Source organism: Lolium rigidum, chromosome 3 (genome assembly GCF_022539505.1).
Source record: "Lolium rigidum isolate FL_2022 chromosome 3, APGP_CSIRO_Lrig_0.1, whole genome shotgun sequence".
Lineage (NCBI taxonomy): Eukaryota > Viridiplantae > Streptophyta > Magnoliopsida > Poales > Poaceae > Lolium > Lolium rigidum.
In genome coordinates, this window is record NC_061510.1 from 245,351,208 (window position 1) to 245,418,163 (window position 66,956).

Here is a 66,956-nt window from a genome sequence, read left to right on the forward strand (position 1 = left end):
AGAGGTGTGGTGGACTGGCAAAGAGAAGGAGTCGGTGGTGCTGGTCGATATGTGGCTAGAGATGGGAGAGGAGGTGGCGGTGGAGGAAAGGGTGGTGCTTGTGCGCGGAGGAGTGATGAATTCACGGCCCTGGTTTTGCGTGTGGAAATCGGCGGTGTGCGTACCTTCGGGCGGCACGATTCTGGCGAGAGTTGACTGCATACTTGGCATCATCGCCGTCATCTGAGCCATCTGGCCATGGAGACTGGTGCAGGCGGCAGTGAACTTCGCTTGATGCCCCTCGAGGCGGCGAGCACAAGAGCATGTGTCGCGTTGAGCGCGCTGGCGAGCTCGTTCTTCCGCGTGTTCGGCGTCTGTTGTCCTTGCCGAGCGGATGATCGGTCTGCCGTCTCCCCAGCGATCGTGTGAGGACGATCGTGTGCGCGTGCTTATCGGCATGGGAGTAGAGCTCGGTGAAGGATTTTACAGCCAAATCGATTTGGGATGTGGTAACCTCGTGGATGGAGTAGAGCTCGGTGAAGGATTTTACAGCTATTAACACACTATTCCATACTACTAATCTTACTATTACACACCACTACTAGTGCCTGACAAAATCTCAGAACCTTGAAGAAATAAACTGGAGTGGAAAAAAGACACGAATCACATGGCGAGAACGAGATGATTCATGGATGGATCACGAGGAAATTACCTAGGGTTTCAAGGTTTTTGTCACCAACAACATGGAGATGAGGGAATCTCAAACGGCCAACCTATCTCCTGACGAGCTCCATCTTTTCCCTTTCCCAAGCCGTTGAGAGAGAGAGAGCAGCAGCATCAGACTGTAGAGAGGATCAGAGGAGACGCAGCAGGGGGTAGCAGCAGTAGTCAGGGGAGACAGTGCTCGCCTGTTTTTACTTTTTACCTTGGTCGCGCCGTCGAGCGGGAGCCAGAGCAGCCGCCGGCGGGTGCGGGTGGGTCGTGGCCGAGCGGGAGGTAGGGCAGCCGCCGCGAGTGGCCTGCGTCGATTTCGGCTCCCTCGGGATGATTTCTTCGGCGAGGATGAATCTGGCGACGACTTGGTACTTCTGCCACAGTCAGCTGGGCACGGGGCGAACGGGGAGGAGAGCGGGAGCGGGATGCACCGTGGGCGAGGAGAGACGCGCAAGGCGGCGGCTAGGATGGGGGAAGAGGAAGAGGCCCATCTACACATGGCGCCACGTGGCCCAACCAATGGAGCAAAAATGAGGCCACCGCCCAATACCTCCGTGAGAGGTGGCTACCGTGGATAGCCTGGGAGTGCCGCCCGGGGTGGCTCCGTTCATAATTTCAGATGCATTTGAATGTGGAGAATTTCATTAGTAGACATAGTTTAAAATAGCGGGCTATCTCATTTAGCCGTAATTTTTTTTAGAGGCTATAAAAGACTATAGCCGGGTTATAGCGGGCTATTCCATCTAGCCGTTTTTCAAAATTTTGAAATATTTTTGTCATATCTTACCAAAAGAAGAGGAAAACTATGACTCAAATACGATTCGTGATACAACTTATTTAACTATTCAAGGCAAACAAGTATTCAGATATTCAACTCACAAGTTTTATCTAATTATACTAAACGCAAATTTGAAAAACAAGAATTAAAAAATAAAAGATAAGATAAATTTAAAATACAGGTTTAGCGGCTAAATTAGAGGCTAAACAGGGGCTAAATTAGGCTATAGCAGGCTATTAGCGGTTTTTTCTTATTTAGCCTACAAAGGGCATAGCCGCAGCGGCAGGTCTCCTGAAAGGCTATATATAGCCGGGCTATAGCCAGACTATAGCCGGCTATTTAAAACCATGTTAGTAGAAAGTTTTTTTTTGCGAGTAAAAGAAGATGCCATTAATTCAGAAACATTACAGAGAGACCCCCAACGAAAACAAAAATACAGCACAAGCCCTATGCAAGTTGACCACCACAGCGACACGCCGGAGCCGTCGGTGGCGCACCGTCGCAGCTGCCTCCCTTGATGGCTTGGATCGGAGGCAGACCCCACGCGATCGGGAAGTCGATCCGAATCGCAGCATCCTCTTCCACAAGATCTTGATCTGCCGGCTCCGCCGTCCCACGGACACCAGCGCGGGGAAGCCACCCACAGCACCTCCACAGAGATGCGAGCGCGGCGAAGGCAACAGCTCGACGGCGAAGCTCCAGAAAGCGCCGCCATCGGAGGGGGAAGCCACCACCAGCAAACACCTAACCGGCCGCATCTCCGCCCGACGCCGCCGGCAGGGAAACCTAGCCCTCCTAAACTATGTTCACGTCGCAAATCGGCGTTCCCCTGACCTCCCGCCGCCGGAGCGACAGGCAGAGGCCGAGGGAACAGCCGATTCGGCGACGGCGAGGTGGAGCACCCGGTGGTTCTACAAATCGCCTTCCTCTTTACTGTGGACCGGGAAGGAGAGGTCCAAGGTTCGTCTTAGACTGGTTCATTAGTAGAAAGTTAACGGGCTGTCATGTGCACCCTCCATACATATTTCATAGTGTAGGCAAGAGGTGTAGTATTTCCATAGAGCCCGATTTGTATCGAAAGGTCTACAAAGGGTAATTACCATCGGTTCTTTTAAAAGTGTGTAAAACAGTGTTGTTTGTAGGTATGGAACCATGTACAACTAATACTATGTACTGTCCTAGCTGGAAATTCATTTCGACTCTCGGGCGCATATGCTTCCTCAACCTTATATTTCGAAGTGATAAAAAATTGACAAAATATTCTACATGTACATCTCTATAATATATGCGACTTCGTCAAGTTTCACGGAAAAATAATAACTTTTTTCATCTATGTAAAAAAGAGAAAATTTATCTTGTGAAAAGCATTATTTTTAGCACAGGATTTCGTCTTTTTGAAAAGTCGATTTTTCATGAAAAGACTTTGTGCGAAGATATACATGCAAATTTTTTATTTCTATTTTTTAAAATTTTAAAATATGTGCAAGATGCATTTCAATATAGAGGGAACATATGATTGCATGTTCCAAAACAACACTCCCTGTCCTAGCGATCATTTGTACTTTGACATTTCCTTCTTTTTTAACGTAAGATATTTTTTTTCCTTAGCAGGTTTTCTCAGTGGCAAGATCCAAGAGTTTTTTTTCCAAGAGTTTTTTTTGATAAAGTGATTATATTAATATCACGAAGATACCAATTATATTCAGCCTCTGTACTAACGAAATGTTCTAAAAAACATTATGGATGCTCACAACCAAACTTCCAAAAAGAAGAAGAAAAACAAAAGATCTCGCTACGGTGATCAAAATCGTGTGGTCGCAACACAAACCACTGCCAAGACAGTACCCAGAGTCCATACTCTCAAAACAATGCCTTCAATAGCCATTTCCACACACAGCCAATTAAGATCAAATCTTAAATTTTCACCATGAAGCAAGTCCGCCCTCTCAAAACAATGTATTCAACAAGGTCATTGCTAGCCACAACTAATTAACGCCTGATCTTGGGTTTTCACCTAGAAAGATAAGACTATGTACTCCTCTTGTGCTACTGTCCCCGCTTGATGATATCGCTGCTGCAAATCAAAAAACACCAAGCAAAGTCTTCATTGCCTCGAATTACTAGACCTTAGACCTAAGCCGCCATTGTCTTCTCCGTGGAAATCAAAAACTGATATGTCCCATTATGGCAACAGACGGCGAAGATTCGTGTTACTCCCTCATGAAACCACACAACTAAAAATATGGGTACACACGACTGAATCTCATATCATCCAGCAATCTACAGGCATTAGGTGCCTAATGGATATCGCCGATGGATTCTTCTGAAACTCGTCACCGGCCAGATCAATGAGCGTCGGTATCAAGCAGAACATCGTCTTGGCATGAGAACAACCCAACATCCTTTATGACGCAGATCGGCAGGCTTCCACACCGCTGTCCGCCGGCTCCTAACAACAAAATGCTATTTAGATTATTATCATAATGATATGTATTCCTCCCGAAATTATTGGTCTATATGTAACATTAATGAACGCCTCACTCTAATTCAACATCATTCTTGTGCACCATTCATTACATAGTATACTAGTATGTAGATACATATGAGAGTTTGAGAGCAAAAGAGTCGTATGCATATCTAGATACTACAATGATTGAGCATGTGCTTAGTGCACCACACTTTTTTTTCATTTTTGTATCTTCAATTTTATAACTTATGGACTTAAAATTTTGCATGTCACTGAAAGATTACAACTACAATCTGTCAAAAAAGTTCAGATCTTTTGGTCAATTTAAATTTCTAAAAAAATTAAAATTCAAAAAATATTTAAATAAATAAATATGTATTTATTTATTTCAACAGAACCGGAACTATCTATCACACATCCTGTCACAAATATTTCAGTGAACTGCAAAGTCTTATAGATCCACATGTTACATGGTGTGAGAGATAGGAAACAGAGAAGTTAGCTGAGAGGGGGAAAATGGGCTAGCACAGGTCTTGATATACACCCGGTGCTCCCTTCAATTTTATTTTTTGGCTTCCTAGCCACGGATTTCTAGCTCGCCTTGGTCCCCAGGAAGGGGCCATGGCTCGAGTCCTTCTTTTCCTGCTAGCACAGTCTGTTCTATCATTGCGTCCTGGCGGGTACTGGAGTTTACCTTGGAGGTCGATACAATCTGGAGATGATCTTATTGCTTTTGGAGGGATCTCGCCTATGTCGGAGGAAGTCCAGACTAGTGAGCGAATTCGTGGTCAGGAAAATGTTGATGCTACTCAAATGGAACGTGCTCAACATCTTACCGAGAAAAAGAACGAAGGTTCTTCTTCAGGTACTAATACTACGTACATCCACATCCAAATTTTCTTCATGTTCTTTTCCAGATGATGTGGTTTTATCTAGAGCGTCCAAACTGGGTATTTCTTTAGTGGCACCTCCAAATCAGATACTATATCAACAATAGCTAATATTAAAGAGAAAGAAAATCTGAGAAGTCTAATTGTGCTTTCTGAAAACCTTGAGGAAAAACTAAGACCGACCTAGATAAGCATATTGATATTCTTGAACGTGCAAATGACCTTTTGACGGACCTTTCTAAAGAGGGTCATCGAGGATCGGAAGATCATGCGGATCCGTGAGACCAAAATAACTAAGGTGTATAAAAGGAAAGAAATTATGTAGCAAAAGTGGTGCGTAGAAGTGTTCTTTTAAGTAAGAAAAAGTGATCCTGAATTCTATACCTATACCTAATAATAAAGGAGCTAAGGTTTCTGCCAAAATTTTCGTCCAACTTTCTATTAGACCGTTTTGCCCTTCCACCAAACCGCATAATACAAACAATTGCCACGCTATACCGTTTCGCAGGAAAAATCGTTTGGGAAAGAAGCTGCGGTGATGGACATCGGGGCGGCGGGCGTCGTTCCTGGGTAAGGCTACCGACCGAACAGGCCCAATTGACGAGCAAAGAAACTATCGGAACGATTTACTAGCACAGAACAGATTATCAATCTGACTCTACACCTATGTATAGTCCCACCTCGCTCCCGTATAAGAAATCCCACCAGTTTATATCCCTACGTTTTCTGGATTGTAACAAGCCATTACCAGCAACATCATTCTGTGATCTAAAGATGTAATGTGGGAGCGGATTTAAAAGAGGAATTGCAAGGGCTTGTGGGCATGACGAAGGAAACGAAAACAAATTAAAGAGGGAGGAAGGAAGGAAAGCTGAGGAAAGCCGAATCAAAGGAGAAATTGCAAAGAAATACTCGCCGGTGGTGGAGAGAAAGAAAGATACGGGGCGACCACCTGGGAGAGATTGAACGGCACCCGAGCAAACAGCGATTGGCGGCCGACTGTGCAAGCCGTGTGGCAAAGCGAATCGCTCGCCGCGACCTTCAGCGACCCTAAATCGGATGGGGGAGTGGTGGAGTTCGGGCAACCAGCGACAGCTAAATCGATTGGCGGCGGACTGTGCAAGCCGAGCGCCCTGCGCTGTACGGCCTCCTTAGGTGAAAGGATAAGAAGAAAATGAGTGGCATAGGAGGTGTCGCATGCTTCCTGTGAGCCATTGTGTTTGTTTTCATATTTTAATATCACAGCTAAATGGATGACAATGGATGCAGTTTTATATCTTGGTAGCATGTAAATTAGACTATATTTGGGGAGAACTTTTGTAATACAATTAAACTGAATTAATTTAACCGCCAACGGTATATTGATGTGGCACTACCTCATGTACGGTGTAGCGTGATGGTTCAGCCGCGTCTCCCAAAGGATTTTAAGCCGGATATATTTTTGATTTCAGTGGCGCGCCTTAAAGCTTTCTTCCGTCCGATGGAGTTAATATGGTGTCTGGCGTCCCGAGCCCGTCTCCGGTCCAGAGAGGACGCGCCGGACACAGCAAGAAGCGAGGCGGGGAGTGGCAGATCCGACGGGTCATTGACACGGAAGTCTAAAACTCGTCGCCTACCTCTGGTCAAACGACGTTAATGGTCTGGCGTGTTTCCCAGGCGGCACAGTGAAGCGTCCCGTCGCCCATGCCCGCGCGGCCATCCGCGCCGGTTTTATTGCTGCCAACGCCCCCGATGCCGCTTCGCTTGCCGCCGATGTTTAAAAGGCCGCCCTCCTTCCTTGTCATCCCTTCCACATACCATCCTCGCCGCTCTCGACATCGCCTCCTTCCTTCACGCCACCTTCCTAATCCGACAATGCCATCGTCCCACAAGAGCGTGCTCCCTGTGAATGGCTTCGGGCGCGGCAGCCTCACGGTGGCGGAGGCGTGGGCGTTGTACTATGCGCGGTACCCTGTACCGCCGGACATGCGCCTGCCAAGCGCCGGCGGCTGGAGGATGGCCGTCAACGGGATCGGCGTCCCGCCGCCGCCGCCAGGAACCAGGACGTCGTCGATGATGCCTTGTACAACTTCCACCAGTACTATAACTACGCCTTTGGGAACCGCAAGTACTACTAGATTCGGGTATAGGTTTAAATTTCATCGAATTTCGTTCAAATATATGTAATATATAGCAAGTTTGAATGAATTTGACTGTTTTCGATTAAATTTTAAAAATCTCAATTTCTGTTTGGGGGACGCGGCTAGGAAGCTACGTCCCCCAAATGCACCACAAAGAAAAAAGCGTCCTCAAACACTAAATCCGGTGTTGTTTAGGGAACACTTGGAGGACGCGGCTGGAGATGCTCTTATACCGATAAAAGAATACATAACGTGCCACAGTGGCATATCAGCGATGGACTTTCAAAATTGATTAGGATGGTGACTAAGAGGACAAGTGTCAACACAAATAGTTTACAGAAGGCATTCAAATATTTATTTATCCCGATGCAAAGCACGGGCACTTTTGCTAGTTAGTTAAAATAAAAGGAAGTTTTTGAAATAGTTATGGTTTAGAGATGCGGCTAAGCACTTTTTTGTTAACGATACTATAAGAGATCATCAGCTAGATTTCTTTGCAATTTTAGAAATGGGGAGAGATAATTTTTCTGTACCCTTTCTTAATCATATTTCAGGGGGCTTGAATTTCCAGTGCTATTGTGTACCACCGATATGAAGGTCTAGGAGATTTTGGTAGATTAAGGATGCCACGTTAACCATTCAGAATGTGGTTACTGGGGATAGGTTGCGTGAAGTTTTATATGGCCTCGATTGACAACGTTAAGTGGGTTTTGGTAGTGGTTTATGGGGCTTCTCAAGAGGAGCGAAAACCAGAATTTCTGATGGAGTAACTGAGAATTTACGAAAATTAACCTTTACCTAGCTTGTTGGAGGAGATTTCAACATCATTAGAAGAAAATAATAAAAAATAATGATAACTTCACTACCCGCTGACCGTTTATCTTTAATGTTATTATTGAAAGTCTTGACCTTAGAGAATTAGCACTCTCCGGTATACAATTTAGCTGAGCGAATCGTAGACACTCACCCACCTATGAGAAATTGGATAGAATCCTTGCTAGTGTTGAATGGGAGCACACATTTTCGTTGGTTTTTGTGAGAGCCCTAACTAGATCTGGGTATGATCATGCTCCTCTTCTTTTGGATTCGGTTGACCAAGCGTTCACGGGCAATGAATCTAATTTCTCTTTTAAATTGGCCTGGCTGAAACATGATGGGTTCCCATAGATGGTAACCAAAGAGTGGAACTACATCTCGGCTAGATCGAATGTGCTTGAAATTTGGCAAAATAAAATACGACATCTTCAGACAATTTCTTGGAGGCTAGGCGTGAAATCTAAGTGGTGCATATAAGATAGAAAAGACGGTCTCTTGTGAATTATTGATATTTTAGATCGCAAAGCCGAGATAGCTCCGTTGAACGAGGATGATTGATGGGGATGTGGCACATGGGTTCCATTACCAGAAGCACTCGCTGGAGCAACTGGGCAGTACATGCAAGTCACTCACCATAGAGACCAGATCTAGGAGGTCGCCCGTGGAATGGACCTGGATGACGCCTAGGTGAGTAGGGCCAAAGCCCATTAGACATGTGTGGTGCTAACCGATTCACTGCTATCCTTGTAAACCCAAACTGGGGATGCTCATGTAAACCCACTGTGTGGAACCATAAAACGATTTAATCACCACCTTACCATCTCACAGCCACCATACCCGAAGCTTGAGCCATCCCATTGTAATATCTCCGGTCAATACAAACAAGCACGAAGTAGGCCTCCTATTCTTTGGAGGGCTTGAACCTCGGTAAAACCTTGTCTTTGCACAATCTCGATCTGTAGATGGCTACATCTCCCTTGCTCCACACCTCTGAAGTGTTGCACCATGTAGCACCTGCTATGGTCACATCCACGTGAGTGGCGCCCACCGTGGGGTATGGGACGGCAAGCTTCAGATCCGCTGCGAGAGCATACTCGCCGATCTACCGGCCAATGGCCACCGACCGGATGATCGCTACCAGAGGCTTCCTCCACATCCAGTCGAGTAGCTACTGCCCGGCTTCGGTGCCATTCACCCACGCCATGATGGTGTCGATCAACACGATCAATCTTTTTGTTGGCTTTACGGGAGCCACCGATCCGATCAAGTCGGCGGGAGATTCTGCCGTTCGCCTTAGCCTAGCGCACGACTTTGTCACTGCCAGCCAAATCTACATCGCCACTCTGCTGGTCTCGAGGGACAACTACATTGAGGACGACACTACCCTACTCGACGACGCTGACTCGGCAGCCGTCGGCTTGGTCGCTGGTTCCATCACTCCGGCGAACGCCACTCCGGAGGACCTTGATAATCACCGTCGAGCCCTAGAGGCTGATACGTCTCAAACGTATCTATAATTTCTTATGTTCCATGCTAGTTTTATGACAATACTGACATGTTTTATATACACTTTATATCATTTTTATGTATTTTCCGGTACTAACCTATTAACAAGATGCCGAAGCGCTAGTTCCTGTTTTCTGCTGTTTTGGTTTCAGAAATCCTACACAGGAAATATTCTCGGAATTGGACGAAACAAAATCCCACGGTCTTATTTTCCACGGAGTCTTCAGAACACCGCAGAGGAGACGAAGAGGGGCCACGAGGCGGCCACACCATAGGGGGGCGCGGCCCCACCCCTGGTCGCGCCGCCATATGGGGTGGGCCCCTCGGGCGTCCCCCGACTCTGCCCCTTCGCCTATATAATCCTTCCGCCGCAAAAACCCTAGTACCGAGAGCCACGATACGAGAAAAGTTACCGAGACGCCGCCGCCGTCAACCCCATCTCGGGGGGTTCTAAAGATCACCTCCGGCACCCTGCCGGAGAGGGGAATCATCACCGGAGGGCTCTACATCACCATGCCCGCCTTCGGACTGATGCGTGAGTAGTTCATCCTTGGACTATGGGTCCATAGCAGTACCTAGATGGTTGTCTTCTCCTATTATGCCATCATGTTTAGATCTTGTGAGCTGCCTATCATGATCAAGATCATCTATTTGTAATGCTACATGTTGTGTTTGTTGGGATCCGATGAATATGGAATACTATGTCAAGTTGATTATCGATCTATCATATATGTGTTGTTTATGATCTTGCATGCTCTCCGTTGCTAGTAGAGGCTCTGGCCAAGTTGATACTTGTAACTCCAAGAGGGGGTATTTATGCTCGATAGTGGGTTCATGTCTCCATTGAATCTGGGAGAGTGACAGCAACCCCTAAGGTTGTGGATGTGTTGTTGCCACCAGGGATAAAACATCAATGCTTTGTCTAAGGATATTTGTATTGTTTACATTACGCACAATACTTAATGCAATTGTCTGTTGTTTGCAACTTAATACTGGAAGGGGTGTGGATGCTAACCCGAAGGTGGACTTTTTAGGCATAGATGCATGCTGGATAGCGGTATATGTTCTTTGTCGTAATGCCCTAAGTAAATCTCATAGTAGTCATCATGATATGTATGTGCATTGTTATGCCCTCTCTATTTGTCAATTGCCCAACAGTAATTTGTTCACCCGACATGTTATTTATCTTATTGGAGAGACACCACTAGTGAACTATGGACCCCGGTCCATTCTTTTACATCTGAAATACAACCTACTGCAATCATTGTTCACTGTTGTTCTTTGCAAGCAAACATCATTCTCCACACCATACGTTTAATCATTTGTTTACAGCAAGCCGGTGAGATTGATAGCCTCACTGTTAAGTTGGGGCAAAGTATTTTGATTGTGTTGTGAAGGTTCCACGTTGGCGCCGGAATCCCTGGTGTTGCGCCACACTACACTCCTTCACCAACAACCTTCACGTGGCCTTCATATCCTACTGGTTCGATAACCTTGGTTTCTTACTGAGGGAAAACTCGCTGATGTACGCATCACACCTTCCTCTTGGGGTTCCCAACGGACGTGTGCTTTACCGTCACAGCAGCTTTGCTGGTGCCGTCGCCGGGGAGGAAGCAACACTCCATCAAGCCCCGTCACGCACCATAAAACACTTTTTCTGGCGCCGTTGCCGGGGAGATCAAGACACGCTGCAAGGGGAGTCTCTCACACCCAATCTCTTTACTTTGTTTATTGTCTTGCTTTGTTTTATTTTCTGTCTTGTTTGCTTTCTTTATATTAAAAACACAAAAAACTTAGTTACTTGTTTTACTTTCTTTTATTCGTTTTGCTTTATTTATTTTTATTATTGCTAAAATGAGTAATCCTGAAGTTAAAGTTCGTTCGTTTAAGCAACAAGGGGAGAAAGTTTTAAAGATGCTTGGTATAGAATTAGTGATGCTCATCATAGGTGCACTAAGAAACACTCCAGTATTATCCTCCTTAGAAACTTTTATGTTGGTATCTCTAGCTGGAATATGTATGTTCTTGATACTCTTACGGGGGATAATTTCCTAGGCACTCCTGCTTTAGAAGCTAGTTGCATTATTGAGAGTCTAGTCGGAATACCACCTGTTAATGAAGCTAAAATTGAAATCTCTCTTGAGGATGTCATGAAAAAGTTGGAGGCCATAGAGAAAAATCTTCCAAATGGTGAGACTAAATTGGGAATATTACTTGATAATACTGATAAACTTGATAAATCTCTAGAAGGAATTAATGAAAGAATTGTTTTTTTAGAAACTTGTGCTATCCATGATAATCAAACCCATAGGATTGGTGAACTTGAAGAAGCTATGGGAACCTTGGGTTCAACTTTTTCTTCTCTTAAGTTTAAGGAGAAAGCTTATGTGGGTGACATAGGCATCCCCAATGGGCCTGCCGAAGATGGTACCCGGGGTTTACTGGAGGCCCATAACTCGAAGGATAAAGAGAATCGGAAGCCCAAATTACTATTAAGGAAATCTAGAGTTGTATTAGGAAATAATACTTGTAATCTTGCGGGATGGGTTGGAAACCCTCACGGACTCTGTAACTTGTGTATTACGAATCCCTCGGCTCCGCCTCCTATATAAGGGGTAGTCGAGGGACAAAGAAAGCATCGATTTATTGTCTCACAAAACCCTAGTTTTCATATCGTCGAGCACTTTTCAGCTGAAACCTTCGAGATCTACTTGCCCTCTACTTCCGACTAAGTAGCAAGCAACGCAATGGACAAAGGTAAACGGATCGAAACTGGTCTAGTTGATTTTGTACCTCACCCGCCCTCCCGTTTGGATGCATATGCGTATTTGGAGGAGCCCATGGAGATGACGTTCGGGAAGTTCCACTTCCGCGTCGAGAAAGAAGGAGCGTATCGTCTTGAAATTCCGATCTCATCGGGATTATCGGCGGTCGATCCCGATTTTTTGAGCTCAGCATCATCAATCGAGTCAGACGACGAGGAGATTTCATCGCCACGCTTCATCAGCACAAGGGCGAGCGAAAAACTCGTCAAGATCTTCAGCGACATGTCCTTCGAGTCATCTGCGGACTCCTATATAAGCGATGACTCAAGCGACACCGACAGCTTCAACTTCATCGACAAATCCATCACCGTTGGAAAGGTCTTCACCAATCTCTATGATGGTGTCACCAAACCCGACAAAGTCCAGCATCCAAAATATCATCAGATCTACGCAATTGGAGAACCAAGCCGGACAGAACCAGCGACGTCCGAAGCTTTTGATGATGCGGGAAATCCGTATGTCAATCCAGCAGATCTCGCGCGAGGTTTGGGAACAAAATATATCGGAACAAGAACAAGAGAGATGATGCAATTTCTGCAGGCCGTATGGGATCGAGTCGCAAGAGCTATCGATGGTACAGAACCAATGACTATTGCGGCAACACCTGAGGAGTCACAAGGGTAGCAATATAGGCTTGCCCGTATCGGGAGGGAGCTCGAGAAACAAAAAATCGAGTTGGATAGGAGGCAAGAAGCAGCCTCCGCATCAAGCAGGCGAAGAGCGGAGCTAAGTCGACATTCAGGAACTTCGGGTGATAGTCACAGGGAAGCTCGAAGGAGAGCGAGATCTCGTCTGCAAAATATACCTGAAGCAAAGAGAGAAAACTTAGTTCAAAACCTCGACATGTCTTTTATGTCAATCGACACAAGGGGGAATATTATTCCCAAAACACCGGAAGCTGGGTATATGGCGACGCAAGCCTTTATCCTCGCAAATAGACCACCTCCCGGAGATCCAAGAGAAGCATTGTACAATATGGCCATGGCAGGGGTCGGAGTTATGGGGACAGCATTCGTAACCCCGCCTCCTGAAGGGGCAGCAAGGCAAAATAGTCCACGACCCGCTGCAGCAGCACCAGGTCCCGAGAGAACAAGTGGAGCACGAGACACAGCAGCGCAAGCACGAGTGGACAGAGCACGACAAAATAGAAGGGAACATCAACACTCCCCAGAGATAGATGATGAGGATATGTGTGGGCTTCCGTGCTTTACAAGGAGCGTTCGGAAAACTCGAGTTCCTTCGGGGTTTAAATTACCCGATAATTTCAAAAAATTCGACAGCCTGCAAGATCCAGAGGACCGGCTAGTCGATTATCTCGAGACGGTGAAGCTGATAGGAGGAAACAGAGCAACAGCCATTCAGAGCATCCAAGTACATCTGAGTGGAGCCGCAAGATCGTGGATAAAGAAGCTTCCCCCAGGTTCCATCGACAGCTGGGAAAGTTTTGAGGATGTGTTCGTCAAGAACTTCCGATCTACCTGCAAAAAACCTGTGTCGTTAGAAGAGTTGAGATCGTGTCGACAAAAGCATGATGAGTCAATGAGAAAGTATATCCAAAGGTGGAATATCATTAAAAACTCGGCGAGAGAACATATCCGACGAGAGAGCGATAGATGCGTTCGTAGCGGGAATTAGACGAGGAGACTTTGTCGAGGATTTGGGGAGAACTAACCCAAAAACAGTATCAGCATTGATGGAGATAGCAAACAGGTGGGCAGATGGAGAGGATGCTGTTCACAATAAACGGCACAGGTCACCTGAAGAGGACCGCAATCGAAATTTCCAAAATAGGCGACGATTTTCTCGGCAGTACTCGAGTTACGACGCTCCTGGTCAAATCTCGGCTGGTTTTCGAGCAAGCGCTGGAGGAAGCAATATAGATGACTATCAAAGGAGTAGCGAGCAGCGAGGTGACAACAGAGATGATTCTCGAAATAATAGGCCGAATAATGGGCCAAGGTTCCTGAGACCTTTCGTGTCCCCTGAGGACATGATGAACGGGCCGTGTCAGATGCACTTTTATCTCGACAGCAATGGGAAGAGACAGTCAAGACACCTGCAGAAGGACTGTCGAAATTTTCAGGCAATGCTAAGGTTTGCAGGGCAAGCCAATGCTCAGGCGACAAATAGAAACCCTCAAGGGCCCAGGAGTGAGATCCACTTGCCACCTCCTCCCGCAATTACGGACGAAAATCGACACCAGCTCAGAATAGCGGCAGCACCACAACCACCTCCATACGTTGATCCCAACTCCAACGGAGCGGTCTCGATGATTCAGAAGGGTAGGCCATCCAATAGAGCTCAGAAAGTAATCTCGCGACATGTGTTCATGGCAGAGAAGATGCCTCCACCAACGATTGAGTACTTAAATTGGTCAGGGCAAGACATTAGCTTCACAATAGCAGATCATCCGTAGCAAGTTCCTCGACCAGGGCAGTCAGCACTTATCTTACCAGCAGTAATCGCAGGATTCGATGTATCCCGAGTATTCATAGATGGAGGCAGTACTCCAAACCTTATGTATGCAGATACACTAAGGAAGATGAACATATCTCTAGCAAATCTGAACTCAACCGACACACGTTTCCATGGCATCACACCAGAGAAGCCAAGTTATCCGTTGGGGAAGATCAATCTCGATGTCCAGTTTGGGACCCGAGAAAACTACAGAATAGAGAGGCCGGAGTTTGAAGTTGTGGATTTCCCGTCGCAGTATCACGCCTTGTTGGGACGACCAGCATATGCCAGGTTTATGGCGGTGCCACATTACACATACTTGTTATGGAGGTTACCTGGACCTAAGGGACCAATTACAGTCAAAGGAAGCTTCACGCTAGCCGATAAATGTGACAAGGATTTTCATCGACTGTCAGAAACTTTCGGGATGCAAGCAGAATACATGGCGTCAAGGCTCACGACTGATTATGATGTATTGCCAGATGTAGAGAGGCCTAACAAGGAACCAACCTTCAACACTGCAAAAGATTCCAAGGAGGTGCAGATTCACCCGACAGATCCGAAGAAAACGACGTCCATCGCGACAGACATGGACCTCGCATAGGAAAGCGCGCTCGTCGAGTTCCTCCGTGAGCACTGGAAAATCTTCGCATGGTGTCCAGCTGACATGCCAGGAGTACCCAGGGAACTTGCCGAGCACCACCTAAACTTGGATCCAATAGCGAGACCAATTAAGCAACCTTTGCAGCGTTTTTCGGAACCAAACCGCAAAGCTATGCTGTCAGAGATTGATCGACTCAGAGAATATGGTTTCATTAAAGAGCTGCATACAGAGGCCACATGGGTAGCAAACCCAGTGCTGGTCCCGAAGAAAAAACACTAAAGTCCTTCGCATGTGTGTCGACTTTACGTGTCTTAACAAGCACTGTCCAAAGGATCACTTTCCCCTCCCAAGGATCGATCAAATTATCGACTCCACGGCAGGATGTGAACGTCTTTCCTTACTGGAAGCATACTCTGGTTATAACCAGATCAGGTTGAAAGAAGAGGATGAGGTCAAAACAGCGTTCATTACACCTTACGGCGTGTTTTGCTACAGAACAATGCCCTTTGGTCTGAAAAACGCGGGAGCAACATATCAGCGGATGATGCAGAAGTGCTTAGCAACACAGATTGGGAAAAATGTACAAGTATACATTGACGATGTCGTTATAACGTCAAAAAAGGGGGCAACACTAATCGAGGACCTAAAGGAAACTTTCGACAACCTTGACAAGTTTTGTCTCAAGCTGAATACGACGAAGTGTTCTTTCGGCGTTCCTGCAGGAGAACTTCTCGGGTTCCTAGTCTCAGCAAGAGGGATTGAAGCTAATCCAGAAAAAATTCAAGCTATCGTAACAATGAGGAAGCCAACAAAGTTGAAAGAAATACAGCAGCTAACTGGGCGAGTCGCAGCTTTAAGCAGATTCGTCGCCAGACTGGGAGAAAAAGCGTTACCGTTCTACGCTTTAATCAAACAAGGAGAGAAGTTCCAGTGGAACGAAGAGGCAGATAGAGCTTTCGAAGATCTCAAGCGCACAATTTCGACACCACCAATCTTGGTGGCGCCTAAAGAGAAGGAACCCCTCCTGTTATATATTGCAGCCACGCCTCAGGTGGTTAGCACGGCACTCGTTGTCGAAAGAGAAGAGGAAGGAAAACTCCATGGAGTGCAGAGGCCGGTATATTTCATCAGTGAAGTTTTATCGCCTTCAAAACAGCGGTACCCGCAGTACCAGAAGCTAGCATATGGAGTGTTTACAACTGCAAGAATATTGCGGCACTATTTTTCGGCACATCCGATAATAGTAGTTAATGAGGCGCCCTTGTCCAATATACTAAACAATCCAGAGGCTACGGGTCGTGTCTCCCTTTGGGGAATAGAGCTTTCCCCTCGGGATATCACGTACGAGAAAAGAAAAGCAATAAAGTCGCAAATTTTACCGGACTTCATCGCATAGTGGATGGAGTTACAAAATACAGGGCCCCCAGATTTGTCGAGAACTTGGACTATGAACTTCGACGGATCCAAGAGATTAGAAGGAGCTAGAGCAGGAGTGATACTAATATCACCTGAAGGCGACAAATTAAAGTATGTCTTACGGATGACGTTCCCAAACGCGTCCAACAATGAGGCAGAATATGAGGCTCTTATACACGGGATGAAGATGGCGAAGGCTTGTGGTGCAACTCGACTAAAAATATTTGGCGACTCACAATTGGTGGCTCAGCAAGTCATGAACCAATGTGATGCAGTCAACGATAGTATGGTGGCATACAAAGAAGTGTACAACGAGCTAGAGAAGCTGTTTGATGGATGTGAAGTAAATCACATCAGTAGGCTGAGAAATGATGAAGCCGATGTTCTTGCAAACATCGGGTCGCAGTGCCTCGCAATTCCACCAGGCGTATTTTGGGAAGAGATAGCTGAGAGATCTACAAAGCCGAAGAAAGCACAGAAGAAGCAGAAGGATGAGAAACCCTCGGGGGCTCCTAAAGAGGCACTAGAAGAAGAAGAGGAACAGGAACTAGTAATGATGGTGCAGGTTCCATGGATGCAAGCGTACATAGCATACATCCTAAGGAAAGAAATACCTGACGATCCAGTTGAAGCAAGGCGAGTTATTAGACGATCCAAAGCTTTTACGGTGGTAAAAGGGGAGTTGTACAAGCGAAGTATTTGGGGTGTGTTACAAAGGTGCGTCACACCCGAAGAAGGAAGGATGATGCTGAAGGACGTACACGAAGGAATATGTGGTCATCATGCAAGCAGTTGAGCTATCGCGGCCAAGGTTTTCCGAGCAGGATTTTATTGGTTGACAGCAATCGAGGATGCAAAGGAGATAGTACGAACTTGCGACGCGTGCCAGAGATTTGCCGCAAAGCCTCACTCTCCGGCAGCAGAATTGATGCCAATACCCTTGTCATGGCCCTTTGCTCAGTGGGGTCTCGATATGGTGGGAAAATTACACAAAGCTTTGCCAGGAGGATACGAGTACATGCTCGTCGTTGTCGACAAATTCACGAAGTGGATAGAAGCAAAGCCGATAAATTCACCAGATGGAGCATCCGCAATTAAGTTCGTGAAAAGCATTGTCTTTCGGTTCGGAGTATCTCATAGCATCATCACGGACAATGGCAGTAATTTCACATCCAAAGAATTCAAAGCATATTGTGCAGAGGTGGGCATCAAATTGCACTTCGCATCAGTTGCGCATCCACAAACCAACGGCCAAGTCGAGAAAGCCAATGGTATCATCTGCAATGGTATCAAGAAGCGCTTGTTAGGACCATTGGAAAAAAGCTCGACATACTTGGCCAGAGGAGTTGCCAAGTGTGCTGTGGATTATCCGAACAACACCAAATACGGCGACACAGGAGACTCCATTTTTTCTGGTCCATGGAGCTGAGGCAGTATTGCCAATAGAAATAGAGCATGATTCTCCAAGAGTCACGGAGTATGATGAAGAAGCTTCTAGAAAAGCATTGGAAGACGATGTCGACGCATTGGACGAAGCCAGAGATGAAGTATTATCACGGGTCACTAAGTACCAGCAAGACTTGAAAAATTACCACAGTCGACGTTTGCGACCAAGATCCTTTCAGGTTGGAGACTTGGTTCTACGACTCAATCAAAACAGTACTGGAAAAACTCGAGTCGCCATGGCTTGGCCCTTACATCGTCACAGAAGTAATCGAAGGAGGAGCGTACAGGATAAAGGAAAAGAAGACGGGGGCTCCCGAGAAAAACCCCTGGAACGTGGCACAACTCAGGTGTTTTTACGCCTAGAGTCGAAATATAGTCCTCCTTGTAAAAATACAATGTACTGAAACACCCGCGAGTTTTCAGACGCACTCTTTTCCTTTTTCAGGGCACCGAGTGGGGCTGGAAAAGGTTTTTAATGAGGCGGGCTCGCGGTGCTGCAATATAATAAAGATAGTGGAGATATATATCTTTTTTATTCGACAGGCTCGGGGGTTTGTGCCCAAGAGTTACAATATATATTACCGAAAATAGTTCGCCTTGGTGCAAAACACCTCGCAAAATAAACGAAGATACAAAATAGCGATCAGCACAAAAGGCCCGGGGGCTCGTACCCGCAAATATAGTATACTCAATATAATTTAGTTGCCTTGGTTTAAACATCGCATACACAATAAAGAAATTCACCACCGAAACACTCGTGGGCTTGACAAGAAATCAAGGAAAACATATCTAGTGGCTTTACAATATAGAATATGTTTACAATATACAAGGTGCAATCATTGAGAAAAATCGGCAAGACAAAGGAAAAGTTATTAACGACCGCCTAGTATGTTATCTATGGTCAGTCGTTCACTATTGGAAGTACGAGTACTATGTTCAGCATAGCTACCCTTCACGAAGAACTCAGCATCCATCCGAAGCAATTCATCCATCATGTTTTCCGCTACAGGCTTCACCACATCATCAATTTTATCAATATTCCTTTTCCTCTTCGCCATGTTGGCTAGGCACTTGGCAACAATTCGACTCATGTCTAACTTCGGATAGCAGATTTGTATCATAATCATAGCAAATCTCGCGCCAGCAGACATTTGAGCCCGTACAAATCCATGGATCCGAGGTGCATCCCGGAATTTATCCATCAGAGCAGGCAGGGTTTCTGGCATCTTGTTGCGCGGGAACAAGGCGCTGTAAACTAAAGACAATGTCCTCGTACAGAAATCAAGGAACTCACGAACTTGACAAGCGCGGTCTTGAAATCTAACAATCTGTCGAGTGCGTTCTGGAGTGGCCCAGAACAGAGAACCATGGTCAAGTGAAAGGTTAACCAGGAGATTTGTCCTTGTGTCTACCCTTTGGTCTTCGGCAGCAGTGTCTAGAAAGGAACCTATTTGGCGACAGCACAAGAATATCAAAGGAGGAAACAGCGAAAAACAGAAGAAGTTTTTGTTTGCAAAAGCATACCTGACATATCCAAACTGGCTTCATTCATCAACTCGAGCATAAAATTCTCTCGGGTGGTAGCCTTTGCAGCTTCAGAAATGGCGGCTTCCTTGGCAGCTATGGCTTCCTGAGCCTCCTGCAGCGCAACTTTCTCTTTTTCGGATGACTTTCGAGACTGCTCCATCATCACAAGTGTTTGCTTCTTCGCATACTGAAGCTGTTGACGAAGTTCCTCCAAATCCTGGGCTGAACCTTTACTCGAGGAATCTTCACCAAATTCACTATCAATAGGTGTTTTCTTCGAGCGTGAGGAAGCAGGAAAAACATCGGAGGGACGAGGAGTTGAAGTGTAGTTATCAAATATCAACTGAAAACAAAAGGTTCGACATCAATCATCAGGCAAAATAGAATTCCATTGATTCTCAGAATATTTACAAGGCATTACAATGGAGGATACCCTAGCAAACTAGTGGGAGGAGTGTCGCCAAAAGCTACTTTGGCGACAGCATCAAAAGGAAAAAAGAAAAAGAAAAAAATAAGAAAGACAGGGTGGTCTACTTGACCTCCGGCTTGGATGAGCTTGGAGCAGGAGTTGGCTTGCAACCGAGGAAAGCAAGGATTGGCTTGGAGTTAGGTTTGGCAGCCTTAATCAAGGATTGCCACTTCTTCGTTTCCATCTCCTTTATCTCGCCAACCTTAGCCCAGTTGACGTCCTGTTGGTTGTCCGCAACCAGAGCAATGGTGCCCTCGACACCAATCTTCAGGCCTTCTTGGCGAAGTTTAAGCCCAAGATCTTCTTGAGAGTTGAAGTGCTTGGCGAGATTTGTGAAAATCTTGGGCTCTTGTGTCTTCGGGAAGAAATAAGGAAAAAGACGCGACAGACCTGCTCTAGCTTCAGCAAGGCCTTCGCGTGCTTCTTCTCCAGGAAATTCAAGAAGGGAAAGCTCGTCAAGCAGCTGATCGCCTTCAGGACACTCCAAGTCAAAATCCTGATGTGTTTTCTCTACGAAGAAGCAAAAGAAAGATCGTCAAAGATTGCGCAAGGATAAATTTGATAACCCGAAGTGGTAGCAACGGTTTAAGGGCTTACTGACAAAACGTCGACTTTGCGATTGCAAGCGACTGAGGATTTCAGCTTCACGAACAGCTTGCTCGGATATGTTGTCACTCAAGGCAGTTTCCGCGTCATGAAGTCTTTTTCGAAGATCTTCGACAGCGGCGGCATCTTCCTTAGCTTTCTTGGCATCTGCTTCAGCCTTCTTACGAGCTTTTTCACTTTGCTCCAGTTTACGAACAAGTGCGTCAGCACGCTTGTTGGCTTCCACAAGATTTTCTGACAAAATAGTCGACATCAATCAAAATCATGACAAGAAAGGAGGAAGAGGTCATTTTCCATAAGAAGTAGCAGAATATTACCTTCGGCTTTTTTAGCATAGTCGCGGTACCCGACAAATTGGGTACCGAGACGGATGAATTCCTTCATCGAAGGCTGACAAAGGAAAAAAGAGAAGCAAGCATCAATAAGGTAAAAAGCTCGATGATGGCGTGTAACTCACACGTTCGTTGGGAACCCCAAGAGGAAGGTATGATGCGCACAGCAGCAAGTTTTCCCTCAGAAAGAAACCAAGGATTATCGAACCAGGAGGAGCCAAGAAGCACGTTGAAGGTTGATGGCGGCGGGATGTAGTGCGGCGCAACACCAGGGATTCCGGCGCCAACGTGGAACCTGCACAACACAACCAAAGTACTTTGCCCCAACGAAACAGTGAGGTTGTCAATCTCACCGGCTTGCTGTAACAAAGGATTAGATGTATAGTGTGGATGATGATTGTTTGCAAAGAACAAGTAAAGAACAATAGCAGCAGATTTGTATTTCAGATGTAAAGAATGGACCGGGGTCCACGAGTTCACTAGAGGTGTCTCTCCCATAAGATAAATAGCATGTTGGGTGAACAAATTACAGTCGGGCAATTGACAAATAGAGAGGGCATGACAATGCACATACATGATATGATGAATATTGTGAGATTTAATTGGGCATTACGACAAAGTACATAGACCGCTATCCAGCATGCATCTATGCCTAAAAAGTCCACCTTCAGGTTATCGTCCGAACCCCTTCCAGTATTAAGTTGTAAAACAACAGACAATTGCATTAAGTATGGTGCGTAATCTAATCAATAACTACATCCTCGGACATAGCATCAATGTTTTATCCCTAGTGGCAACAGCACATCCACAACCTTAGAACTTTCTGTCACCGTCCCAGATTTAATGGAGGCATGAACCCACTATCGAGCATAAATACTCCCTCTTGGAGTTAAGAGCAAAAACTTGGCCAGAGCCTCTACTAATAACGGAGAGCATGCAAGATCATAAACAACACATAGGTAATAGATTGATAATCAACATAACATAGTATTCTCTATCCATCGGATCCCGACAAACACAACATATAGAATTACGGATAGATGATCTTGATCATGTTAGGCAGCTCACAAGATCCGACAATGAAGCACATGAGGAGAAGACGACCATCTAGCTACTGCTATGGACCCATAGTCCGAGGGTGAACTACTCACTCATCACTCCGGAGGCGACCATGGCGGTGAAGAGTCCTCCGGGAGATGATTCCCCTCTCCGGCAGGGTGCCGGAGGCGATCTCTAGAATCCCCGAGATGGGATTGGCGGCGGCGGCGTCTCGGTAAGGTTTTCCGTATCGTGGCTCTCGGCATCGGGGGTTTCGCGATGAAGGCTTTAATTAGGCGGAAGGGCAACGCGGGGGCCACACGAGGGCCCCACACGCCGGGGCCGCGCGGCCGGGGCCCGGGCCGCGCCGCCTTGTTGTGTCGGCGCCTCGTGGCCCCACTTCCTTTCCCCTCGGTCTTCGGAAGCTTCGTGCAAAAATAGGACCCTTGGCGTTGATTTCGTCCAATTCCGAGAATATTTCCTTTGTAGGATTTACGAAACCAAAAACAGCAGAAAACGACAAGCGGCTCTTCGACATCTCGTTAATAGGTTAGTGCCGGAAAATGCATAAATACGACATATAATGTGTATAAAACATGTAGATATCATCAATAATGTGGCATGGAACATAAGAAATTATCGATACGTCGGAGACGTATCAGCATCCCCAAGCTTAGTTCCTACTCGTCCCGAGCAAGTAAACGATAACACAGATAATTTCTGGAGTGACATGCCATCATAACCTTGATCATACTATTGTAAACATATGTAATGAATGCAGCGATCAAAACAATGGTAATGACATGAGTAAACAAATGAATCATAAAGCAAAGACATTTCATGAATAGTACTTAAAGACAAGCATCAATAAGTCTTGCATAAGAGTTAACTCATAAAGCAATAAATCAAAGTAAAGGTATTGAAGCAACACAAAGGAAGATTAAGTTTCAGCGGTTGCTTTCAACTTATAACATGTATATCTCATGGATAATGTCAACATAGAGTAATATAACAAGTGCAATATGCAAGTATGTAGGAATCAATGCACAATTCACACAAGTGTTTGCTTCTTGAGGTGGAGAGAAATAGGTGAACTGACTCAACATAAAATTAAAAGAATGGTCCTTCGCAGAGGAAAAGCATCGATTGCTATATTTGTGCTAGAGCTTTTATTTTGAAAACATGAAACAATTTTGTCAACGGTAGTAATAAAGCATATGTATCATGTAAATTATATCTTACAAGTTGCAAGCCTCATGCATAGTATACTAATAGTGCCCGCACCTTGTCCTAATTAGCTTGGACTACCGAGATCATCGCAATACACATGTTTTAACCAAGTGTCACAAAGGGGTACCTCCATGCCGCTCGTACAAAGGTCTAAGGAGAAAGCTCGCATTTTGGATATCTCGCTTTTGATTATTCTCAACTTAGACATCCATATCGGGACAACATGGACAACAGATAATGGACTCCTCTTTAATGCATAAGCATGTAGCAACAATTAGTGTTCTCATATGAGATTGAGGATATATGTCCAAAACTGAAACTTCCACCATGATTCATGGCTTTAGTTAGCGGCCCAATGTTCTTCTCTAACAATATGCATGCTCTAACCAATAAAGTGGTAGATCTCTCTTACTTCGGACAAGACGGACATGCATAGCAACTCACATGATATTCAACAAAGAGTAGTTGATGGCGTCCCCAGAAGCATGGTTATCGCACAACAAGCAACTTAATAAGAGATAAAGTGCATAAGTACATATTCAATACCACAATAGTTTTTAAGCTATTTGTCCCATGAGCTATATATTGCAAAGGCGAATGATGGAAATTTTAAAGGTAGCACTCAAGCAATTTACTTTGGAATGGCGGAGAAATACCATGTAGTAGGTAGGTATGGTGGACACAAATGGCATAGTGGTTGGCTCAAGGATTTTGGATGCATGAGAAGTATTCCCTCTCGATACAAGGCTTAGGCTAGAAAGGTTATTTGAAACAAACACAAGGATGAACTGGTGCAGCAAAACTCACATAAAAGACATATTGTAAACATTATAAGACTCTACACCGTCTTCCTTGTTGTTCAAAACTCAATACTAGAAATTATCTAGACTTTAAAGAGACCAAATATGCAAACCAAATTTAGCAAGCTCTAGGTGTTTCTTCATTAATAGGTGCAAAGTATATGATGCAAGAGCTTAAACATGAGCACAACAATTGCCAAGTATCAAATTATTCAAGACATTTTAGAATTACTACATGTAGCATTTCCCGATTCCAACCATATAACAATTTAACGAAGAAGATTCAACCTTCGCCATGAATACTATGAGTAAAGCCTAAGGACATACTTGTCCATATGCAACAACGGAGCGTGTCTCTCTCCCACACAATGAATGCTAGGATCCATTTTATTCAAACAAAACAAAAACAAAAACAAACCGACGCTCCAAGTAAAGTACATAAGATGTGATGGAATAAAAATATAGTTTCGGGGGAGGAACCCGATAATGTTGTCGATGAAGAAGGGGATGCCTTGGGCATCCCCAAGCTTAGACGCTTGAGTCTTCTTAAAATATGCAGGGGTGAACCACCGGGGCATCCCCAAGCTTAGAGCTTTCACTCTCCTTGATCATATTGCACCATTTCCCTCTCTTGATCCTTGAAAACTTCCTCCACACCAAACTCGAAACAACTCATTAGAGAGTTAGTGTAGAATAAAAATTAACATGTTCAGAGGTGACATAATAATTCTTAACACTTCTGGACATTGCATAAAGCTACTGGACATTAATGGAACAAAGAAATTCATCCATCATAGCAAAAGAGGCAATGCGAAATAAAAGGCAGAATCATGTCAAAACGAGACAGTCCGTAAAGATGGATTTTATTGAGGCACCATACTTGCTCAAATGAAAATGCCCAAATTGAATAAAAGTTGCGTACCTATCTGAGGATCACGCACGTAAATTGGCATAATTTTCTGAGCTACCTAAAGAGAGGCAGGTCGGAATTCGTGATAGCAAAGAAATCTGTTACTGCGCAGCAATCCAAATCTAGTATGAACCTTACTATCAAAGACTTTACTTGGAACAACAAAGCACAAAACTAAGATAAGGAGAAGTTGCTACAGTAGTAAACAACTTCCAAGCCTCAAATATAAAACAAAAATACTGTAGTAAAAACATGGGTTGTCTCCCATAAGCGCTTTTCTTTAACGCCTTTCAGCTAGGCGCAGAAAGTGTGTATCAAGTATTATCGAGAGATGGAGCATCGGCATTACCTTGGGCTTTACCCTTACCTTTCTTTTTCTTTTTCTTACCCTTTGGCTTAGGGAATATATGTCTACCCCCGGGTGTAGAGGTGAATTTTAGGGTGCCTTCTCCCATGTCTATGACTGCTCCCAATAGTTTCAGCAGGGATCTTCCGAGTGTGATTTGTCCTGTTCCTGCACATTCAATAACAAGATAATCAATGGATATTGTTCTCCCAAGAATGGTTGTATGCACACCCGCATCTATTCCTTTAGGAATTATAACAGAGTTATCAATAAGAGTTATTCCTTCTCCCCCTTCAACAAATCCCCAAAGTTTCAAAGATTCATGAATACTCTTATGCATTAGGCAAAATTCAGACATAATATCCCAATTAGCATGAAGAGTTTGGTCACCAATAGCAATTTTAATAGTAGGATCCCATAATGAAGGTTCAGAGTTCATTAAAACTTGATCAAGACGGTCACGAACATATCCATAATTTTCATTCAAGCGAGATGCACTTGTCTCAAGAGTGTTTAATCTATTATAAATGATAATAAGGGCTGAATCAAAGTTATTGGCTGAATCATGTGATGCAACCAACTTCTTTATGGCATTAAAAGCTTGATCCCCATTGCAATGAAGGAAATCTCCTCCCACTACAGCATCCAAGGCATATCTATAGCGAATCATAAGACCAAAATAAAAATTACTAAGGAGCAAACTTAGAGTCATTTGAGGTTCGGCTTTACGATAAGAAGTAAAAATTCTGGACCAAGCATCTTTAAAACTCTCCTCATCCCCTTGTTTAAAAGTGAAGACTAATTCCTCAGGTGAAGAAGTAACAAGTGCAGAACTAGACATGGTAACAAAAATAAAATGCAAGTAACTAATTTTTTTGTGTTTTTGATATAGAGTGCAAGACAGTAAATAAAGTAAAGCTAGCAACTAATTTTTTTGTGTTTTGATATAATGCAGCAAACAAAGTAGTAAATAAAATAAAGCAAGACAAAAACAAAGTAAAGAGATTGGATTGTGGAGACTCCCCTTGCAGCGTGTCTTGATCTCCCCGGCAACGGCGCCAGAAAATATGCTTGATGGCGTGTAACTCACACGTTCGTTGGGAACCCCAAGAGGAAGGTATGATGCGCACAGCAGCAAGTTTTCCCTCGAGAAAGAAACCAAGGTTTATCGAACCAGGAGGAGCCAAGAAGCACGTTGAAGGTTGATGGCGGCGGGATGTAGTGCGGCGCAACACCGAGGATTCCGGCGCCAACGTGGAACCTGCACAACACAACCAAAGTACTTTGCCCCAACGAAACGGTGCGGTTGTCAATCTCACCGGCTTGCTGTAACAAATGATTAGATGTATAGTGTGGATGATGATTGTTTGCAAAGAACATTAAAGAACAATATTGCGATAGATTTGTATTTCGATGTAAAAGAATGGACCGGGGTCCACGAGTTCACTAGAGGTGTCTCTCCCATAAGATAAATAGCATGTTGGGTGAACAAATTACGGTCGGGCAATTGACAAATAGAGAGGGCATGACAATGCACATACATGATATGATGAATATTGTGAGATTTAATTGGGCATTACGACAAAGTACATAGACCGCTATCCGAGCATGCATCTATGCCTAAAAAGTCCACCTTGAGGTTATCGTCCGAACCCCTTCCGGTATTAAGTTGCAAAACAACAAACAATTGCATTAAGTATGGTGCGTAATGTAATCAATAACTACATCCTCGGACATAGCATCAATGTTTTATCCCTAGTGGCAACGACACATCCACAACCTTAGAACTTTCTCATCACTGTCCCAGATTTAATGGAGGCATGAACCCACTATCGAGCATAAATACTCCCTCTTGGAGTTAAGAGCAAAAACTTGGCCGAGCCTCTACTAATAACGGAGAGCATGCAAGATCATAAACAACACATAGGTAATAGATTGATAATCAACATAACATAGTATTCTCTATCCATCGGATCCCGACAAACACAACATATAGAATTACGGATAGATGATCTTGATCATGTTAGGCAGCTCACAAGATCCGACAATGAAGCACATGAGGAGAAGACGACCATCTAGCTACTGCTATGGACCCATAGTCCAGGGGTGAACTACTCACTCATCACTCCGGAGGCGACCATGGCGGTGAAGAGTCCTCACGGGAGATGATTCCCCTCTCCGGCGGGGTGCCGGAGGCGATCTCCAGAATCCCCCGAGATGGGATTGGCGGCGGAGGCGTCTCGGAAGGTTTTCCGTATCGTGGCTCTCGGTACTGGGGGTTTCGCGACGAAGGCTTTAAGTAGGCGGAAGGGCAACGCGGGGGGCCACACGAGGGCCCCACACGCCAGGGCCGCGCGGCCAGGGCCCAGGCCGCGCCGCCCTATTGTGTCGGCGCCTCGTGGCCCCACTTCCTTTCCCCCTCGGTCTTCTGGAAGCTTCGTGCAAAAATAGGACCCTGGGCGTTGATTTTGTCCAATTCCGAGAATATTTCCTTTGTAGGATTTCTGAAACCAAAAACAGCAGAAAATAGCAACTGGCTCTTCGGCATCTCGTTAATAGGTTAGTGTCGGAAAATGCATAAATACGACATATAATGTGTATAAAACATGTAGATATCATCAATTATGTGGCATGGAACATAAGAAATTATCGATACGTCGGAGACGTATCACTCGATAGCAAAAAAGTACAGAAAAAAGAAGCAAAAAACAAAAAAGAGTCGATAGCATCGAAAAGTATTTTGCACAAAAGAGGAGAATTGAGCAACTTACGTCATCCAAAGGAGGAGTCGTGGAGCCACCAAGTTGTAGGGTAGGCTCCTTGGCTGGCTCGATCCTTGCCCTCTTTGGCGAAGGGGCACGGGTGACGAGGGATCACCTCGGCAATGCCTACATATTGTAGACTAGGGTTTCGGGAGAGAGCGACGATGGAGATTCCGGGGGCGAGATTAGGCACACGACGTACCCAGCTTCGGGTCCCCTCGGTGGAGGATCCCTACGTGCTGCTAGAAATCCACTATATGAACACAAGTATCTTTACAGGGTGCTGCCATTGGCGTAGTTATGTTGTCTATCTCTAGTCTATATCTTGGCCCCCTTATTTCGGGTGCCCTGGCTAGCTTTATATATGCAACCAGCCTAGGGTTTTACAAGAGTCCTAGTCGACTACTTCTTCGGGTTGCCTTGTTGGGCCTTCTCCATATTGGGCCGAGCCGATCCAGGTATACCAATAATGGGTACCATGTCAACGGGGGCTTGCAGGTGGAGTAGGAAGCTCGATATTTTGCTGAGGAGGCGAGGTTTCATCTCCATCAGGCTGAGCTTCCGAGACAACTAAAGTACGCGACGTACTCGTTCGAGCAGTCGCGTCAATAGGTTGATCTTCATCCTCGTCACCGCTACAACACAAGGCGACAATATAAGAATCAACATAGACAAAAACATCGAGAGCAAACAATAAAGAGCAATAGAGAACTTACGAGCTGACAAGGGCATCCTCGTAAGGGTTGAAAGCTGTCTTCCTTTCGGAAGGGCCAGCTTCTTCGGCTTTGGAGGAGCCGGAATCGGCGACTTCATTCCTTTTCCTCTTGTTCCTTGGAGAAACAGCGGAAGGAGGGGAGCGTGTCGAGGCAGTGGCCTCAGTCTCGGCTTCTTTTTCAGAGGAAGCCGCGGATTTTTGAGAACCCACGACTTCAACCTCAGGGCGAGAAGTGCCCTGGTTGTCATCGTCGACAACAGTACGTTCTTCGACTTCTCCACCTTCAGGAAGAGGAGGAAGAGAAGCCAGAACAGGGTGGTTCTGCGAAAAACAAAGAGTGTCGACAAAAAGTTATGCAAAAGGACGCTAGCAAGATATTAGTCGACAAATACCAAAACGCGAGAAGACAATATAGTAGTCAAGAGGAAAAATTACCTCGGGAAGGGGATTGGTGCCACTATATGGCGTAATACGGCAAGAGGATGGAATAGTATCCTTCTTGTTGAGCGACGAGATCCTTCGGATTAGTTTCTCCAAATCCTTCACAGGAAGGTCTTTGGAGAGCCTGTCGACGTCTTCTTCACCAGCGTACATCCAAAGGGGATTTTTGCGAGCTTGGAGAGGCTGCACCCTGATCCTAAGGAAATAGGCGGTGATCTGAATACCCGACAATTCCTTGCCACGGGTGTTCTGGAGCTGGTGGATGCGAGTCATCAGCGCCTCTGTCGCCAATTTCTCATCTTCCGTGGCTTCAGCATCCCAGGAACGGCGGCGAAGGATTTTGGCTCCTCCGTCGAAAGGGGCGATATTGTTCTCCACTGAATCGGAGCTCTCTTCGTGCACATAGAGCCATTTCTTGCGCCACCCTTGGACGGAGTCGGGGAATTTGACGTCGAAGTACTCGACGTCAGAACGAACACAGATAACAACGCCACCGATGTTATAGGCGACGTTGTGGGAGCCATTACGGCGGAGGCAGAAGATGTGTTTCCACAGAGCCCAATTAGGTTGGACTCCGAGGAAGCATTCACACAGTGTGATAAAAGTCGACACGTGCAGGATGGAATTGGGCGTCAGCTGATGCAGCTAAAGCCCATAAACAAAAAGAAGACCTCAAAGAAACTCGTGGATAGGGGGAGAAAGACCGCGGATGAGATGGTCAACGAAACTGACCCGGTACTCGATTGGAGGCGATGGATAGCTCTCCTCCTTGGGGAAGCGCAGCGCGTTCTCCTTCTTGGTGAACCCAAGCTTCTTCAGCAGGTTCATATCCTGATTCGAGATCTTGGATCTCTCCCATTCCAGATCTTCGGTGGCCATCGTGGATTCGGGAGTGTTATGCCTGGTCAGACGCGCGCGTGGTGGCATTAATGAGCGTGGAGGAGAAAGGTGCGAGCGTGGTTGAGCGCAAGAGGTAATGGGGGCAGTGGAGGATTTTGCAGAGGAGAAGCGGAGGTGCGGCGCGAGCGAAAGTTTACAAGGAGGAAGACGATGACCTTAAATAGAGGTGCGGTGAATCGACGCACCGTTGGATGAAGAGATTGCGGCATAGATGGTGTACACGTGGACAAGGGGTAAAAAGTAATTTCATGCAGACAAGAAATAACAGGAGCTACAGTACGTGTGCTAGGAAAAGTGGAGGCGTGTGTCCCCCACTTGCACGACGTGTCAACTTGATGAAAAATTTGGGCCCGCAAGGCAGAGAGAGCAGTTCTCGCGTTTTCCCGATGCAGCGGTCGTGGCTATCGTCAGCAATGATGTCACCTTGGTAAGAGAAAAATTCGGCTAAGCAGCTTCATAATAATGGCGACAGCAGAAGATTGTTGATTATTTCGAGAGCCTTTGGTCAAATACAAGTTTTTGATCAAATGCTCGGGGGCTACTTCGAAACAATGAAAACCTAGAGAGTGACAAAATAGAAATGGCGAGAGGCTACGATCAAATACAAGCGTTTATTCATAGCCTCGGGGGCTACTCCCATCGGGAGCGCTGGTCGCGCACCCGATAGATATGAAAACTTCGAGAAAGAAAGAAAATATAGCAACATAAGGCGTTGAGCCTACACCCAAGCACAAGTCCTTGGCTGTAGCCTCGGGGGCTACTCCCATCGGGAACGCTGTTCGCGTGCCCGATGAAATTATAATACAAAAGAGAGAGAAGGAAGAACAAGTGAGCATATTTCGAGTTATATAAATAACTCTAAATATACTCCCATCGGGAAGGCAATATAAGTCATCCGTTGACTCAATAAAATGTGCTATTCCAACAGCCGAAAAAGCACTCGACAATATATTCTCAGAACGCCGAAGTTGCGAACAATTTCTGAATGCCGCAAAACTTTGCGAAGGTAAGACCCCAGATCCGTTATGTGTGGCGTGGCGCCGTCTGTGACGTCGGTTTGCTACTTTTTTCCGTATCAACAGATACGAAGAAAAATCCTAACGGACGCATTAGGTACCCGATAAAATATGACTGGGACTCGACAGAATGGTAAGACCTTAAGCGGCACCTGTCGAAGTTTACACCAGTATCCCAAGATCATGTCTAGGGACGTGATCTTGAAGTAGGTTTTTGCGGATTGCCACTAGAGCAGTTAACTAGTACCTGACCCGTCAGATGAACTAGCCCCAACTACCATTATCCCTGTACAATATATAATTTCGTATCCAAAGATATGTGATAAAGTTCAGAGCTATTGAACGAATATGAAGTTGGAGATTTTCCCTGACTCTGCGATTCAAGCAAAATCTCGGGGGCTACTGACATAGGCATCCCCAATGGGCCTGCCGAAGATGGTACCCGGGGTTTACTGGAGGCCCATGACTCGAAGGATAAAGAGAATCGGAAGCCCAAATTACTATTAAGGAAAGCTAGAGTTGTATTAGGAAATAATACTTGTAATCTTGCGGATGGGTTGGAAACCCTCCCGGACTCTGTAACTTGTGTATTACGAATCCCTCGGCTCCGCCTCCTATATAAGGGGGAGTCGAGGGACAAAGAAAGCATCGATTTATTGTCACACAAAACCCTAGTTTTCATATCGTCGAGCACTTTTCGGCTGAAACTTTCGAGATCTACTTGCCCTCTACTTCCGACTAAAACCCTAGTCTACAACTTGTAGGCATTGATAAGTTAATCCCTTGTCAGTGGGTAAGGAGCAAAAGTTCATGTATGTCCCTAAGATGCCTAAGCCAAAGAATCATTATGAGCTTAAAATTGATAAAACCCTTAGTACCACTATGGGAAATTTAGATAATGGAGCATCTAAGATACCTGTTGCGACAAGTTGTGTTTTTAAGGAAAATTATGATGTTGATGCTTCTTCTCTTGATGTTACTTGATTTACACTTTCTGCGCCTAGCTGAAAGGCGTTAAAGAAAAGCGCTTATGGGAGACAACCCATTATTTTATTTCTGCATTTTTTGTTTTATATTTGAGTCAAGGTTCTTGTTACTACTGTAGCAATACCTTTGTATCTTTACTTTATTGCATTGTTGTGCCAAGTAAAGTCTTTGATAGAGAGTTGATACTAGATTTGGATTTCTGCACAGAAACAGATTTTTAGCTATCACGAATTTGAGTTGTTCTCTCTGTAGGAGAATCTAAAAATTCTGCAAAACTTCATGAGTAATCCTCAGATATGTACGCAACTTTCATTCAATTTGAGCTTCTTCATCTGAGCATGTTAAGTGCCTCGAAAAAATTCGTCTTTACGGACTGTTCTGTTTTGACAGATTCTGCCTTTTATTTCACATTGCCTCTTTTACTGTGTTTGAGTGGATTTCTTTGCTCCATTAAATTTGAGTAGCCTTGGGTAATGTCCAGAAGTGTTGCGAATGATTGTGTCCTCTCTGAACATGTGAATTTTTGATTATGTACTAACCCTCTAATGAGATTGTTTTGAGTCTGGTGTGAAGGAAGTTTTCAAGGATCGAGAGAGGAGGATGATATAATATGATCAAGAAGAGTGAAAAGTCTAAGCTTGGGGATGCTCCCGTGGTTCATCCCTGCATATTTCAAGAAGACTCAAGCATCTAAGCTTGGGGATGCCCAAGGCATCCCCTTCTTCATCAACAACTTATCATGTCACCTCTAGTGAAACTATATTTTTATTCCGTCACATCTTATGTGCTTTACTTGGAGCGTCTGTGTGATTTTATTTTTGTTTGTGTTTGAATAAATTAGGATCCTAGCATTGCTTGTGTGGGAGAAAGACACGCTCCGCTTTTTCATATTGAACACTGGTGTTCTTAGTCTTACTTTTAATGTTCATGGCGAAAGTTGAAAGCCGCTTCATTTATTGCTATTTGGTTGGAAACATAAAATGCATCATGTGGTAATTGATATATTGTCTTGAATAATTTGATACTTGGCTATTGTTTTGAGCTCTCAAGTAGATCATGTTTAAGCTCTTGCATCATGTGGTTTAAACCTATTAGTGGAGAACTACCGTAGAGCTTGTTCAAATTTGGTTTGCATGATTGGTCTCTCTAAAGTCTAGATATTTTCTGGTAAAAGTGTTTGAGCAACAAGGAATACAGTGTAGAGTCTTATAATGCTTGCAATATGTTCTTATGCAAGTTTTGATGTACCGGTTCATACTTGTGTTTGCTTCAAACAACCTTGCTAGCCAAAGCCTTGTACTGAGAGGGAATGCTTCTCGTGCATCCAAAACCTTGAGCCAAAACCTATGTCATTTGTGTCCACCATAACTACCTACTATGTGGTATTTTTCTGCCATTCCAAAGTAAATTGCTTGCGTGCTACCTTTAAAAAATTCATTCCTTGTCTTTGCAATACATAGCTCATGGGAAAGTAGCCTAAAAAACTATTTTAGTAAAGAATATGTCGCTTATGTATCTTAGTTCTTATAAGTTGCTTGTTGAGCAGTAACCATGTTTCTAGGGAAGCCATCAACCTGTCACACCTTTGTTGAATATCATGTGAGTTGCTATGCATGTGAGTTGCTATGAAGTAAGGGAGATTTGCCATGAGTTAAATGGTTTGAGTATACATATTGTTAGAGAAGAACATTGGGCCGCCAACCAAAGCCATGTATCATGGTGGAAGTTTCAGCTTGGACATTAATCCTCAAATCTCTTATGAGAATATTATCTGTTGTTGAATGCTTAAAGCATAAAAGAGGAGTCCATTATCTGTTTTCTATGTTGTCCCGGTATGGATGTCCTCAAGTTGAGATCTATCAAAATCGAGAAATCAAATGCGATTTATCTCATTGGACCTTTGTACATGTGGCGTAGAGGTACCCCTTTGTGACACTTGGTTGAAACATATGTAATGCAATGATAATCCATGGAAATCCGAGCTAATTAGGACAAGGAGCGGGCACTATTAGTATTCGATGCATGAGGCTTGCAACTTATAGGAGGTTTTATACATAACCCATATGAATTATTACTACCGTTGACACAATTGTTTCCATGTTTTCAAAATAAAAACCTCTAGCACATGAGTAATCCCTGCTTCCCTCTACGAAGGGCCTTTCTTTTACTTTATGTTGAGTTAGTTTACCTACTTCTTTCTATCTTAGAAGCAAACACTCGTGTCAACTGTGTGTATTGATTCTTACATACTTGCTTATTCGCATTCATCATATTACTTTGTGTTGACAAGTATCCATGAGATATGCATGTTGAAAGTTGAAAGCAACTGCTGAAACTTAAATCTTCCTTTGTGTTGCTTCAAAACCTTCTATTAAGAATCTATTGCTTTATGAGTTAACTCTTATGCAAGACTTGTTGATGCTTGTCTTGAAAGTACTATTCATGAAAAGTCTTTGCTATATGATTCAGCTGTTTAGTCATTATCTATTTGTTAACAAACTATAGACCATTGCTTTGAATCACTTCATTCATCTCATATGCTTTACAATAGTATTGATCAAGATTATGATGGTAGCATGTTACTTCAGAAATTATCCTTTTTATCGTTTACCTACTCGAGGGCGAGTAGGAACTAAGCTTGGGGATGCTTGATACGTCTCAAACGTATCTATAATTTCTTATGTTCCATGCTAGTTTTATGACAACACTCACATGTTTTATATACACTTTATATCATTTTTATGCATTTTCCAGTACTAACCTATTAACAAGATGCCGAAGCACCAGTTCATGGTTTCTACTGTTTTTGGTTTCAGAAATCCTACACAGGAAATATTCTCGGAATTGGAAGAAACAAAAGCCCACGGTCTTATTTTCCACGGAGTCTTCCAAAACACCGAAGAGGAGACGAAGAGGGGCCACGAGGCGGCCACACCATAGGGGGGCGCGGCCCCACCCCTGGCCGCGCCGCCATATGGGGTGGCCCCCTCGGGCGTCCCCCGACTCTGCCCCTTCGCCTATATAATCCTTCCGTCGCGAAAACCCTAGTACCGAGAGCCACGATACGAGAAAAGTTACTGAGACGCCGCAGCCATCAACCCCATCTCGGGGGATCCTGAAGATCACCTCCGGCACCCTGCCGGAGAGGGGAATCATCACCGGAGGGCTCTACATCACCATGCCCGCCTCCGGACTGATGCGTGAGTAGTTCATCCTTGGACTATGGGTCCATAGCAGTAGCTAGATGATTGTCTTCTCCTCATATGCTATCATGTTTAGATCTTGTGAGCTGCCTATCATGATCAAGATCATCTATTTGTAATGCTACATGTTGTGTTTGTTGGGATCCGATGAATATGGAATACTATGTCAAGTTGATTATCGATCTATCATATATGTGTTGTTTATGATCTTGCATGCTCTCCGTTGCTAGTAGATGCTCTAGCAAAGTTGATACTTGTAACTCCAAGAGGGAGTATTTATGCTCGATAGTGGGTTCATGTCTCAATTGAATCTGGGGGAGTGACAGCAACCCCTAAGGTTGTGGATGTGCTGTTGCCACTAGGGATAAAACATCAATATTTTTGTCTAAGGATATTTGTATTGTTTACATTACGTACAGTACTTAATGCAATTGTCTGTTGTTTGCAACTTAATACTGGAAGGGGTGCGGATGCTAACCCGAAGGTGGACTTTTTAGGCATAGATGCATGCTGGATAGCGGTCTATGTTCTTTGTCGTAATGCCCTAAGTAAATCTCATAGTAGTCATCATGATATGTATGTGCATTGTTATGCCCTCTCTATTTGTCAATTGCCCAACTGTAATTTGTTCACCCGACATGTTATTTATCTTATTGGAGAGACACCACTAGTGAACTGTGGACCCCGGTCCATTCTTTTACATCTGAAATACAACCTGCTGCAATCATTGTTCTCTGTTGTTCTTTGCAAGCAAACATCATTCTCCACACCATACGTTTAATCCTTTGTTTATAGCAAGCCGGTGAGATTGACAACCTCACTGTTAAGTTGGGGCAAAGTATTTTGATTGTGTTGTGCAGGTTCCACGTTGGCGCCGGAATCCCTGGTGTTGCGCCGCACTACACTCCTTCACCAACAACCTTCACGTGGCCTTCATCTCCTACTGGTTCGATAACCTTGGTTTCTTACTGAGGGAAAACTCGCTGTTGTACGCATCACACCTTCCTCTTGGGGTTCCCAACGGACGTGTGCTTTACCGTCACAAGCAGCTTTGCTGGTGCCGTCGCCGGGGAGGAAGCAACACTCCATCAAGCCCCGTCACGCGCCATCAGAGGCATCCAAGCAGAAGGAGATAGAGGAGTGCAAGAAGTTCCGACTGGAACATGAGTCGGCTGGCGAGCTCTTGCAGTATCGCAGGCACCGCATGTGGATGTGCATCAACCCCGATTATCCAGGCGGACGCTTGTATTTAACGATGAACCGCCACACACGGCTAACACCGAGCACAGACGCAACGCTGCAACCGATGGAAATTGGTCTAGCAGGAGCCAGAACAAGAGCTCCACCACCGCCACCGCTTCCACCACCACCGAACAACGAGCATGCACCACTATGCCCCGGGCAGGAGCTCGATGCCAATGGGCCCCCCTCTACTCAATTCCCATGGAAACCATATTCTCGCTGCCTAGGACGTTGTTCGGAATCTCAACCCGAATGTAGAGCACGTAGTTAGTATCCGCTACTGCAAGACCCTCATCACCATGTCAAGTGGATCAGTAGTGCGCTTGGATGGTACATGTTAATGATTTTTTCATGGATATCATATGAAAATATATAGATCATGAATATCATATGAAAATATATTTCATGGTGTATCTATCGGTATTGATTTTGGATGGTACATGTTAATGATTTTTTCTAAAAATTTGGTCAAACTATACAAAATTTGACTTTTATAAAAAAAGCATTATTCACTAGAACAAATGTAGTATTTAGTTTAAAGCCGCACTTTTCCCAACCTTGCAATCGATAAACCATGGTTAACTTAACCTTCAGGTTCCTTCCAAAAATCACATTCCCATGGGAGAAATGTGTACTTATGAGGGATATTTAAACTTTAAGTGGGACACGTCGTTTACCAGCTCTCTAAGGGAGAAAAGTGAAAAAAATAGACGCCATATGCATTTGGTAAGCATCAACGAGCCTACAAGCACGGCGACAATCACCAAGAGACAAACAAATGCCGAGCAGTGACATGACCGTCATCCAATGGTATCATAATCATGAGACCTTGTAAATGAACCGCCGCTCACGTCCTTAGCTGTCATCCACGAGCTGGTGATCCGGAGAAAATGTGGGTGACTGAGTGTTGTTGGCTTGGTCGAAGGACCTTATTTCGTCGAGACACAATTGCAGACACAAAGCTCATAGGCTATACCATTGTCATCGGTGCGAGGACTTGATCACAACAACATTGAAGGGCTTTGCAAGACCAAGATTCCACGGGACTTAGCGAACATTGACGTACGCCACCTATCTAACTCCTCGCCACCATAGGAGGAAGGAACCTGCCCGACGACGGACGGAGGAGAACCCTTAGGGCCTTGTCCCCCACCCTCTACCCTATCTCCATCAAGCCGTTTTCGCACGTGCTGCTTCGCGTCCTCGTCGGCGCCAGGTTCTCACCGATTCCAGCTTGCGGTTGTGCGTTCGGTCTGTCCTATGCCGCCAGCATCTCGTGTGGCTCTCCAACCAAGGCCAGCGGCATCCCTTCCGCGGTTGGTCCACCGAGGACTACACCTGTTGCGCAATTCGAAGATTCCCAGGCTGTCGGCATCTGCAGAACGGACAACGGATGGGACCACTCGAGATGTGTTTCGTCCATGGAAGCGAGGGCCATAGTGATGTTAACAATTTAGCCGGCGAGCTTTGTGTTTGCAATGTCGTTCTGGTGCAGCAAGACCCTTTGCCAAAGCCGATAACACTCGTTGACTGACATTTGCCCCAACTCGTGGATGACCGCTAGGCGTGAGGTTGGAGATGCATTTGCATGATGATGTCGAGTGGCACTCCTCAGATTAGTGCATGTGTTTTTCTCTTAATGATGGTTATTAAGTATCAGTAAAACTGCTCTACCTAGGAGCCATCACAGCAATTTGAGGCTTTCTACCACCCGATTGTGTGATTGTGTCGTTCGACGTATGTGATCTCTCCGGGTCGTCGAAGAGCATCGCTAGGAGATTTACTGCACCGTGTACGCGAGCTCCGCTCGGGCGGGCCAATGTAGAGGGGCAGCTACTCCTGAACCCAATCTAGGAGGCATGTGTACAGGCTATTGTTGATGCAGAGATGAGCCACTCACGGGGGGTGTAGGTCAGTTATAACTTCTCTTTGCATGCCGCCTATATATGCTTTGTATCATCGCCCAACTTTTTCACCCTCCTTCCACCAGTAAAGCTATATCCCCTGTAACTTGAACTGTTTTGTAGATTTTTCCTCACCAATACAACCCTTCTTCAATCGATGCTTGTTTTCAGTTCAGAATCTTTCTAATTTTGTTCTCCGGTCTAATATTTGCTTGCAGATACTGTATCGTCAGTGCTTCTTAATCGTTCTGGTATATTGGTTGAAGGAATTTCTAGAGGCTGGTTCTTTTTTTTTTTCCAGGGAATTCTGCCATTATCGATCTTCAATGCCTGTTGGCTAGGTTTGTTCATGTGAAATGCCATATTTTACCCAACAATATCCAACAACATGTGCTATGTTTTTATGGTTACACAACAATCTCTTGCTGAATCTACAATATCCAACTGAAACGCCGGTTGACACTGAACTAATTCAAGGCTCGTCGCAGTTTCATCACCATACTAGCTCTGAACTTCTGAACAATTTCAGACGTGCTTGGTGCTCCATGTTTATGCAGACTTGAAATGGGGGTATACCCCGGCTTCTGCATCATGATGATGCACACGGTCATTTATTGGAAAAAAGGTTTAGAAAATATTGTTTACAACTCACGCATCACCGAGGATTGATACAAAAATCAATCATCGAAAACAACACAAACTATGACTACACATCAACATAGCCTTCTAGTATGTCGCCAACCAGCCTGGCACAAGATATCCTGAGCGACCATCAGGAGCCGTGTGCAACCAGAAGCCATGGCATCCCGCTAACCCTCCGGTGAGAGTAGGGCTCAAAGCTGGACCCAACGGGAGACCATATGGATAACCTGCAAGAAATGAAAAGAGTTTTTTTTACTAAAACTTATATCATTTCTGACCCTCCAAATAGACCAACATAAAGCAAAAACCCCAATCCGGATAAAAACCTTAGATTGTCTATCTACTCCAGTTAACCAATTACCAAACATATTAGTAATATTGGTCGGAGGTGGAAGATCATAAGTGAAATTAACTGTACGCCATAAGAGCTTAGCTAAAGGATATTCAATAAAAATGTGCTGAATGATCTCCTGTTCCCCAAAAAAACGTATTTTGTACACCCATTCCAATGACGTTTAGCTAGATTATCCTTACTTAACAAAACCTTATTACACAAAAACCACATGAAAATCTTAATCTTAAGTGGAATTTTAACCTTCCATAGGTACTTTCTCAAAAAAGGGGTATGATCACACGTAAGATCCTCATACATCGACTTTACTGTAAACAAACCATTTGATTCAAATTTACCATCATTAGTTTCCTACATAATTGCAACCATGCAGTCCATTTCTTACCACTTAACACCCTTCGGAAAGTAATATTCAATGGTGTTTGGGCTAACACTTGTGCAACTGTGACATTCTTATGGTGTACAATATTATACAAAGACGGATATTGGTGAGCTAAAGAAGTATTTTGTAACCATGTATCATCCCAAAAGCGGGTACTCATACCATTACCCAGTTTGAAAAAAACCCTAGAAAAAAACTCCTGTTTAACCCCCATCAATCCTTTCCATAAGCATCCTAATTTACTCTCAAACCGTGTTTCTATCGGATATCAATCCGAATTCCTGAGTTTTTTTGTAATGGATTGGAATACCCAAGTATCTAAAGGGGAGTTGTCCAACATCACATCCAAAGATCTGCTTATACTGGTCCTCTTCCTCATTTGCCTTTTCAAAACAAAAAATCTCACTCTTATGAAAGTTAATCTTAAGCCCCGATAACTATTCAAAGAGGCACAAAATTAATTTCATACTGACAGCTTTGTTGAGGTCATGTTCCAAAAAAGAATAGTGTCATCAGCGTACTGTAGTATAGAGAGTCCTCCATGAACTAAATGTGGAATTAACCCTCCGACTTGACCATCCTATTTTGCTCATTCAATTAAGATGACAAGCATATCCACTACGATATTAAAAAGCATCGGAGACAGAGGATACCCTTGCCTTAGACATTTTTTTTCTGGAAATAATGACGAATATCATCATTCACCTTCACCCCAACACTACCACCTTGAACAAATTGTTGCACTAATCTACCCCATTCTGGAGCAAAGCCCTTCATTCACAATGTTTGTTGTAAAAAAGGCCATTTCACCTTATCGTATGCTTTCTCGAAGTCGATTTTAAATAACACCCCATCGATCTTTTTAGTATGTAACTCATGAATTGTTTCATGCAGAATGACTACCCCTTCCAAGATATTTCTACCTGGCATAAAGGCTGATTGAGTTTTTTTTTCGAAATGGGGGTATATCCCCAGCCTCTGCATCAAGCGATGCATACGGCCTCTTTTATTAGAATCAAAACAGTCTTACAACCAGCATCGTCAAAACTTATTACAATTCATGGATCACTTAAAGTCTCAACAAAAATAATCCATCTAAAAAAATGTAACATGAAGCGCCTTTGCATCAACATGTCAGACGACGATCAGCACGCCAACCGCACCGGCTGTAAAAATCCCGTGCTACCGTTGCCAGTCGGTTGCACCCAGTATCCATAGCATGACGCTCCTCTTCTGGCTGGAGATAAGACCACATATGGATCCAATGAGTAGCTAAAGGGATTACCTGCAAAAATGATGGAAAACTTTTTCTGTTAAAGATACAGTCATTGCGCACATTCCATATAGCCCAAACCAAAGCGCGCACACCAACTCTAATGTGGACTTTGTCTTTTTTTGCAACACCATTTAACCAATTGCCAAACATATTTGTAATATTCGATGGAGGAGGTATGTTGAAAGCCATATAAACAATCCTCCAAATCATCTGAGAAAAAGGGCATGAAATAAAAAGATGTTGTATTGTCTCATCTTGATCACAAAAACAACATTTAGCACAACCATGCCAATTACGCTTAGCCAAGTTATCTTTTGTAAGAATCACTTTCTTATAAACAAACCACATGAAGATCTTTATCTTTAGTGGAACTTTCATCTTCCAAACAGTATCATCATTTAATAAATCAATATACATAGATTTAATTGAGAAAATGCCAGACGTAGTTAAATTCCACTTGAAAAAATCCTCAGTATCAGTTAGCTGAACTAAAATGAGTCTATGTAAAAGGTGTGTCCATCTATCCCATTTGTTCCCATTCAAAGTCCGTCTAAAACCTATATTTATAGGATTTGATCCTAACACATTTTCAAAAGCTGATTGAGTTGTCTTTATAACTCTTGGAGCAATCCCCGAGATACGATTTATACCAACTTTAGTGAAAATCTTAAAACATACATTAAGCAAACAAATAGATCTATATTGTTGTATTTAGACCGCATTCTCTTTTTTTGAGTAATAATGTAATAACTCCAAAATTTAGTTTATAAAGGGGCAATTCCCCTTTGGTAAATTGTGAAAACAAAGCCATTAGATCATCCTTTATTATATCCTAATTTTTTTTGATAAAATTCAGCTAGAAAGCCATCTGGTCCAGGAGCTTTGTTCAGTTCCATCAGAGAAATTGCCTCAAAAACCTCATCTTCCGTAAAGGGGCCCGTCAAGATGTCATTCTCCATTGATGAGATTTGCGTAATATCATGGATATCCCTCTTCAACTAAAGAAATATTGGTTGGTGCCGGTGCCCCAAAAAAATTCGTGTAGAATTCTGTAATGTAAACCTTCAAATTATCTTCCCCAACGATGATCCCCTCTTGTTGCTCTAATTGGAAATTTTTATTTTTTTGGTGTTTACCATTCGCTATTAAGTGGAAATACCTCGTATTATTCCCTCCTTGAATATGCTTAACTTTTGCTCTTTGGGCCCATTTAGACTCCTCTTCTCTTCTTAATTTGTTTAGACTATCATTTGCCTTTTTTAATTCCTCCCTTTCTTCTGTATCCAAGATATTTGCATCCGCTTTCAAATCAGATTATCAATGATATTTAACAATCTCTCTTTTTCTTTTTTATACTTTCCACTTTGATTTTTTGCCCATTCCTTAAGAAATCTTCTTATATGTCTTAATTTATTCAACCAAACTTCCATCGGATTAGCTCCACCTATAGCTGAATTCCACTCCTTTACTATCATATCAAAAAAAAAACCTCTTGTCGCAACCAATGTAGCTCAAAAGAGAATTTTATCCAAAGCTAACATGGTAATAATATTGTGTTGTTTCATTCAACAAGGATAAGACTATCACTGAAAAAAATGATGTCAAATTTTAATCTATTTTGTTCTTTCAGTGCTGGAGAACCATGACATGTTGATCAAAATATATTGTTTGTTTTAAATCAACTATAGTGGTAAAAAACCTGACTGATTTGGATTTTCTGCACCTTCTAACATTCGTTTCTTTTGTAATTTTGCATCTTCATTGTGTTGTATAACGCTACGTACAGACTGTTTGCCATATAAGTAGCGTAATTAGTATTGTATATTATGCAAATTATCAATTATTGTTTATAAGGGCTGATGATAAATAACATATAATTGCCATCCTTATATCCTATTATTATGCATCATTTAGACCAACTACCTTCACGAAAGAATAGATTTTACTAAAACAAAAAAAAAAACAGTCTTGTATTTTCTTCTTCTTATATTATGATCGACATAAATACATTAAGAATAAATCATTCACTTGTGTGCATCAAGTGTACTTTATTTGTTGTGCAGACCAAATTAATTTCCCATTTCAGCCACTTGAATAAGTTTATGTAAATTTAACTTACGATATGTTTGTTGCTAAAACTCCAATCATTTTGTTATACAAATAGAATGAGGAAGTAGATGTTGCCACGAAGGTTTGTTGTTTTAAATCCTCTGCAATATTTTTTCAAAGTTAGATGACATTCGTTCGATAAATTCTTAAAGAGAACCACAAAATTAGATGTTCTACTCCCTTTGATCTATAATAAGTATCATAGTTTTAGTTTAGAATTGACTAAAATAAACTAAAACCACGAACATATTACTGATCGAAAGGAGTAGTATAATAAATGGTTGTTAAACTGTCTACATTTCATTATTAGATTAAAAAATGAGATCAAAAGCTGAATAGATAATTGCATACTTTCAACTGAATTAATCTTTTTGACCATAAAGTGATCCACAATTTTTCACAAACATCTTAAATACAAAATTCCGTTTTAACTTCCTAGATATAGATTGCTGCTGTGTGTGTATGATATATCCACAATGACAAGAACAAGAAGGTACGCATTTTTTATATTTAGGCTAATGATTATATGCGGTAATATGAATTTTTAGGATCCAGAGTTCTCGATACGCGACAAATATTATATTTTCTTGGAACTTTTGAGAGCCGTAATGCTCCCTACAATGTCATATGAAGGATGTATTTGATTTTGTAAAGAGAATGGTTTGATGGAAAATTACCGATTTATATAACATGAAATTGGTGTCACTAAATTGTTTTTCAAATTTCCTAACTGATGATTGTTTATTTGTCATAAAAACAACATATTAGTAAAGTTATTTTTAGTCAAAACACGATGGATGAGAATGGATCAAGTGACTTTGATATTGTTACTATCAAAATGGACGGGCGCATCAAACGCTCTATAGTGTTTGTTGATCAAGTGCATGTGCCGTCTTCCTTTTTTTTTTCTTTTAGTTGTAACAAACTCAAGTATCCTTACCAATATCAACTCAAAAGGGGGGACGAGAATCATGTAATCTCATTTGAAGCAATATATATACGTGTTTGGTGGGGATTTCCCGGCCCGGTCGGTGATAGTCTAAAGAAAAAAAAAAGTTTAATGCCCTCGCGGCCGCACGCACGTCGGGTGTAAAAAAATTCTAGAGTAGGGGGGGCATCGCCCCCTGTCCAAGGTGCCGTTTCACCCTAGGGTCCCCGACATCTATGGACCGGCCCTGTAATCATCTCCTTGAAAGGGTACGTGCAGTACCTGTGATGGTTCTCGGTACGGTACAGCAGAGGCTTGAAAGTCGGCAGCGAGAACGTCAGGAACTTCATCCTATCGGCAAGACCCTCACCCATAGCGGAATCGTGAGTGTCATCTGATGGGCCAATGAGGTACACGGTGGCCGGGAAGTACCGGTCCACCGTGCCAGCGCCCACCGTGAGCAACTATAGCTCGGCGTTGAGGATGGAGGATGCAGCCGGGCCGCGGTTGCCGGCGCAGACGACGACGTGGATGCCTTGCTGCATGGCGTAGAAGCCGCCGGTGCTGATGGAGCTCTGGTCGTACGTGGGAATGTAACTCACGGTGAGGGACAGCGATATCCCGTGCACGCCATCCGCCACCGCCTCGTCGGAGGCCCTCAGCACGGCTGCCTCGGGGCAATCTCCGAATTTTCTGCACACCTTGTAGATTGCCAGGTGGGCGTAAGGAGCCACGCCAGAGGAGGTGCCGCGGGCAAGCCCGTTGATGGAGACATTGGTGATAAAGTTACCAGCAGAGGTGGTGGCCACGTGCGTGCCGTGGCCGTGCTCTGTGTCGCGGGCTAGGGTGATGAAGTCATCGTCGGGGACGTACATGTTCTTCTCCCTGATCAACTTATTGTTGCACTTCATGGCCGGATGGCACGACCTCTTCCAGAACGGCGGCGGCATGTCCATGAACCCAGCGTCCTCCAGCGATGGGTGTGTGTCATCGATATTGTGATTGATGACACCGATGATCACCCCTTGGCCGACGTTGCCGGGCCATTTGTCAGGCGACTCGCCCATGCGGTTAGGCATGCCGAGGAACGCAGCGTGTGTGTCATCTGCTTGCGGTAGATGTTGTTGTCGAAGGAGCGGATGAATCCTGGCTTGGCGGAGACCTCCTTGAGCTCCTCCTCCTTCAGCCGCGTGGTGAAACCGGTGAAGACGGTATGGTAGGAGTAGATCAGCCTCAGCTTGCCTTGTGCCATCGTCATGGGCGGCAGGAAGGAGCGGTGCCACGCAGCGCCGATCCACTGATTTTGGAGGCCCCAGGGCGACACAACACCAAGGAATCCTTGTTGATGATAGACCTTTCCTAGGGTCAAGGGGGCCACCCCCCCCCCCCCTCCCCAAGAAAACTTCGTAATGACTACTATTTAAGCATGACTACTATTTTTGGGCCCCTCGACGATTTGTGTTAATATCCGCCACTACAGACGACTTAAAAGAATATTAGTATTCCGCAAGTGAAATATTTCTATAATGTAATAGCAAAGTAAATAATTTGTACAAATAGATCCATAGTCTTTGGAATCTCGATGAAGACATTCAAAACTACATATTTCTATTGATCGAGTGAATTATATATTAGGATATTTGTAGCAGAACAAAAATATGGGAGTTAGTGATCCTGTTGCGGTCAGAAACCCACCGGCGGGCAGCGACTGGCAACACCGTAGAGCCGGGAACAACTAGGGCTGCGGCTGGCCCCAGTCCCTCAGAGCGACGGCCCGCAAAGCCTCCTGGTCACACGTCCGATGCTATCGCAAGGGCGTGCCACCTGACCTATACCTGGTCAGGAAGGTGTTGGATGATGCCTCGCTTAGTTTCCTGCATGGCATACACGTAAACGTTAAATACGAGCCTCGATCGGCTCTCAGGTTATCTTGTGAATCGGCTCAAAGAGCCGATCCACCCATGATTCGTACAAGGTGTCCGAATATATGGTGGTCCTGCTTGATCAAGATAAAGCTAATGCGATCTACGACGATTTAGGGTTTTCACCGCATAATCGGATCATCCTACTCACGATTGGGCCTCGCGCTCGCGTACGGTGAACGTAAGCCGATCCTAGACAGGGCCTAAAAACCAACACGAGGTTGATCCCCGGAACATCCTGTCTAGGGCTAGCAAACTACACCCTACACGCCGCTGGATCCTCCAACCCTTTGTAAGGCCTAACTATTGCGGATATTAAACTAATCCTTGCAGAACAAGGAACAACCGTAACGGATCGGATCTACTAAACTATGATCAAGCGGGGTGCCGCCCCTACACCTAAGATAGGTGTAAGGGCGGCTAGATGTATAAGGGTTGCACTACGACAACATATGATACGAAGAACAATGCTAACCCTAACACATCTAAGATAACTACGTTGCTCGCCATCAAAAAGGCTTCAGCACGAGCAACGCATGAACAACGTGGGTAGGCTTGTGCTGCCTAGATCGCAAGATGCGATCTAGGCAGCATGGTGCTTACCGGAGAAACCCTCGAGACGAAGGAGTTGGCGATGCGCCGAGATTTGTTTGTGTTGAACGTTGGTTGTTGTTTATTTCACAAACCCTAGATACATATTTATAGTCCAGGGGACTTTCTAACTCAAGCGTGCACCTAACCGTGCACGAGTAAAACTCTAACTCCTAACCGACACGTAATCCTACTATAGTTACGTGATACACGGGCAAATTAGCCCAAACTTGGTATGCAAGGCCGATTCACGTATTTCTTCTATATATATATTCTTCGAGTCCATCTTGATCGCGGCCCACCTCTGACTCGGTCAAATTATGGTGATAACACATGCCCCCCTGGTTTTGGAAATGACATTTCCAAAATCATTACGCTTTCTTTCGTCGGGTCATGTCGTGGCAGAGCAGAAACCATATCGTGGCAGAGCAGAAACCGCCGCAGAATCCTTCATCATGATGCCTAGTCTTCCCAACTCCACTGTAAAATTCGATAGCTTTAGCATCACTTCCTCGGAAACTGCAATGGTATTAAATCTCCACTAGGCTCCCCATTATTTAACCGTGCCGATTGATCAGTCCTCTTTATCCCCTTCCTCTGTTCTAGCGGTCGGCACCAAAAAAAACCTCTCCTCCTGTAGCAATGTCTTCCTCTTCCTCTTCCCCCTCAGGCCTCCCCCTCCAATCCTCGCCGAAGAGCAAGAATGAGGACGACCTTCACTCCGGGGCGAACCCCATCTCCTCCGACAAGGAGAAGAAAGAAGGAGAAGTAGCGAAGGCCAAGGCCTCCCCCTCCGCCAAGCTCCCGCCGAAGAAGCGTTCCCGCATGTGGGCGGACAGCGAGGACGAAGATGATGACGAGGAAGGAGAAGAGGAGGAGGAGGAAGATGATTCCTCCTCTTCAGCTGGGTACCCGCCGACGAAGCGCTTCCGCTCTTGGGCGGACAGCGAGGATGATGATGATGACGAGGAAGAAGAAGCTCCGGCCGAGGGCTGGGGCAGCAGCGACGAGGAACTCCCGGGAGCAGGCGCCGATGACATCGGCAACGGCGACGATGAGGACAGCGACGACTAGTAGAGTAGGCCTAGGAGTAGCAGTGCACTAGGCACCCGATCCCACTTTTGAGAGCCAATCGGCTCTTTCCTGTAAAGCCGCTCCTTTGAATTAATGAGAATTGTTCTTCCAATTTATCTTTCCATTAATCCAATTTCAATCCTTCCGCTTGCCACACCAAGACCGATAGCAACGAATCGGATTTTTTCCCTTTAGACGCCCATGAAGCCGGACTCGGATATCGATTAGACCGTCGGTCAAGCACTTCTCAAATTCGGGTTGCAATTTTGATACCTGACCGTGATATTTCGCAATCCTATAGCCGATGACTGTTCCTCGGCTAATTTGAGAATCCAGTCTCCTTCCTTTTCTTGTAGCACCATGACGGTCCAAACCCTGTAAAAGACGACGGCCTCCCTTTTCAGCTCCCCTCCGTAGCCTTAGCAGTCTTCCTCTGCCAACAGCTCGGCGTTTTCGGAGAAGGCTGCGATACAGGGTTAGCCGATTTCAACAAAATCGGCTCTCCAGAGTAGAGAACCTCCTGGGTGAGCTGCCCCCCGAGCCCCGGTCAAGGCGAGAAAGGTAGCGAGTCAACCAAATGTGCCGCCATTGGCCTCAATTCATAACGCAGAGCAAGCCGATTTCAACAAAAAATCGGCTTCCCAGAGCAGAGAGCCTTTAAGGTGAGCTGCCCCCCGAGCTTCTTCGTCTTTGCAGGTCAGATCGGCTCCTTTCTTTTGGTGGATCTGATGCAACCCACCTTTAACCTGATCTGCACATCCATGCTGCTCTTGGCCTTGTTCTTGAAGAGAGGATCCGAGCCATTAAACCACTCCATTAAGGAGTTCTTCCATTGGAGTCTCTCTTCGTGCTCCATTGACCCTCTAGTTATAACAATTATACCTCTTGAGTCGATGGCCATGCATCGGCTTTGCTTAAAAAAATTTGAATTTTTTACGGCCGATTTATGTATCGGCCCCCATACTTCAATGCCCATCATCAAAGAATATCTCGGGCTGCTGGTCGTTTGCAAGATACTCCTACTTCATATCCTCGTGTCTATCCACCTAGGTGCCCCCCGAGCCGATTCTGTCAAGAGAATTGATGGTATCGGCTCTTTAGGTATCCCCTGTTGGATTAAATGCTGAACCCAGGCAGAATGGATGGTGAGGATAAATTTTGGCCGATTGCTGGAATCGGCCTCCACGTTGCTTGCTCGATGAAGGTTTTGTAATATTCCTCCATAGATCTTTTGGGAGCCGATCACAAGGATCAGCCTCGCCATACTTGCTCATTGGTTTGTTCTTGCTACTCGGTCAGGCCGGTGGATAAAACCAGCCCAACCTCTGACTTTATCATGTTGGTGCACTTGTTGTCGTCCACCTCGAGTGCATCGTGTAATCGTGGAGCACTAAGCTTCGTCGGAAGGACGAGCACCATGTTTGTGCCAGCCGATGTTTCATCATCGGCTTTCCTTTGCTTGGGGCGCCACTCCATTTTCCGTGGACGACCCTCTTCATCCAGGGTGCGCTGAACTTTCGCGGCCGGATCAGGTCGTGCCTTCCTCAGCGTATGCAAGTATAACCTCTCGGCTTCCTCCGAGGCCGCGCAATCGCTGAACCCTGCGCTTTTGGGAACGGCTGAGTCCATCAGGGCACCACCTTGGCCGGTGGTACCTGTCTTCTTCTTCTCCCTCGTCTTCTGAATCCTCGAGATCTTCCAACCGAGGGGACTCATCGCGTTTGCTTTGTGGCGGGAGAGGCCCTAGGCGCTTGAACACGGACACGTTGGCTGTCTCCTTCTTCTTCGGTTGCATTACGGGCAATTGCCGATTGTGGGCAATCGGCTCATTCCTGAATCCCAGCAGTGTACGAAGAAGGGACAGTCCCGAGTGCCTGTCCTCGTCGTCTCGCTCCCCGACTTTTCCTTGGCACGGCGCTCGTGCTCCTCCTCATCGCGATCGTGCCGACGACGTCTCTCCGTCGTCCCTAGCTAGACGATCTTCTTTCATCATCATCGCTGGATCGTCGGCGTTGGTCATACTGACTCACATACTTGTTGAGGAGGTGATCAGAGAGAGGTCGCTGATATCTTATGTTTTTCACTTCTCCCTCTGTGACGTAGCGCTTGCCGTCTTGGCGGAGCCGATCGCGTGGAGCGGCTTCCTCTGTGTCTTTGCTATGAGAGCAGCTGCCCTCATCTCCGTCCTTACCAGAGTGGTGCCCAAGTCCCACCATGTTGATATTGCACGAGAAATCTGGCTGGCACCCTCCATGGTAAGTATACTCCACCATGTTAATGGCGGGGAAGGGGTGTGTGTCGACCTTCATGGCGTACTGGTTGAAAATTAACCGTCCATTTTCTATCGCCATTTGGATCTGCTGCCGCCACACCCTGCAGTCGTTAGTGGTGTGGGTGAACGTGTTATGCCACTTGCAGTATGGCTTTCCGTTCATCTCCTGCACCGTGGGGATCTTGTGGCCTTCGGGTACCTTTATATGCTTCTCCGTGAGTAAGAGATCGAAAATCTGCTCAGTTTTGGTCACGTCGAAGTCGAACCCTTTTGGAGGGCCTTGTGGCTTAACCCATTTGCAGGACACGGGGCCTGCCGCTCGAGTCCATTCAGCCACCGCTACCTCTCGATCTCCCGCAGCACCTTCATCCTCGTCTGCCTCAACCAGGGCCACCGCACGCTTGAATTTGTCCTGGTAAACATCCGGGTGGCGCTTGTTCATATGTCGACAGCTTACGCACCATGTGCGCCAATGAAGGGTAGTCCGCTTGGGAGGCCACGTCCTTGATCGATGATGAGAGACCCACCACCGCCAACTCGATCGCTTCTTTCTCACTTACGTGAACCGAAAAGCATCGGTTCCTAATGGTCTCGAAGCGCTGGATGTATTCGACACTTGTCTCCCCGCGCTTCGTCGTACTTGTGCTAGATCGGCAATGCCAGCCTCGGAAGCCTCCGAGTGATACTGCTCATGGAACTCGCTCTTCCAAGCTGCTTCCAAGTCCGGATGGAGTTCGGTGGCAGCGATGTGTACCACCCGAAAGCCGATCCTGTGAGGGACTGTGCGAAGAACCTCACACGCAACTCGTCTGATGCTGAGATCGTGCCCAGCTATGCCAAATATCGGCTCACATGCTCGATGGAGCTGGAACCATCCGATCCACTAAACTTCGTGAAGTCCGGGAGCCGATATTTGGGTGGTAGCGGGATCAATTCGTAATCGTTGGGGTACGGCTTGGTGTAGCCGAACGTCTTCCTTTTCGGCATCATGCCGAACTGATCTTTCAGAATTGTACAAATCTGATCCGCGGTGATGGCTGAAGGTGTCGAACCCTGAAGATTCGCCGGGGTGGCATACTTAGCCAGCCATGCTTGCTTTTCCGGTTCTGAGCCAACTGCAGGAGCTGGGCTCTGGAGGTTTGTCGGAGTGGCGTACTTAGCTAACCACGTTTGCTTCTCAAGATCAGGCCCCGACGTTCCTCCTGCTGTTCCAGAGGCCCCTGCTGTTGCAACCTGGTTCGAGAGTGCCCAGGTATTGCAGTCTGGTACGTATGCGCACGCATATCCGTGCGGGATCTCCTTGGGTGCCTCAGGTAGGAATTGGTAGTCACTAGGATCACCACCAATCTTGTAGACGACGTATGCCGATGAGTTCGGCACTTCTGGTGCCGCCCATGCGAACGGCAGCGGAGGATGGGACTGGAGTGGCATCTCTCCTTTGTAAGTCCCCGGAGCTGGTCCCGACGGAGAATACCGGTGGCTCATGATTTCCTGGATCACGCGCAGAGCGACACGCTCCAAAGTGTTCACCAGGCTCTCAGAGTGGCGGTGCAGCGAATGAGCCACCATGTAGTTGATCTCCCGACGCGGCGACCTGGTGCGTTCTTCGACGGGGCGGACAGGTCCACTCCATCGAGTGCGCCTTCAGGTGAGAACCCCTTCCACCCGACGCCATGGGAGCGGGTTCCGTGGAAAGAGCCGATGAGTTCGGCTTCGAGGACCGCCTTGATCTCGTCATGCTTCTTCTTGAGCTCGTCAGTCAGATCCTCGTACTTGACCGGAGTGCTTTCCGCCATCTCGGATGTAGATGGCGATGTGGCGGATGTCGAAGATTGTCCCACCGGGCGTGCCAGAATGTGTTGCGGTCAGAAACCCACCGGCGGGCAGCGACTGGCAACACCGTAGAGCCGGGAACAACTAGGGCCGCGGCTAGCCCCAGTCCCTCAGAGCGACGGCCCGCAAAGCCTCCTGGTCACACGTCCGATGCTATCGCAAGGGCGTGCCACCTGACCTATACCTGGTCGGGAAGGTGTTGGATGATGCCTCGCTTAGTTTCCTGCATGGCATACACGTAAACGTTAAATACGAGCCTCGATCGGCTCTCAGGTTATCCTGTGAATCGGCTCAAAGAGCCGATCCACCCATGATTCGTACAAGGTGTCCGAATATATGGTGGTCCTGCTTGATCAAGATAAAGCTAATGTGATCTACGACGATTTAGGGTTTTCACCGCATAATCGGATCATCCTACTCACGATCGGGCCTCGCGCTCGCGTACGGTGACCGTAAGCCGATCCTAGACAGGGCCTAAAAACCAACACGAGGTTGATCCCGGAACATCCTGTCTAGGGCTAGCAAACTACACCCTACACGCCGCTGGATCCTCCAACCCTTTGTAAGGCCTAACTATTGCGGATATTAAACTAATCCTTGCAGAACAAGGAACAACCGTAACGGATCGGATCTACTAAACTATGATAAAGCGGGGTGCCGCCCCTACACCTAAGATAGGTGTAAGGGCGGCTAGATGTATAAGGGTTGCACTACGACAGCATATGATACGAAGAACAATGCTAACCCTAACACATCTAAGATAACTACGTTGCTCGCCATCAAAAAGGCTTCAGCACGAGCAACGCATGAACAACGTGGGTAGGCTTGTGCTTCCTAGATCGCAAGATGCGATCTAGGCAGCATGGTGCTTACCGGAGAAACCCTCGAGACGAAGGAGTTGGCGATGCGCCGAGATTTGTTTGTGTTGAACGTTGGTTGTTGTTTATTTCACAAACCCTAGATACATATTTATAGTCCAAGGGACTTTCTAACTCAAGCGTGCACCTAACCGTGCACGAGTAAAACTCTAACTCCTAACCGACACGTAATCCTACTATGGTACAGATACACGGGCAACTAGCCCAAACTTGGTACACAAGGCCGATTCACGTATTTCTTCTATATATATATTCTTCAAGTCCATCTTGATCGCGGCCCACCTCTGACTCGGTCAAATTCTGGTGATAACAGATCCATATGCAATAAATGATTAGAAGAGTTAGACATATTTGACATTCAAGTAATAAGAGGATGGAATATACTATCTCTATCAAACAAGTATGATGGGGCCAACTAAAACCTTTGGGAATCGAAGGACGGATGCTTGCGGATGGCATAGTTACGTGGTTGGGTCGTTATTCTCCACTAATGAATACTTACAAATTTTGAATTACACATAAGTGTCAGTGTTATTCTGCACATTTTGGAAGGCCGGAGAGAAATCGTGGCATCTAGAAAAATTATTTTATATATTGGAGTATTTTTTAGGGTAAAAGAAGCTGGATTAGAGGCATGATAGTCTTGCACCTTGAGCCATCCATATTTTCTAGAATTATTCTATACTCTTAATCCTCAATAGCATATGACTAATATAGGAACGCAAATAAATCTTGTGCCGGGCCCTGCCTCCTAGGGGCCCAGGGCGAGTGCCCCTTTGCCCCACCCTATGGACCGGCTCTGGTGCCACGCTTTGGCAGCATCAGCATCGACATCTTGGCCTCCGTTTGGTGGCTCGAGCATGACGATGTACATCATGTAGCCGTCACTATCGGCTGACTCGACATCATCGAGCTCAGCGGTGGTAGACGTGACCGCCGCCTTTACCAGCTCAGCGATTGTGGACGCTAGTTCGATGTGCAGCTCCCTCTCGTCCACCTCAGCGGTCGTGGACGTGACCGACACCGCCAGGAGGAGCAGCAGTAGCAGCGCCATGCTGCTCGCCATGGCCGCGAGCGAGCGGGAGCGGGAGCGATGGCTAGCGAGCTGTAGCAGTAGAAGATTTTTTTTTGAGGGAACACGGCAACTTTATTGATATTAGATAACAATTACATCGTCCATTAGTTTACTCACAATTCAACTACGGGGCTCATCTGCTTACAAGATTTTTTTGAATCAAAACAAAACCTTTTTTTGACTGAAAATGCAGAGCGGAGCTGCTTTTCATTGATTTTTTTTTCGATAAGGGGGATAAAACCCCAGCCTCTGCATCAATTGATGCATGCGGCCCTTTATTAACTTTATTAGGTCTCCAAAATAAGTTTATTACAAATCATGGATCACTCAAAGTCTCGACATGAACTAGCCATCTAAAAATGATAAAAAAGACGCGCCGCCACAAGATCTTCATGTGAGCCGCCTATCGGTACGCCAACCGCACCGGCTGTAGAAATCCCGTGCTACCGTCGCCAAGCGGTTGCACCCAATATCCATGTCCCGGCGCACATCCTCCGGCTGGAGATAAGACCACATATGGATCCGAGTGGGTAACCATAGGAATAACCTGCAGAAAAGATGGGAAACTTTTTTTGTTAAAGACAAAATCATTACGGACATTCCAGATTGCCCAAAGCAAAGCGCAAACTCCAACTCTGATATGGCCTGTATCCTTCTTAGACACGCCATTTAACCAATTACCAAATAGATTATTCACATTCATAGGTGCTGGGATATTAAAAGTCAAGTAAATAATGCGCCAAAGAATCTTTGCAAACGGGCAAGCGAAAAATAAATGTTGAATTGTCTCATCGTGATCACAAAAGCAACATTTAGAACACCCCTGCCAATTTCTTTTTTTGAGATTGTCTTTAGTTAGAATGACCTTTTTATGAAGAAACCATAAAAAAATTCTGATTTTAAGTGGAACTTTAATCTTCCAAATGTATTTTTTAAAATTCCCTACAGGATTATCAAGCAAATCTAGATACATCGATTTAACCGAGAACTGACCCGACGCCGTAAGATTCCAACGAAATACATCATTAGAATCAGTAAGCTGCACTCCCATAAGACGAGTAACAAGGTGAACCCATCTGTCCCACCTATAGCCCGATAGCGCCCTCCTAAAACCTATGTTCAAAGGGATCACACTCATCACTTGGGCGACCGAAACATTAGATCGATTAACAATACGATAAAGAGAGGGATATTGATCGCGAATGGGTCTATTCCCAAGCCAGACATCCTCCCAGAATCTCGTATTTTGTCCATTTCCTACTTCCATTGACCCGCGCGTGAAGAAGTCCTCTTTGACCTTCATTAAACCCTTCCAGAATGGAGAATCGGTTGGTCTCGCAGCAACTTGAGACAAAGTCTGATCCTTTAAATATTTATTTTGCAACAATTGTTGCCAAACACCTTGTTCATTAATAAGTTTGAAAAGCCACTTGCTAAGCAAACTCTTGTTCTTTAATTCGATGACCTCCACTCCCAATCCCCCCTGACTCTTGGGCCTACAAATAATATTCCATTTTGCCAGCCTATATTTTCTCTTGTGTCCATCATTTTGCCAAAAAAAAGTGATCGGAAAAAGTCTAATCGTTTTCTAACCCCAACAGGCACCTCAAGAAAGGAAAGCATAAACATTGGCAAGCTTGTGAGTACAGAATTAATCAGATTTAAACGATCGCCATAGGAGAGCATCTTACCCGCCCAACAACTAAATTTTTTCTCAAATCGATCCTCCACGGGTTTCCACTCCCCATTTGTCAGTTTTCTAAAATGTATTGGAATCCCCAAATATCTGAATGGCAGAGAACCAATGTCACACCCAAATAGAGTCTTATACTCTGTCTCCATATCTCTCGCCCTCCCAAAACAAAACAACTCACTCTTGTGAAAATTAATTTTGAGCCCAGACAATTGTTCAAAGATACATAGGACCATTTTCATATTCAACGCTTTGTCTAAATCATGCTCCATGAAAAGAATCGTGTCATCCGCATATTGTAAAATGGAGATACCCCCATCAACTAGATGAGGGATAAGCCCACTAACCTGGCCATCCTCCTTCGCTCTACGAATCAAAATAGCAAGCATATCTGCAACTATATTGAAAAGAATAGGAGATAAAGGATCTCCCTGACGGAGCCCCTTCTTAGTTTGAAAATAATGACCTATGTCATCGTTTACTCTAATACCTACACTCCCTTTCTCGATATAGCGCTGCACCCACTGACACCACGTCGGATCAAAGCCTTTCATACGCATCGTCTGCTGTAAGAAAGCCCAATTAACTTTGTCATATGCTTTTTCAAAATCAATTTTAAATAACACCCCATCCAACTTCTTCCTATGAAGCTCATGAATAGTCTCGTGAAGAATAACTACACCTTCTAAGATATGCCTCCCTGGCATGAAAGCAGTCTGTGTTGGTTGAACCACCTTTTCTGCGATACCCGTGACACGATTTGTTCCGACTTTTGTAAACACCTTGAAGCTAACATTAAGGAGGCAAATTGGTCGATACTGCTGAATTTGGGTTGCGTTTTCTTTTTTGGGTAGTAGAATAATAGTCCCAAAATTTAAATGGAATAGAGGTAGATTTCCATTTTGGAAGTCAAGAAACAGTGCCATGAGATCCTCTTTAACTAGATCCCAGAAATATTGATAGAATTCAGCTGGAAAACCATCAGGACCGGGAGCTTTATTTTTTTCCATTTGAAAAATAGCCTCGTGTACCTCCTCTTCAGAAAAAACGGCAATCAAAATCCTATTCTCCTCCGGCGAAATCTGCGGTATATCCTGCGTCCTGGATTCCTCCATACTACAAGTATTCGTGACAGGAGGCCCGAATAACGTTTTGTAATATTCAGTGATGTAATTTTTAATATTCTCCTGCCCAACTACCGTCCCTTCATCTTGCTCAAGTTGGAAAATGTGTGATAATAACTATGTGATGACAGACTTCTCTTATTTATTAGATGCTCTCAAATTCTTGTATAATGGTATCATGCATGCATGATGACCTGTTGTCCAAATACTCTGTAAAATCTGCATGTGCCTGCAATCATACTATGGAACTCTGAATAGTTTTCGACTTGTGCCAGTAGGTGATTCATGCTTTCGACTTGTGCCTTTTCTATATGTAATGCTACCTCCTCAAGGTACTTTGGCTTGAACAGAACTAGTTGGTAAGAGAGCCACATGTAGGTGCATTACTCTGAATCTGAGGTGTTATGTTATTTGTGGTACCTCTGGTGGAAAGTAAATGTGATCCATTCAGTTTGTCTAAAATTATGTTGGACAGGCATACTATCATAGTCATTCTTGCATCCTTTTATTCTAAAAACAAGACATTCTAAAATATTGTTTCCAAGATATTGAAGTGCTAAAGTATGCATGCTTTACGTTTTGTGTTTTTTTTTGAATATGACTCAATTTCTGATCGTACCTACTCAAGGGCATAAGGATGAGTTCAACGGTGGATGCTGCTAGTACACACCATATTTACTTCTTGATCACCTATCTGAAAGGTGCACATCAAATATGGTTTGTTAATGCTATGTCCCTTTATTATTTTTGTGTGCAGTAAGGAAAGGCTCTGTTGTCTTAACAAGGACGGAAAGTATAACCGAATACATAAACAAGGGTGGACAACCCAGAGCTGGTAAATTGTTTATCTCACTTAAGTTGTCCCTAGCATTTGCTATAATGTATAAAATCCTTGTATGAGTTAAATTGCTAAATCTTCAATATTGTTAATTCTTGTACAGGTACTGAAGGACAATCTGACACTCCAGTGTCAGCTAATGACATGTGTGCCATGGATGAATGTCCATCCCATGCTCGCCGCTATTGTGCGCAACTACATGATGGTACTTTCTCTCCTTCAAATCTGGGTCCTCCGATCTGACACAATCTAATAACCAAGTCATGCAATACTTTTTTCTATGATTTGGGCTGTAGAAGCAGATGGACAGAAGAAGAAGAAAGGGCGAGGTGTTGTAAAAGGTGTTAAAGCATCTCAGAAGCGTTTTGGAAAATTTGTTGAAATAGAGTATCGCCACAAAACCTCCAAATTGTGGTGGTAACTTCTTGCTACAAACATTTTGGACGCTGCAAAAAGCATGTAACGCCACAATTGTGAATTTTGTTGAAACAGAGTATCTCCACAAAAAGTTCGCATTGTCGCAGTAGCTTCTTGCTACAAGCTTTTTCCCCGGTGCGATAAGCATTTGGCGCCATGAAACTGGATTTTGTTGAAATAGAGTTCCGCCACGAAATGTTACAATTGTCGCAACACCTTCCCGCCACAATTTTTTTTACTTTTGCCATACCTATTTATCACGATGAGTGGAATGATTGTCGCCATAAGTTAATACCACGAGCGTAGCGGTTCGTGGCAAATGAATAATGCTACAAACCAGTAGATGTTGCCATAGGTCATCGCCACGGCTCTTTATCGCCACGGAAGAGAGTGCGCCACGAAACTTAGGTCGTTGGCATAGGTTATTGCCACACATGTCTATCGCAACAAACTGGCAAACGCCACGACACGGCTGCATGTTGCGACAAGCTATCTCCACAAACCAAATTGTGGAGACAAGTGAGTGTTGCCACGTGAAAACATGTGGCAACTTCCCACATGGTTGTTGCAATAGATCGCTTTGTTGCCACAATCGCGTTTTCGTTGCAATAGCCTATTACCATACATGTAATTGCAACGCTTGCCAACGAACGTCATTTCGTGGAAATAGGTGCATATTGCCACAAAACGGCATGTATCGCGACAATTTTTGTTGTTGCAATAGACCCGATTCCTTGTAGTGCCCCCCCTAGTTGGACGTGTTTAACTTTTGCGCGTTGGGCCCATTTCGACTCCTCATCCCGACGCAATTTTGCAATAGCATCTTGAGCATGACGCAACTCCTTGCGTTCCTGCTCGTCAAGAGGATTGTACTCAGCTTTACAGTCAAGGTTTTCAATAATGCTAAGAAGATTTTCTTTCTCCGCTTTATAAGTTCCACTAAGATTTTTTGCCCAACCCCGCAAAAACTGCCTGAGGTGCCTAATCTTATTTTGCCATACCTCCATGGGATTAGAACCAAACGTTATAGATAGCCACTCACGAGCCACCATATCCGAAAATCCATCATGCTTAAGCCAGGCCAATTCAAACGAAAAATGATATTTATTCCCCTTAAAAGCTTGTTCACCCGAGTCTAACAATAATGGAGTGTGGTCCGAACCTGATCTAGTGAGCGCTCGCACTGAGACCAAAGGAAATTTCTGCTCCCAAGAAACAGAAGCAAGAATTTTGTCCAACTTCTCATAAGTAGGTGTGGCACGGCGATTTGCCCAAGTAAACTGTCTACCCGAGAGAGCTATCTCTCGCAAGTCTAAACTTTCGATGATTGCATTAAACATGAAGGGCCAACGCGCATTAAAGTTCTCATTATTTTTCTCTTCTTTTCGCCGAATAATATTGAAATCTCCCCCGACTAGAATCGGTAGAGGTTCATTTTCACAAATGCGGACAAGCTCGGCCAGAAACTCAGGTTTGTGCTCGTCTTGAGCAGCCCCATATACCGCCACAAGAGCCCAGCTAAAGTGATCAATCTTAGATTTTACATAGAATTTGACGCATCTATCACCCGCCACAACTTGCTGTACATATAACGACGCAGCATTTATCCCGACTAGAATACCTCCGGATCTCCCAATAGGAGGCAGACAGTACCACTGAAAGTCTTGCCCCCCGGAAATATTATTCAAAAAAGGAGCCGAGAAATTATCTCTCCCCGTCTCTAAAATAGCAAAGAAGTCAAGCTTATGCTCCATAATTGTCTCTCTCCCAAAACGATGCTTTGCCGGATCTTTGAATCCGTCACTATTCCAAAAACTACCCTTCATTACAAAGAGAATTAAACAGATGGCTTATATTTCTTACTCAAACGTACACTTCGACGCACTACCGTAGACACTACCTTTTCTCTTCTTTTGTAAACTTTTAAAGTTTTTCCCTCCCGGGTAGGCTCTTTTCCATCTGTGACAAGCTGAACATCATCACCTAGATCCATCGAGATAGAAGAAGCATGGCCTAAAACCTCAGAATGCAATTGTTCATCTTCTTTATTACTCTCTGCTAAATTTTTTTGAATCATTATAAGTGTTCTGTTATAATCAATTTCTTTGATATTATTAATAGAATTAGAAATCTGAGAGGAAGAGGTCCCCATCGAAACCCCCAACTTACTCGCCCTTTGAATAAACACATCATCCGGAATGGAACTCAAGGAAAATTTAGATTGAGGTGAGATACCTGAAAAGGTGGGTGCGTTTTTGGCCTTTGCCAAATTCTGTGCCCGCTCCATTTGTGTCGCATCAGCATCTTCCTGGTTCATAATCCTGTTACTTGACCTCAAGCCCATCGCCGGTGGATCAACACCACCAAAAGCCACCACCGCGTCAACCGAGCAACGTCCCCCAAGGAAAACTCCCGTACCAGCTCTAGAATTATCTTGAGTACGTAAAATGGGTGAAATAACATAAGTATCTGAAACATCAATAGAAAACTCGTCCCTAGCGAGTTGAGAGCATAGTGGGGTAGATACATTAGAGCGTGCAGTAAAAGGAGTCTCTTGCTCCTTAAATTTTTTTGTAGTACCTTTGGAGTCTGATGGTGAGCCAAACGAAAAACCAGTAGCTGCCTCCGAAAGCGCAGTAGGCGAAACCTGGGAGGTACCATCAAAATCTCCCGAAACCGAGTGAGCTGCCATGGCAGGAACTTGTCGATCTCTTGCCGACACTTCTGCGATAGTATTTTCCTTCTTCATAACCTCTGCCTCATCTGAGATCAGAGCGGCCTCCTCCAAACCGATTAGTGGGTCAATACTCTGAGAGGAACCCATTTTTAAAAGGGGTAAGGGCGACGGCAGTTCTTCTTCGTCCACCGACTCATAATCAGCCCATAGCTTACGTGGAACCAAACCAGATTGTTTGCGATCTGACCAGAATTTTACCTCATCATTGTCCACTGCCGGAATATCCAATTGGCCGACCCTGAACACAGGCATAGAGCAGCCCTTAGCATTTATATTTTGCTTACTCTTTTGGTTAGGTGACTCTGGTTTAGACATGGGCGTGGAGTTAGCCATGCCATTGGGTGGTTGATCGGTACCCTTTGTCCCGTCCCTCCCTTTTCCCTCATCCTTGCTAGCATCATCACCATTATTTGCTTCACTCATGACGACATCCTCCTTTTTCTTAGTTGGCTCCGACTCAAGTTTAAAAATTAGACCATATCCCTGTCCATCATACATATGATCAACCGTAGAAGTGGGAATATACTCAACTCGAGTGACTTCCACAAGCATCCGAACAGTCGTGTGAGCCCTAGTGAATACCATGTCGACCTCCTTAGTCTTGCCAATAAGAGACCCAACTCCAAACAGAGCAAGGTAATCACACCTCTCTTTGTAACAAACACCATGTACCCTTACCCACACAGGAGTAACACGGAACTTGTCCAAATCAGCTGCAGACCATTCTTCAAAGTTAAGGAACATGCTGGTACCTGGAACCGGTACTTTGATAATCTTTGTCATCCTTGCAAGGTCAGCCTTTGAAGGAAAAATTGCTTTAAAAGCACCATCATCTGTAGGAGTAAGGTCCCACTGATGATTCCCCGGAATAATCCACTGCAACTCAGTAATGATCTGTTGAGCTGATAATGTCCCTCCCGAGACAGAAATATTACCAACCTTGCCACTGTCATGCTTGAAAGTGACCTCCGGAGAAGCAGGAACCTCATGGAACATCAGCTCATTCCGCGAAACCCCATAGGTAATAGCTACTGGTTTAGGCATAGACAACAGAGGGCAGTCCTTAGCTTCATGGGAAATCTTTTCACAATATATGCAAAGGACAGCAGTACATGTATCAGCAAAATGACCAAACTCACTACACTTTAAGCATAGCACCTTATCAATTTTTTTCTGGGCACGAGCAGATAAAAGGCCACCCGAACTGTCGCCCGAAACACTATCCATATGATGCGAGGTACCCGTAGTAGTGATACCATCCGTAACCGAGGCCTCCAACCTAGAGACCTCCGAAACCTGGCCAACATCTTTCCCCTGGGAGTTCTCATGAACATTAAACCGACGCTGATATCGGTTGTTGTTGTTGTTGTTAAAACGGCCAGATCCACGAAAATTGTTCTTAAAATTCCTATTCCAAGGCTGCCTATTGTTATTATACGGACGATTTCTGAAGTTGCCTCTATACTGAGAACCATAGTTGTTTCCATAACCATTATTACCTTCATAGTACCCTTCCTGGAAGCCGCCATACCCTTGATCTTCAAAACCATCATATCTCCTCTCACGAAAACCAGAGGCCGATCCACCACTTTGTTCAAAACGAGAGGGCTGCGCCCCTTGACCACTCCCAACAGCTGTGCTGCCACTCTTCCCCGATGCAGCACTCGAGGCAGCAGCAGCTCCAGCAACCCCGTTCACCGCCTCAGTCCCACCGGCAACACCAACTTCAACACGGCCAGGGGTAGACCTGGGCAGCACTGGCTGACGCATTGGATGTGGTGGAGGGTTAGCTACGCGAGGAGGTACTGGCGTGTTCCCAGCCATTATTGCCAAAACCCTAGCCGCCGAGAGACGACGTGATGCGAGGGAAGGAAGCAATTGACGAGGGATTGGCGCTGGCAATCCCTGGGCAATCGTTATCTTCCTTAAACCTTTGGGCACCTGGTTGGGCCTCTGCCGAAGGGAATCATGGGACCCATTAACATACACCGGCCCTTTGGCTTTCCGAAATCTGTGTGGCCCACGAAAATTGAAATCACCAGATCCTGTAAAAACGGCAGCCGGGGAACTCCGGCGATCTCGCTGAGAAGGACGACGGCGCTCTTGGCCGGAAAAACTACGAGGAGCACGTCGAAAACGACGGCGATGATCCCTCCTAAACACTTTAATCCACTCTGAAGCATCGAAGTCTTGAAGACAAAAAACTGTCGGCTCTAGGACAGGGTATTTCAAAAAATTTCCAGTGGTCACAGAAGATCTACATGGCAACCGCCGTTGGTCCTCCGACGAGGAAGAACAAGATCTGCTTGGTGAAACTGACAGAATCATCGCAGCACGACGCTGCAGAGCCCGATTCTGCATCCTCTTAACATACCTGGCCGATGGAGACGTAGCAGTCTCCGGCGAGGACCGCTGGTACACCGCCGATGGCGGGGAACCCTGCTCCTCCCGAGTCTCTTCTTCATCCTCGTCTGGCAGGCACCAGAACCTTCCTCCGAACGTCGGCAGAGAAGTGGAATTGCCGACGTCGCCCAGGTTGTCGCCTGGGATGTCGCCCAGAACGCCTCCCATAATTTTCTACTCTTTGTCAACGGTAGTCAATTACAAGCTAAAGAAAGCATGTAAAAGCGAGAACTAGCTAGGTGTGCAAGACTACAACAAAAAGAAAGCTACTCTAAACAAGGAATACAAATTAATTAGGTTCCCGCGGTCTGTGAAGTAGTTCACACACTCTTTGTCTTCCTGCTCTCAGCCAAAGGTCAGCTTCGCCCAGGATTGTCGCGATGATACTTGCCATCGTGTCCGCTCGAGCCTGGAAAATGCGCTTGTTTCTTTCCTTCCACAGCGACCACCAGACCAGCTGCGTGAGGGAGTTCCAGCCCTTGTGCTTGATTTTGGGAAGCATGTCTCGCGTGGTTGACAACCATTCCAGTAGCGATTGATCCTGGCTTGGAAGGAAACATGCGGGCAAATTAGCCATTGGCAGAATAATGCACCAGACTTGCAACATCATCGGGCAAGCACCGAGCAGATGTTGCGCCGTTTCATATGGCGCCGTGCATAGGGTGCATCCATCATTGTGAGGCCAACCCCTCTTTGCCAGCATGTCGGCTGTGAGACACCGTCCCTGAACAGCCAGCCATGCAAAGATCCGGCAGCGCAAGGGGGCGTCGCTAGCCCAGATGCAAGATGTGTAGCTTGTCTGTGTTGAACCAATGAATTGCACGACGTAAGCTGAAGCAGCCGTGTATGTGCCGTCTGCTGTCCAACGCCAGGAGACAGAGTCCGGCGTTCCAGGCTGAAGGGCAACACCTTGCAGCTTCTCCCAGACCGCAACCATCTCAATCACCGCCAGGTGTGGCAGGTCCCGTTTCAAGTGTCTGGTCCAACGCTGATCAAGCATGGCTTGGGCGATGGTCAGTTTCTTACGTGTGCACAGTGTTTAAAATCAACCTTCCCGGGGACAGTGTTTAAAATCAACCTTCCCTATAACAGCTACCGATGCTATACAGTCGGCATAAATTGTTGCCGAGGAACTCCACCATATGTCCTCGCCATTGGATGCATTCACCACCTCCATTGCGTCTGTCTCGGCCTGAACTGCATGGCAACCAATACCTTTTGCGAGTGTAAGTCCGTTACGCATTGCTATCGCTTTCGCTGAAGCCGCCGAATCAACATGTTGGATATATGTTGGATATAGACACATGAGCCTGCAATAAATTTACCTCGAGTCAAGTATCACCGATGCAGTCACTCCAGCTTGTATATCAGCCTGAAAGGCTCCATCCACATTCAACTTCACATATCTAGAAAGAGGGCGAGTCCACTTCACGGGTCCTGCGACGGTAGTACTCCTATGAAATTGAATATAATTTGCAGTAAGACAAAGAATTGAGGCCACACAGATTTTCACCGGTGGAACGCACCATGTACTCGCTGGCGCCTAAGCCACCAAAGATACCACCATGTAACTCCAATTACTTACCGTATTCCAACTTGGGGCAGATTCACCATAGTCTGTGCTGGCCGTCGCAATAAGAATTCCAACATTGTAGAACTCGATCGATCAACTCTAATTGCTTCATTAATAATAGAGCCATAGAGGTAAGTTTCAGATCTTCCCAAATCTCCACGGCTGCTGGGCAAGAAAATAAGAGATGGTGCACGTCCTCGGCAGCTAAAGTACATATTGGGCATTGTCCAGAATCACCAATGTGCCTATTCACCAAAACTAATTTTAGAGGAACCGATCCATGTAAGGAATTCCAAAGAAATATTTTTACTTTGCTCGGAATTTGTAACCTCCACATAATTCTCCACACATGATTTATAGATGACGGTGAGCCATTGCTCTCCGAAGGACCATTATGAGACGCGAACTGGTGCTTCCACTCTACATGGTAAGCTGACTTAACCGTAAATATTCCAATTTTAGTGTAGTTCTAAGCCACAAAATCATCAAAAGATCCAACACTTAATGGTATTTGGAGTATGCGATTTGCATCGACTGGATTGAAGATACTGCGCACAAGTTCCTCATTCCATTGTTCTGTGCTTGGGTTAATGAGCTCTTCGACCTTGGTATGCACCACACTTCTCTGGCGTGTCATAATTCTCCTTGTAGAACTGCATGCTCTAACCAATGCAACCAAAAGACCGATCTGATGGAAGAGATTAGGCAATGCATTTATACTTCAACACTCCCCCTCACGTCTTGAACTCAAGACCTCTTGGCTCTGATACCATGTAGAACTGCATGCTCTAACCAATGCAACCAAAAGACCGATCTGATGGAAGAGATTAGGCAATGCATTTATACTTCAACACTCCTGTCCGGACTTGATGGCATCCAGGGATCTCGATATATTCACATTATCACCTTTTTCAATCCTGAAAATATGGCCCCGCTTAAACGTTTGTATACCTGCATGAATACTTTGCCATGTAAATGATGCTCCATTACGCAAGCCAGCACCTAAAAGATCACCAGGCTGCGGCAATGAAATATACTAGGGAAAAATACGCCGCTTCAACCACGATGCCTACAATTCTTGTATTGGGTTTTGTCAAGTAGAAGAAGAGAATGAGATGTTGAGGATGAAAGTGTAGGTGATGACTAAAGGTTGGCGGCGTAGTTAGGAGAACATCAATAGTACGCATGAACATGTCTTGCACGCTCAGTTGACTGCCTTCGAGTATTGTGATGCTGGAGTTGCAGAGCAAACGTATCAGCAGATGGAGAACTTTGTTTCCATGTAGTTTACGATGGTATTCACGAGTTTGAGCAAGTGGCTGAAAAATATGTTGGCTAAGATTTATGTTGTATACCAGTAGATCTAGCGTAGAAACCGTAGAAACTGTTTTTTTTTGTAATAAGGCTGGTTCTTTATATTCTTGTGTGTATTGTAAAAGCTGTGTACGTGGTATTATATATAATGTTTTTCCTCTAGTATGGAAAAATAGGGTCGATATGTAGACAGAGATAACTGAATATGTATAAGATTACATTTTAGAAGTCTAATACCACGTTTGGAGATTTTAATTTTTTTCGGAAACTGCAGAAGAAATCTGTAAAATTTATAGCTGAAACAGGAGGTAAATTTTTTAAGGTTGCAAATAGGGGCATTTTCTAGTCCCGTCTAAACTGTAACATAACATTGCTGGGCCGCTGTTGTCGGAAATCACGAAGTCGACAGAGGGCAGTCAGTGAGTCAGTGAGTGGCTTTCGTGTTCTCTTAGGAAAAATAAAAAGTGGATCGAGCTTCTGTCATCTTCTCCTTTCTTCTTCCCGGGAGGATGAATTGGGTACCAATGTAACATGACATGCCTCAGGCTTTGGCGGTTCTTCCTTCACTAAATATCTGACCAACAATTCTCGTTAAAAGAACCATTTTGACGACTTCATTTGAATCAAGCATAGCACAAGACTTGATATTACCAGAAGATCCAACAGAACCTCCAAATTGTCACAGAAGGCATATGTCATAATAATACTTCATCACAGAGCTAGACAGAACATAAATAACACATTTAAATCTGCATTCGACCATCTGTTCAAGTAATAGAATCTAGATGAACTGTAACAAAAGCTTTTTTAAAGCTTTCTTGTATGGAGTTACAACAAATCGTATTGAAGTGGCCAGCTCCCCTTCTAGATCTCTTCGGTTGAAGCTTACTGAACAATTAAAAAAACATGACATGAGTTATAACAGCGAGGAAAAATGTGCCACTTTAAATTTTTCTTCAGTAAATCAGTCAGCTAGCAGTCGATCCCAAAAATATAATTTATTAGCTTAGCAATTCGAAATGAGTTTAATTTCTATTGGAATGGTAAGGTAGACCACCATTTGAAATATGTAAAGTG

General features: G+C 44.9%; 1 protein-coding gene across 1 annotated transcript; it reads right to left on the reverse strand.

Moving 5' to 3' along the window:
- Positions 1 to 44,599: 44,599 nt before the first annotated feature.
- Positions 44,600 to 53,771, reverse strand: LOC124704683 (subtilisin-like protease 4). The gene is made up of 2 exons (XM_047236955.1): positions 53,635 to 53,771; positions 44,600 to 44,828 (listed from the first exon to the last, which is right to left on the reverse strand). Exons 1-2 carry the CDS (start codon positions 53,769 to 53,771, stop codon positions 44,600 to 44,602), a joined length of 366 nt encoding a protein of 121 aa, XP_047092911.1.
- Positions 53,772 to 66,956: the final 13,185 nt, after the last annotated feature.

Bases quoted from the DNA above. Each gene is read 5' to 3' on its own strand.
- LOC124704683 (XM_047236955.1), bottom strand. From the start codon at position 53,771: ATGGCGAGCAGCATGGCGCTGCTACTGCTGCTCCTCCTGGCGGTGTCG. The intron at 44,829-53,634 runs GTCTACCACCGC...CAAGGTGTGCAG, and splicing joins CTGGTAAAGGCGGCGGTCAC to AAAATTCGGAGATTGCCCCG.